Raw genomic sequence first — 69,349 nt, 5'->3', positions numbered from 1 at the left:
CCAAGAAGGAAACATTTTTGTGCTTTGGAATCAAACTTACCAAGATGATCTTTAGTGTTCAGAATAAAGCATACACATCCAAAAGGATGGAAATATGAAATGTTGGGCTTTCTATTCTTCCACAATTCATAAGGAGTCTTATTTAGAATAGGTCTAATAGAGATTCTATTCTGAATATAGCATGCAGTGTTTATTGCTTCTGGCCATTTCTTGCAGAGTCCTATTCTTTCGTTCTACAACCCCATTTTGCTGTGGAGTTCTAGGACAAGAGAAATCATGGGCAATACCATTTTCTTTGAAGAATTCTTCAAAGGATCTGTTCTCAAATTCACCACCATGATCACTTCTGACCTTTATGATTTTACACTCTTTTTCAGATTGAATCTGAATGCAGAAATCAAAGAACACTGAATGAGTCTCATCCTTGTGTTTCAAGAATTTTACCCATGTCCAGCGGCTATAATCATCTACGATGACTAATCCATATTTCTTCCCTCTGACAGATGCTGTTTTGACTGGGCCAAACAGATCAATGTGCAAGAGTTCTAATGGCCTTGAGGTAGAAACAACATTCTTGGACTTGAATGCAGGTTTGGAGAACTTGCCCTTCTGACATGCTTCACAGAGAGCATCTGATTTGAATTTCAGATTAGGGAGTCCTCTGACCAGATTCAGTTTGTTAATCTGAGAAATCTTTCTCAAACTAGCATGACCTAATCTTCTGTGCCAGACCCACTGCTCTTCAGAAACAGACATAAGACAAGTCACCTTCTGACTCATAAGATCTTGCAGATCTGTCTTATAAATGTTGTTCTTCCTCTTGCCTGTAAATAGGATTGAGCCATCCTTCTGATTTACAGCCTTGCAAGACTCTTGATTAAAGATTATATCATAACCATTGTCACTCAATTGACTGATAGATAAGAGGTTATGTGTTAATCCTTCTACAAGAAGTACATTAGAAATGGAAGGAGAGTTACCAGACTTTATAGTTCCAGAGCCAATTATCTTGCCCTTCTGATCTCCTCCAAACTTGACTTCTCCTCCAGACTTAAGCACCAGGTCTTGGAACATAGACCTTCTTCCTGTCATGTGTCGTGAGCATCCAGAGTCCAGGTACCATGACATGTTGTGCTTTGTCCTTTTTGCAGTCAAGGATATCTGCAATAGGAATAATCTTATCCTTAGGTACCCACATTTTCTTGGGTCCTTTCTTGTTAGATTTTCTCAAGTTCTGATTGAACTTGGGTTTAACATTGTAAGCAATAGGAGGAACAGCATGATAATTTTTAATGTGAGTTTCATGATATTTCCTAGGTTGTGTCACATGCTTTTTGGTGTGTGTTATGTGAAAACTTTGAGCATGTGAAGTGTGCCTAATATCATGGGAGTGGCCATACTTGAACTGATCATACAATGGCTTGTATGTGAGTTTCATTTTCATCAACAGGTTCAAATTTGTATGGGGTTTCACCCTCAAAACCAATGCCAACTCTTTTGTTTCCAGACACAGCATATATCATAGAAGCTAGCTGACTTCTGCCAATACTTCTAGATAAGAACTTCCTGAAGCTTAAATCATATTCTTTCAGAATATGGTTTAGACTAGGAGTGGATTTTTCTGAATCAGAAGGAGATCCAACATTATTGGATAATTTTAAAAGTTTTTCTTTTAATTCAGAATTTTCCAACTCAAGCTTCTTTGTTTCAAATTCAAATAGCTTTTTCAGCTTTTTGTATTTGAGACTAATCTGAGACTTGAGTTCCAGAAGTTCAGTTAGACCGGAAACTAACTCATCTCTAGTAAGTTCAGAAAATACCTCTTCAGAATCTGATTCTGATGTAGATTCTGATTCGTCATCTTCTGTCGCCATCAGCGCACAGTTGGCCTGCTCATCTTCAGAATCTGAATCATCTTCTGACTCATCCCAGGTTGCCATAAGACCTTTCTTCTTATGAAACTTCTTCTTGGGATTTTCCTTCTGAAGATTTGGACATTCATTCTTGAAGTGTCCAGGCTCATTGCATTCATAGCACATGACCTTCTTCTTGTCAAATCTTCTGTCATCAGAAGATTCTCCACGTTCAAATTTCTTTGAACTTCTGAAGCCTCTGAACTTCCTTTGCTTGGTCTTCCAGAGTTGATTTAGCCTTCTGGAGATCAAAGACAGTTCATCTTCTTCTTCAGATTCTGATTCTTCAGGATCTTCTTCTCTAGCCTGAAAAGCGTTAGTGCATTTCTTGATATTTGATTTTAATGCAATAGACTTACCTTTCTTTTGAGGCTCATTTGCGTCCAGCTCTATTTCATGACTTCTCAAGGCACTGATAAGCTCTTCCAGAGAAACTTCATTCAGATTCTTTGCAATCTTGAATGCAGTCACCATAGGACCCCATCTTCTGGGTAAGCTTCTGATGATCTTCTTTACGTGATCAGCCTTGGTGTATCCCTTGTCAAGAACTCTCAATCCAGCAGTAAGAGTTTGAAATCTTGAAAACATCTTTTCAATGTCTTCATCATCCTCCATCTTGAAGGCTTCATACTTCTGGATTAAAGCTAGAGCTTTAGTCTCCTTGACTTGAGCATTTCCTTCATGAGTCATTTTCAAGGACTCATATATGTCATAGGCCGTTTCCCTGTTAGATATCTTCTCATACTCAGCATGAGAGATAGCATTCAGCAAAACAGTTCTGCATTTATGATGATTCCTGAAAAGCTTCTTCTGATCATCATTCATTTCTTGCCTTGTCAGCTTTATGCCTCTGGCATTTACTGGATGTTTGTAACCATCCATCAGAAGATCCCATAGATCACCATCTAGACCCAGAAAGTAACTTTCCAGTTTATCTTTCCAGTATTCAAAGTTTTCACCATCAAATACCGGCGGTCTAGTATAACCATTGTTACCGTTGTATTGCTCAGCAGAGCCAGATGTAGATGCAGGTGTAGACTTTTCACTTTCATCAACCATCTTTTACTGAAGCGTTTTTCTCTTCCTGAATCTTTTCTAAACACGGTTAAGTGCTTGCACCTTAGAACCGGCGCTCTGATGCCAATTGAAGGATAGAAAAACACTTAGAAAGGGGGGGGTTTGAATAAGTGTAGCTTTAAAAACTTGACAGATAAAAATAAATTGCACAGTTATTTTTATCCTGGTTCGTTGTTAACTAAACTACTCCAGTCCACCCCCGCAGAGATGATTTACCTCAACTGAGGATTTAATCCACTAATCGCACGGATTACAATGGTTTTCCACTTAGTCAGCAACTAAGTCTTCCAGAGTCTTCTGATCACACACTGATCACTCCAGGAACAACTGCTTAGATACCCTCTAAGACTTTTCTAGAGTATACTGATCCACACGATCACTCTAGTTACAACCTGCTTAGATCACTTCTAAGACTTCCTAGAGTATTCTGATCCACACGATCACTCTAGTTCCTTACAACTTAATGTAATCAATTCTAAGAGTATTACAATTGCTTCTTAAAAGCTATAATCACAAACTGTGATATTTCTCTTAACGTTTAAGCTTAATCTCACTAATATATTACAAAAGCAATGTAGTGAGCTTTGATGAAGATGAAGATTCTGAGCTTTGGATTTGAACAGAGTTTCAGCAAGTTAATAAGCGTTGTTTTGTTCAGGATCGTTAACCTTGCTTCTCATCAGAACTTCATATTTATAGGCGTTGGAGAAGATGACCGTTGAGTGCATTTAATGCTTTGCGTGTTCCGTACAGCATCGCATTTAATGTTATACGCTTTTGTCAACTACCTCGAGCCCTGTTCACGCTGTGTCTACTGACGTAGCCTTTAGTAGCTTTTAACGTTCCTTTTGTCAGTCAGCGTAGCTTGCCACTTGTACTTTCTTCTGATCTGATGTTTGTGAATACAACGTTTGAATATCATCAGAGTCAAACAGCTTGGTGCATAGCATCTTCTGATCTTCTGACCTTGAAGTGCTTCTGAGCGTGATACCATCAGAACTTCAGTGCTTCTGTTCTCTTGTTCTTCTGATGCTTCCATAGACCCATGTTCTGATTCTGCTTCGACCATCTTCTGATGTCTTGCCAGACCATGTTCTGATGTTGCATGCTGAACCCTTTGAGACAAAGCTTCTGAGCGCTGAATTATGCGTACTCTTTATATATATTTCCTGAAAGGGAAATTGCATTGGATTAGAGTACCATATTATCTTAAGCAAAATTCATATTATTGTTATCATCAAAACTAAGATAATTGATCAGAACAAATCTTGTTCTAACAATCTCCCCCTTTTTGATGATGACAAAAACATATATAAATGATATGAATTTGCGATCAGAAAGAATAGACGGCAAAAGACAAATTACACAGCTATAACATAAGCATATGAATATGTCTCCCCCTGAGATTAACAATCTCCCCCTGAGATAAATAATCTCCCCTGAAATAAATACTCGAAGAACTTTAATAAAAGACTTCCCTGATTATTTCGGTAGAGACGATCATATAAGCTTCTGTCTTTAGAGAATTCATAGCTTCTGACTTCTGCTTCCATTGGACAGCTTCAGAACTAGAATTTCCTTAGATCCCTAGAACACTCACAGCTTCTGATTCCTGCTTCCATCTAGGACAGCTTCAGAACTTGAATTTCTTTGATCTTCTGAACATTCACAGCTTCTGACTTCTGCTTCCATCTAGGACAGCTTCAGAACTTGAATTTCTTTGATCTTCTGAACATTCACAGCTTCTGATTTCTGCTTCCATTTAGGACAGCTTCAGAACTTGAGTTTTCTGGATCTTTAGAGCATTCGCAGCTTCTGATTTCTGCTTCCCTCGGATAGCTTCAGAGCTTGAATTTCTACCAACATCACTTCATGCTAGATTTGTATCAGAACATTGTTGAATGTACCAGAGCATCATCAGAGCATCTCTACATCCTGAAATGTTACAGAACAAAAAACTAAACGACAAAAGTCAGCATGAATGAGTTAGAACATAGAATATATGTTTGAACACATTATATGTATCAGAGCCATATAGGCTAAAATAATGTATCAGAGCAAATAGAATTTTGTCAAAACAAATAGACAAATATGGATCAAATTCTATTATCAGTGCTTCTGATTCATTCTTCTTTCTTGCTTCTGATCTCTGAAGCTTGACAGCACTCAGCTTGCTTCAAATTCCATGGTTTTGCTTCTTGTGTTTGCTTTGAAGATTCTCTTCACTTCTTTATACCTGCAAAACACTTAAACCATATAGAACTTGCAGTTCTTGTTAGTAAATGTGTGGGAGCTTTACCTAGCAACTGATAGATTAATCAAATCATTTATCATTTATCTTCTCCCCCTTTTTGTCATAACATCAAAAAGAATATTTCAAAAGATTCAGATGCATAAAACGACAAATAAAATCACTGGAATGTAAATCAAGGAAATTTTTCATTTATAACCAGCAAGAAGGATTACAGGAGAGGAATGCAGGAAAAACAGATGCAACAAGGAAAGAAAACTACAAAGACCAAAGGACTAAGATCCTAGCCTACGCAACATCCGCGCCAGAACATCATGAATCCCGTCAGTGCTTGTAACTTGCCTTGCCATGAAGGAGCGAAACTCAGCATTGGCTGCTTCTTGCGCGTCCAAACGAGAAGCCAGCATAGCTTGATTCTGATGAAGAGTTTCCAAGGTCTCCATCAGAGCTGAGGTTTCACCAGAAGAAGAAGCACCAGTATTTCTGCCAAGAGGGACAGCAATCTCAGCAGGGTGATCTACTGGGAGATCTTCAGCTTGTGCATCTTCCATTTCCTCATCTGAGTCTGACTCAGAAGTAGCCTTAGCATATTCTGGTTCAGGCAGCTCAGAAGTTCCATCTTCCAATGCTTGAAGAATAGCTGCTAGGTTTGTTGGAGGAGTAGGACCAGCAACTTCAGCACGATAAACCACTACTGGAAAGACCATGTGAGGTGCTTTTTCAGAAGGGTTCATTCTGAACCAGTTGAACAGCCACTGAAAATCTCCAGTCAGCACAGGAAACCATGGTCTCCACACCACGATGTCTCTGCAGAGATTTTCTTCTTCCAACTCATCTGCTGGTATCTTCCCTTCAAGAACACTTCTGTTCCTGATGAGATGGTGATGGCTGCTTTCACCAACTTCCAACCGAAGACCACGAACACCAGGAGCTTCAGACATAATCCTTCTCTGAGTGTCTGTAGACTTAGCCAGAAAATCCTGACGAAAGGTATTCCAAAGGTTGTTTGTAGCGTACTCATCCAGATGATTAAGGTGAGCAGCACCTAGAATCTCCAACCAGCCATTTACATCAGCATGTAAAAGCTCCAGATATGATTGAGTGGTAGGGGTTGGAGGGTTGACAGTGAACCTGGAGTCGGGAAGAACAACACTATAGGGATTAGGTGTTCTGGTGGGAAAAGGGTGTGAGAGAGATGAAGAAATATCTGATGGAAGGGTTGAAGGAGAGGAGATATCAGATGGTGAAGAAGGTGGTTCCGAGAGGATGAATGAGGAGGAAGAGGTGGTGGAGGTCTTTGAAGAGGGAGGTGATTGAGGGGAACCGTCAAGGGGTTGATACACTTTGAGAGGGTCATAGGAGATCCTTACTCTTTTTGGTTTGGTTTCTGGTTCAGCAGTTGCCTTTCTCTTTTGTTTCCGATCATTATCTTGATTTGACGATGGATCCATGATGAATTTGTAGATATTGGAAACTGCTAGGGTTTATGATATGAAAGCAAAGAGAGAGAACGAAAAAGAAAACTGAATGCAAAGTGAGAGAAATATGAGAGGGAAAAGAAACGTTTGAAGAATATAAATAGAAAACTGAAAGAGAGTAAATGATGAAAAGCATTTAATGTTACGTGACGTGAGGAGAGATAATAATGACAAAAGACGTGATTTGCACAGTTACCTAAGTAGACGTCCCCTCAACTGCACGCACGCTTGTCCAGGAGTAGTGACCACGTGTTTACCATCTGGATAGCCAGTTACAGCTGTTTTGCTTTTAAAGAGATTCTGAATCTACTTAGACAATGAAACGTTAGTAATAACTGAATCACAATTTCTAATTGATTTCAATCAGAACTTCTTAAGAAAAAGATTTCATTTCAGAAGATACCCATATATAAGAATTTCTCATCTTCTCATTCTGAGCTTGTTTCTGAAGACCCATTTTGTACCAATTATATTGAATCCATCTGGTCTAGGAACAAGATCCCAAACATCATTCCTTGTAAACTGATTTAGTTCTTCTTGCATAGCAATTATCCAGTCTGGATCTTCTAGAGCGTGATCAACAGAAGTTGGCTCGATCAAAGATACAAGACCTAATTGACAGTCTGCATTGTTCTTAAGGAATGCTCTTGTTCTAATTGGATCATCCTTCTTTCCAAGAATGACATCTTCTGAATGACCAGAGATGAGTCTGGATGATCTTCTGACAGATGGTTCTTCAGAAATGCTTAGATCCTCCAGAGAAGCTGATACTTGATCTTCAGATTCTTTGCTTCTGAGAAGCTCTGCTTCTGATGCGTTGCTTCTTGGCTCAACAACTTCTGATATATCAATATCACAATCTGCAAAATTATCAAACTGCTTTGGTTTTTCAGAACCAAGCTTATCATCAAACCTGATATTGATTGATTCTTCTACAATCAATGTTTCAGTATTGTATACTCTGTAGCCTTTTGAGCGTTCAGAATATCCAAGAAGGAAACATTTTTGTGCTTTGGAATCAAACTTACCAAGATGATCTTTAGTGTTCAGAATAAAGCATACACATCCAAAAGGATGGAAATATGAAATGTTGGGCTTTCTATTCTTCCACAATTCATAAGGAGTCTTATTTAGAATAGGTCTGATAGAGATTCTATTCTGAATATAGCATGCAGTGTTTATTGCTTCTGCCCAGAAATGCTTAGCCATATTGGTTTCATTGATCATGGTTCTGGCCATTTCTTGCAGAGTCCTATTCTTTCGTTCTACAACCCCATTTTGCTGTGGAGTTCTAGGACAAGAGAAATCATGGGCAATACCATTTTCTTTGAAGAATTCTTCAAAGGATCTGTTCTCAAATTCACCACCATGATCACTTCTGACCTTTATGATTTTACACTCTTTTTCAGATTGAATCTGAATGCAGAAATCAAAGAACACTGAATGAGTCTCATCCTTGTGTTTCAAGAATTTTACCCATGTCCAGCGGCTATAATCATCTACGATGACTAATCCATATTTCTTCCCTCTGACAGATGTTGTTTTGACTGGGCCAAACAGATCAATGTGCAAGAGTTCTAATGGCCTTGAGGTAGAAACAACATTCTTGGACTTGAATGCAGGTTTGGAGAACTTGCCCTTCTGACATGCTTCACAGAGAGCATCTGATTTGAATTTCAGATTAGGGAGTCCTCTGACCAGATTCAGTTTGTTAATCTGAGAAATCTTTCTCAAACTAGCATGACCTAATCTTCTGTGCCAGACCCACTGCTCTTCAGAAACAGACATAAGACAAGTCACCTTCTGACTCATAAGATCTTGCAGATCTGTCTTATAAATGTTGTTCTTCCTCTTGCCTGTAAATAGGATTGAGCCATCCTTCTGATTTACAGCCTTGCAAGACTCTTGATTAAAGATTATATCATAACCATTGTCACTCAATTGACTGATAGATAAGAGGTTATGTGTTAATCCTTCTACAAGAAGTACATTAGAAATGGAAGGAGAGTTACCAGACTTTATAGTTCCAGAGCCAATTATCTTGCCCTTCTGATCTCCTCCAAACTTGACTTCTCCTCCAGACTTAAGCACCAGGTCTTGGAACATAGACCTTCTTCCTGTCATGTGTCGTGAGCATCCAGAGTCCAGGTACCATGACATGTTGTGCTTTGTCCTTTTTGCAGTCAAGGATATCTGCAATAGGAATAATCTTATCCTTAGGTACCCACATTTTCTTGGGTCCTTTCTTGTTAGATTTTCTCAAGTTCTGATTGAACTTGGGTTTAACATTGTAAGCAATAGGAGGAACAGCATGATAATTTTTAATGTGAGTTTCATGATATTTCCTAGGTTGTGTCACATGCTTTTTGGTGTGTGTTATGTGAAAACTTTGAGCATGTGAAGTGTGCCTAATATCATGGGAGTGGCCATACTTGAACTGATCATACAATGGCTTGTATGTGAGTTTCATTTCATCAACAGGTTCAAGTTTGTATGGGGTTTCACCCTCAAAACCAATGCCAACTCTTTTGTTTCCAGACACAGCATATATCATAGAAGCTAGCTGACTTCTGCCAATACTTCTAGATAAGAACTTCCTGAAGCTTAAATCATATTCTTTCAGAATATGGTTTAGACTAGGAGTGGATTTTTCTGAATCAGAAGGAGATCCAACATTATTGGATAATTTTAAAAGTTTTTCTTTTAATTCAGAATTTTCCAACTCAAGCTTCTTTGTTTCAAATTCAAATAGCTTTTTCAGCTTTTTGTATTTGAGACTAATCTGAGACTTGAGTTCCAGAAGTTCAGTTAGACCGGAAACTAACTCATCTCTAGTAAGTTCAGAAAATACCTCTTCAGAATCTGATTCTGATGTAGATTCTGATTCGTCATCTTCTGTCGCCATCAGCGCACAGTTGGCCTGCTCATCTTCAGAATCTGAATCATCTTCTGACTCATCCCAGGTTGCCATAAGACCTTTCTTCTTATGAAACTTCTTCTTGGGATTTTCCTTCTGAAGATTTGGACATTCATTCTTGAAGTGTCCAGGCTCATTGCATTCATAGCACATGACCTTCTTCTTGTCAAATCTTCTGTCATCAGAAGATTCTCCACGTTCAAATTTCTTTGAACTTCTGAAGCCTCTGAACTTCCTTTGCTTGGTCTTCCAGAGTTGATTTAGCCTTCTGGAGATCAAAGACAGTTCATCTTCTTCTTCAGATTCTGATTCTTCAGGATCTTCTTCTCTAGCCTGAAAAGCGTTAGTGCATTTCTTGATATTTGATTTTAATGCAATAGACTTACCTTTCTTTTGAGGCTCATTTGCGTCCAGCTCTATTTCATGACTTCTCAAGGCACTGATAAGCTCTTCCAGAGAAACTTCATTCAGATTCTTTGCAATCTTGAATGCAGTCACCATAGGACCCCATCTTCTGGGTAAGCTTCTGATGATCTTCTTTACGTGATCAGCCTTGGTGTATCCCTTGTCAAGAACTCTCAATCCAGCAGTAAGAGTTTGAAATCTTGAAAACATCTTTTCAATGTCTTCATCATCCTCCATCTTGAAGGCTTCATACTTCTGGATTAAAGCTAGAGCTTTAGTCTCCTTGACTTGAGCATTTCCTTCATGAGTCATTTTCAAGGACTCATATATGTCATAGGCCGTTTCCCTGTTAGATATCTTCTCATACTCAGCATGAGAGATAGCATTCAGCAAAACAGTTCTGCATTTATGATGATTCCTGAAAAGCTTCTTCTGATCATCATTCATTTCTTGCCTTGTCAGCTTTATGCCTCTGGCATTTACTGGATGTTTGTAACCATCCATCAGAAGATCCCATAGATCACCATCTAGACCCAGAAAGTAACTTTCCAGTTTATCTTTCCAGTATTCAAAGTTTTCACCATCAAATACCGGCGGTCTAGTATAACCATTGTTACCGTTGTATTGCTCAGCAGAGCCAGATGTAGATGCAGGTGTAGACTTTTCACTTTCATCAACCATCTTTTACTGAAGCGTTTTTCTCTTCCTGAATCTTTTCTAAACACGGTTAAGTGCTTGCACCTTAGAACCGGCGCTCTGATGCCAATTGAAGGATAGAAAAACACTTAGAAAGGGGGGGTTTGAATAAGTGTAGCTTTAAAAACTTGACAGATAAAAATAAATTGCACAGTTATTTTTATCCTGGTTCGTTGTTAACTAAACTACTCCAGTCCACCCCCGCAGAGATGATTTACCTCAACTGAGGATTTAATCCACTAATCGCACGGATTACAATGGTTTTCCACTTAGTCAGCAACTAAGTCTTCCAGAGTCTTCTGATCACACACTGATCACTCCAGGAACAACTGCTTAGATACCCTCTAAGACTTTTCTAGAGTATACTGATCCACACGATCACTCTAGTTACAACCTACTTAGATCACTTCTAAGACTTCCTAGAGTATTCTGATCCACACGATCACTCTAGTTCCTTACAACTTAATGTAATCAATTCTAAGAGTATTACAATTGCTTCTTAAAAGCTATAATCACAAACTGTGATATTTCTCTTAACGTTTAAGCTTAATCTCACTAATATATTACAAAAGCAATGTAGTGAGCTTTGATGAAGATGAAGATTCTGAGCTTTGGATTTGAACAGAGTTTCAGCAAGTTAATAAGCGTTGTTTTGTTCAGGATCGTTAACCTTGCTTCTCATCAGAACTTCATATTTATAGGCGTTGGAGAAGATGACCGTTGAGTGCATTTAATGCTTTGCGTGTTCCGTACAGCATCGCATTTAATGTTATACGCTTTTGTCAACTACCTCGAGCCCTGTTCACGCTGTGTCTACTGACGTAGCCTTTAGTAGCTTTTAACGTTCCTTTTGTCAGTCAGCGTAGCTTGCCACTTGTACTTTCTTCTGATCTGATGTTTGTGAATACAACGTTTGAATATCATCAGAGTCAAACAGCTTGGTGCATAGCATCTTCTGATCTTCTGACCTTGAAGTGCTTCTGAGCGTGATACCATCAGAACTTCAGTGCTTCTGTTCTCTTGTTCTTCTGATGCTTCCATAGACCCATGTTCTGATTCTGCTTCGACCATCTTCTGATGTCTTGCCAGACCATGTTCTGATGTTGCATGCTGAACCCTTTGAGACAAAGCTTCTGAGCGCTGAATTATGCGTACTCTTTATATATATTTCCTGAAAGGGAAATTGCATTGGATTAGAGTACCATATTATCTTAAGCAAAATTCATATTATTGTTATCATCAAAACTAAGATAATTGATCAGAACAAATCTTGTTCTAACACTTCGCACATTTCTGTTTGTAATTCCGGTTATGCCATTTGCAATTGAAACATCTCCCTTAACAGTAGGATTAAAAACAATCCAACTATTAGGAGCTTCACCATTCCTGCCAGCATGTTTGAAAGAGACCAGTTTTTTGGAAGTTGGATCTCTGTCAATAACTACTTTTCCATACAACATATGCTCGCATACACCGCTTTTCGAGATCTCCTCATTCGGTTGACTATTGAGCGTGCTTTCCTTGTTACTTCGGGCTCCACTTTCATTATTTCGACCATTACGTAACCATTTGTTTTCGCCTCCGATACCACCTGACGCACTTGACTCCGCTCTCAGGAAATTGCCCCAACCTTTTAACTCATTGGATAAATTGGAGCAAAGCCTTCTAGGACAGAATTTCTCCGAGTGACCAATGATTCCGCAGAGGAAGCAGAAAGTGCCTAGTTTTTCAAATTTGAAAACTAGAAGTACCTTGTCGCCTTCCACCCTGTCAAACGCCCAATTCTTTTTCAGCGGTAGTTGCACATTGATAGCCACCTTTATTCTCATATATTTCCTCCAGACTGGATAGTTGTTGTAAGCATCATAGCCTACAAACTTTCCAATGTGATTCCCGATGAGAACTCCGACATCCTCGGTCATGAAACCAAAAGGAAGATGATGAACTTGAACCCATATTTCCACTTCATTCAAAGGAACAGCCAGAGGATCCTCCCCAAATTGAAGCTTGCGAGTCGCCAGCATGAAATTATCATACAACCAAGGCCCTCCTGCTAAGACTCTCTCAAGGTCCCAGCTGTGATAGAATTGAAACAGAAATCTGTTCTCATCTATTTTTGTTATATCCATACTCTGCCCAGGCTGCCACATCTTTGCTAACATGTCTTTCAACACGTTAAATCGGATAGTTTTGTTTGATAGCACAGAACCAACTAAGCATAACTCAAGCAGGTCTTCAGGAGTTAGCTTGTCGTGGTTTGCGTTATCTTGCCCATCACTGCCCACTGAAGGAATTGAATTCTCCATGTGGAGATTGCAGGCTAAAAACAATAAGATAAGAAAGCTGGTTTTACTAGTAGCTAGCCACATAAAGCGATGGGAGTAAGCTTGTTGCTCTTGTCTATTTAAGCCGTAAATTACCAGACAGGGAAGAGACCAAATATTGAATTTATAATTGCTGTTAATGATCTCCTTATGAAACAATCCCTTGTTGCACTTTTGGATAGACCACAAACGGAAATTTTCTGATTCCAACAATCCCTTTATCCATGATATCATCAGACATCCGATAATGTACATAAAACATGAGTTTACTCTTCCAGAATACATAAGTAGACCAGTGAACCGGATTTACTTCAGCGACAGAATATAAAAGGCTAGAATCGATCTCCTCTTTATTTTCCCAACCAGTGAAATTAATTCTCCCTTGAAAACAGAGTAGAACCCACACACAAGAAATAATCTGCAGAATCCCCCAAATCATATGAGCCATCAAAACAGCGTTTCGAAACTACCTCAAGAAGATCCTGATGGCAAGTCTTAAAGATCGAATCCCCCAATCAATTACAGCAAAATACATGAAGCAGATCCTCCCTTTAAGGGTATAATCATAATCCCAAATTACCAAAACAGATTCAAATAAGAATCACGACAGACTCTCACACTGCATGAACCGAGGAGAGAAGCAACGGAAATCAGATTCAATCGATGATGCATCAGAAGACAGATTCAATCGGAGTTTCATCGGAGAGTTTCATCGGAGAGTTTCATCGATGATATCAGATTCAATCCTTTGTTCAAAAACTTAAAATGAATTGAATTTGAGCTTAAAAATAAAATTTGTATCAAACTCGATTTGAGTTAGAGTTGAACCAATTCTTATCGAATCGAATCAAATTGAAGTCGAGTTGAACCAATTCTAATATGTTTAATGGTTTAATTGTGGTGTATTTTTTTTAAATAATTAGACATCAATTTTATACGATGATATAAATTAAGAATTTTTCTTTACCCACCTCCCTATGGGGGTCACCCCCAGCGAAAAATCTAGTTTACCCCTGTTTCGGAAATGAACTTTCGAAGTAATTTTTTTAAAAAATTTTCTCAGACTTCGGAAGTTCATCTCCGAAAACACCAAATGGGGGGTGTTTTCGGAGATGAACTTCCGAAAACACCTTTTTTCAGATTTTGGGGGGTTTCGGAAATGAACTTCCGAATTATGCAGAAACTGTGTTTTTTTTTATGATTTTGGAATTAAAGATAGACGGCAAATAAAATAATCGATATATAAACAGAAAATACTAATATACTAATATGATAAGAAAAGTGATATATACAAACCGATCCGATCCAAATCCAAATAATAATAGTGTAGGAAAGATACAATCCGAAAACAAAAAAAATAAACCCGACCACTACTGGGTATGCCTAACCCTCTCATCCTGGGCCCTCCTCTGCCGCCGCACGGCCCGCATCAGTGACGATCATCTCCATCACGGCGACTGCCTCTGGACCGCCCTGATGAACTACACCTCGATCCAACGCGTCTCGCCCAAGCATCTCTATCTGCTGGCAGATCGGCAGGAGATCAATGGCGTGGTCATCCTCGGCCTGCTGGTTCTCCAGGATCTCCTCGTGTGCTGGCCTAGGAGCGCCGGGAGCGTCGGGTGTCAACAGAGGATGTGACACCGGATAGAACCATGTGACGTACCCCTCCACACTGTGCCAGTCCTGGGTGACCCGCATGCGACGGTACTCCTCCGGTACCACATGATGCTCCCAATCGTCAAACATGGCAGTGAGATGCACTCTGGTATTGTGTCGGGAGCAGCCTCAAAGGGTGACCTGGGTATCATCTGCACAAATCCAAACTGCCGCATGCACCGCTCAGGGAGATACCGGACCATGATGGTAGTCCCGCATGCCAACCAACCAGAATATAGAGATATGCCGTCAAAGGGGACAATCTGAGTGTAGTTACTGAACGGCCTCCAGGTGACGTCGTCGTGCATCGTGCGGTCCAAGTACCCACGGTATGGTCTCACCGCATTGTTCCCCCTCTGGAGAACGTATCTGGCGGCCCTGGGCATGGCGTCAACGTACGTAGGATCGATGTGGAAGCCGTGGATGCGGGAGAAGTAGGAGATGATCCAGCTCTGAAACATAAATAAATACGAAACATAAGTAAATACGAAACATAAATAAATACGGAACAATTAAAATGAAACGTACCGTGAGTAGTGTGCAGGATCCGGTCAACTGCCTCGTCCTCCAGTTGGAGGCCTCATTCAGCTTCTGGTATAGGTATGCCAGAGTAGCTGCCCCCCAGTTCCACTAGTGAACGGTGGACAGGTCCATGAAGTAGCGGAGGTAGGTCACGTCGACGTACCTTGCACTCTTGTCCACAAAGACTGCAGCGCCTACCACATGCATGTACCAGCACCGGAGAGCGCAGCCACGGTGATACTGTGTAAATAGCTCGTCACCCGCCTCCTCGGCATCGGCCGCCGCGTCCAGGTGGTACTCGAAATAGCGGCTCAGTGTGGTGAACCGGATATGAGGCCCAGATGTCGTGGCGCACTCAAAGTAAACAACTTCGGGCTCCATACCCAAATAGAGCGCCATCCACTCAGTAGCTACGACCCTCTGGATCCAGGAGTGGGTCAACAGTGGCCCCCTGATCGGCAGGTGGAGAAGACACTGCACATCATGCAAGGTGATCGTCATCTCCCCAACCGGCAAGTGGAAAGAAGACGTCTCCTTGTGCCACCGCTCCACAAAAGCCCCCTGCATGCCGTGGCTGATGCCTGATGGTGGTGTACCCCGTCATGTAGAGCCCACTGAGCCCTGAACCTCTCACAGCGTCGTTAAACCACTCGGCAGTCGGTTTAAACAGACTGAAAATCTTTCGGGCATGGTTCACCATTTTCAACGGATCTCTCTCCTGTTACAAAAAAACAAATAAAAAAGTATGTTACATAGACCGGTTAAATAGACGGTTAATAAAATATTGAATAAACGTCTAAATTATAAACGGTTAAATAATGTAGTCGGGCAAATTATAAAAAATACCTCTCCCTCCGAGATCCGCCGAGCGACGTGGTCACGGTAGGATATCAGCACGGAAGTGTCAATGGGCCCTCCCGGGTAGCTGTCCTCCTGCTCATCCTCCTCCCCAGGTGGAGGGTCAACATCCGGTACCCCCTCCGCCTCGTGGTATGGCACTGCCACGTCCTTCTCCTCCTCCTCCTCCTCCTCCTCCTCTCGCTGGCGGGAAGAAGATACCCGAGCCAGCCTACTCCTAGATCCAGATGAGGAGGTACCCTCGTCCATCTCCACGGGAACTCGCACACGTCTTCCCCGGCCCTTCCGCCGTCCCTGTGTCGACGCTAGCTGCGCCGCCGCCCGCTTGCGTCTAGCCGACGCAGTCTGGGTCTCTCTACCCTGTCTGATGCGTGCTGTTTGGTTGCTTGACATGTTCCTGTAAATAGTTGAAATCGATTAATATGCGAGACAACAAAAAAAACTAAAAAAAACTGCACTTCTGATACAATTCGGAAGTTTATTTCCGAAACTGGGAAAGGAGGTGTTTTCGGAAATGAACTTCCGAAACACCCCTGCGCAGAAGTTCTCTGCAACCTCCAATGGCAGACCCCAAAATCCTAAATCAAACCTATGTCTACACATTCTAAACATCCTAAATATCAGTACAAACCTAACCTAATACATTTTTTGCTATTTGTAAACACCCTAATATAAATTTTAATCATAGATCTTAAAATCAAAATGCTTACCGATTGAATAGATTGGAGGATTTTTGAATGTAGTAGAGCAAGTAGATGGAGCCTTTGATGTAGCTTGGAAGTGGTTTGCAGAAAAATCTCTTTAGGGTTGAGTTTGGAAGAAGATTAGGGTAAATGAATTGGGGGAGGGGGGCTGTTTTGCTTAATCTGCAAAACGCGCAGTATTTCGGAAATGAACTTCCGAAATGCTGTTTTCGGAAATGAACTTCCGAAATAAGACAATTTTTTCAAAAAAAAGAGGCGCTTTCGGAGATGCATCTCCAAAAACACATTTTTCTTGCATTTCGAAAATGCATTTCCGAAGTCAGGGGTAGTTTGGGTTTTTCACCAGAGGTGGACTAGAAGGTTGGGAGGTAGCCAAAGAAATTTTCTAAATTAAAATATATAAATATACATTGTATGGATATGAATATAAGTAAGGGGTGTATCTCTAAAACAAAGTCAAAATTTAGTGTTTCTAGAGAATACATAAGTGCATCTTCGTATTTTGTCTATGGTGAATACATAAGTGCATCTCTGGATAAATTTATGCCAAAATGAGTGTGCATCCGTTAAGAATGAATGAGGTGCGTATAGGATGAATCTGAAAATGCATCTCCGAATTTAATTTAAGTCAAAATGAGTGTCTCAAATTAGGTATGTATGAGATGCATATAGACTGATTCTAAAAGTGCATCTCCAAACTAAACTCTCAGGAAAATATATGGTGTGACTCATTTAAATTGTGTTTTTTGATGTTTTGATGTAAAAAGGGTGTGTTTTAACACAATTTCAAATTCTTAAGAACATTTTTCAATTTTTTTAAGGTGTTTCTCCACCACTTAGGAGGGGTGAAGCAATTCCCTCCATTAATTTCTTAATTTAATAACCTAATATGAGTATCATTTGATTGCATAACAAATTACAGAACCAAAGTAGCAATGTTTGTTGGAATGAAAAGCTAAGTTTTTTAAGACATATCATAAGCATTCTACATCATCATTTTGTTCAATTGAAAAAATATTTCTCAAAACCCATCATTATGCTGCTTTAACCAAAACAATTTCTCAACCCTGAACCCTTCCTTGTGTATATGTCTTTACCTGAAAAAACAAGGTATTTTTGTCTGGGAAAACAATTTTTCATCCTTATTAACTTTTTTAGGAAAAATGGTTATTATATACGAGATGTTTGAGAATATGTTTGACTGAAAAGTTTTAGAGAAAAATTTTATAGAATCATATCAATATTTTAGTATACTTTTGAGATTTTAATAAAGTTTATTCAATCAGGTGTAGACTATATACATGTTAGCTATAGATTATTTTTAAAAAAAATTATTTTATCTTCATTTTTAAAATATATCCAATAAAAATATTCATTTTAAATATACTTCAATATAATAGTAAATTTTACAAAAACATATCTCATTTTAAGAACATGAATCCGTAGTATAACATACTTGTAAGGAGCAACGGTTGAAAGTCAAGGCTATTACGGGTTGATCCAACCATCTGGATAGTATTAGCGCAGTAGAAGCAGTTGTGTTGGAGTAGAAATTTGAATATTATCACTATTAAGACAGGTGCAGTAAAGATGCTAGAAAAAACAAAAAAAATTGGTTTTATTAAAGAAAACCAAACTAAAAAACTGCGACATCGACCATAAATCGATAGCACACAATTATGATACTTAACTTCTAGTCTATCAAGGCATTGGTTCAACTTTAATCAATGTTCTTAAGAGACTGCAAATCAAGAGACAATATGAAACAAGACACAAAACACTGCATAGTTTAGTGATGTTGCTTAATTGTCTTCTTTAGGCCTAACTTCTATTCCTTCAAGAAAGAAATTCTCCTTCACCCCATTACCCTTTGTCTCCATAACACTCATCTCGACTTCATCTTCGAGGCTTGAATTGAAGAATTCTCCCATCTTAATCTCCAGCCATCCATCGTTTCTCACACTAGGACGTTGCAATCCTATTATGTTGTGTGGCCTCGGCCTCCTCCCATGATACCACCTACCTATGCGTGGCCCAGGTTCTATGTTTGGATCCAAACAGACTATTTTAGTGTTGCTATGGCCACCTTTGACGCCAACAGTTAAGTCCACAGTTTCGTTCTCAAATCCATAGGCATCAATCATCTTGAACACAAGATAAGCTGCATATTGAGTATTTGGGGATAAGGCAAGAGTGTTGATTATTCCACGAATTTCAAACCACCACACATGACAAAGATGGGCAATTTCAGGGAACCTGTCCAAAATTTGAGCAAATAGTAAAGATAAGAATACAGCCGAGGAAAAAGTTGAAAGTGAAGCATACCATCACAGTCACAGTTATACAGAGGTGTAGACACACTAACAATGCAGCTTCTTCAATTAAAATTTGGTAGATGTAAACAAAGCATAACTTATGATAGACTTTTGATATCGTTTGTTATCTATAAGAAGAATTATCTAATGGTGGATTGAATGGGTCTAAGAATAAGTATTCATTTGGAAGAAAAAACGAAGAGAAAGTGAAAAAAGGTGAATATGGAAAACATTTTCATAAAATTGTATATCCTTTGAAATGAAAAATTATTCTTTCAGTTATATCATACAATATGTATCCTTCTCATTTTGAGGGAAGCTATGGATTTTGAAACATTTATCTAATGGCATGGTTTAGAACTAGAGCACCAACTGAAGAAACCCTATGCACTATCTATGATTTGGAAGATTCACCAGTTTCAATGATGAGAGAAATATGATCAACCAACAGTAGCTGACCACTTACATTGGACAGCGAATATTTCAAGCTCATAACTTAGGTGACATGCTCAGCTTTATAGAGCAATTAATAATGGCTTGATTCAACCAACAAGAACAAGCACTGTGGAGCTTTTAGTAATTCTATTATTCTAAAATGGCCTCGAGTTTGGTGAAATATTGGCTGCCACAATCATAAACTTGAGAAAAATCCTAAAGATATTGGAAGAATGGTAGAGAAAATAATGGAAGGGGCGGAGTTACGGCATCTTCCATAAGACCATAAACAAATATGAAATATTCAAGGAAATAGAATGAACAATTCTGTAAGAACGCAGAAAGAACAATGCTAAAACATACAAGGGAGAAGCTGAACAAACCTATAAAAGTGAGAAAAAGAAGCAAAAGAAAATTGGGCAACCGAAATCTAAAGCTATAAATGCTACGAAGCAGAGTCTGACCCAAACACACCAATCGTTAGTTGGTCCAGTGGTGATTGGCGCTGGACTTGGTAGGGAGAACCACGGTTCGATCCCCACAACTGCGATCGGGAGGGGGAGGGGGATGGAACCACTAGATGCCAGAACTCGCCCTCGAACCGGACTAAACCGGTGGTATAAAGCCAAAAAAAAAAAAAGTCTGACCCAAACATCTAACACGACACAGATACACTGAGACCGATGATATCAAAAATATAGAACACTTACAAGTTACAACATTACAAATATATGTGCATCTAATCTGAGTAATTTGTTTCATTACCAAAAAAAAAATTATACATAATAATGTAAGAGAAAGTTAAGAGCGAACCTGGAATCAGGCATAGCAGTCCAATTCCAATAGCGCTGATCATCACCCCAAACGATAGTGAGAGATCTAGCCGCAAGCATGTAACACTTTTTTCCACTCCTTCTATTCAATTGAAAGCTCTGCATTTCAATGTAATCAATTGCTAATATCAATTTAGTGAATGATGATAAACCCTAGAAATCGAGAAATTGGGAGAAACAATACCTTTCGAGCATTGTCGATGATGATAGGGCGATCAGAGAGGGCAAGGTAGAGAGACTTTTTGGTAGGAAGATTGGCGAGTGAAGGAGAGTGAGAGATGATAGAGTCAATGAAATTGGAATCGGAAGGAAGAAAGGCATTCCAGACAGCATCGGAATCAGAGGCAGAACGGAAAGATTTAGAGACGACGGAGAGTTTTCCGGCGTCAACTGGAGTCGTACGAGATATTATGGTGGTGATGCATCCTTCTGGCAAGTCTTCAAACTCTGCCATTCTTTTTTTCTTTTCTTTTTTTTTACCTATCAATGATGTGAAAAACTGAAAATAGACGTAACTTTTAAGTAATTTCATTACCGAAATGGAAAGGGAAAGGAAAGCGGGGGAAGGAGGAAGAACCGAAGAAGGAGGAAAATACTTAGATGAACACAACCATACCATCTGTATTTACACACAACCAATCATATTTTTTTTATTAATTAAAAATTAAAAATTAAATTGTCTCTCTCCTCTTTTATCTCAACCACCCCCATGATGTCAATTAAAAACGAAATTAATATTAAATAAATTTATATTCTCTCTCTTTTTATTGGTTGTGCCTAAAAAATTAGATTTAGGTTCGTGTCCATGCAAGTATTTCTCGAAGAAGGAAACCCCTTCTACTATTGGAATTTAAAAAATAGAAACAAATGATAATGGAGAGCTTTTGTCGTAATATTAATTTTTTATCTTTTTCTTTTAAATTATTAATTTGTATTAGTCAGAGACCTGGGCGGTCCACATGTATTATTTATGGTGTAGTATTTTTTGAAAGTGAAGTAAAAAAGTTTGACCAAATTGCATATATAAAATGGAAATTAACCATTTAACAAAAAATTTTACTAATAAGATATTAGTAGTATGAAATTTAGGTTCTAAGTTAAAATAATGATCCAAATAAAAGTTAAGATAGGTCAAGAACACAATTGCAAAATAGAGCAAGTATTGAGAACGGGTAAACCTCATCAAACTTACCAACTATTTCATAGTCAATTTCACCATGTTTTGCAGTTTCAAAAGCGTGAATTTTGAGGACAGGTAATTTAATTATGATATTGTGTAAATAACTAAAAAATATGTAGTAATTTAGAATCTTCAAATAATAATCATGAAATAAAAAAAATTGCAATAAAGTATTTGTTAATGTGATAACACATGAATGAGTCTTAATGTCATAACACTTAGACAATATCAAATACAAATGTAAAATTTTAGATATAACTGTTAAAATTTGAAATGATTTACTCTTTTTAAAAATGATCAGTAATCATATAGATTTAATTATATTACATAATCATAGACAAAGAAGAAAAATATAATTATGAGATTGAGAAAAAAATTAATATTTAAAAATAAAGATTTTGTAGGACTTGAACTCAATAAAAATTAATATTAGACGTCAGCTTCCGTTAGAGCAAATAGACGGCATAGATAAAAAATCGGGACAGAAACTTTAGAATGACCATTGTTTGAAGAAAAATCTTAGAGGGACTAAAAGCAAAAGTTAAGATATTTATAGGGACCACAAACATATTTAACCCAAAATTATATTGTCTTATATTTTGTTATTAAATTCAAAATAAATGATAAATTTTGCTAGATAAAATTAAAACGATATCTAATAAAAAAATTCATAAAATAAAAATAAATTAAATTTTAATTTTTCTAAAATATATATTATCATTATTATTTCATTATTAACTTAAAATTACAAAAAAAAGATAAATTTCTCTACATAAAAATATTGACAATATTTCTTATTTTATTCTTGAAATTCAAAATAAAAGAAATGTAGTAAAAATTTCTTAAAATCAATTTAATTGACAAAGACAAATAACACTATTTAAGATAATATCTTTCTTTATGATAGCTCTCTGCCAAGAGTTTTCACAATTTTCATAAATACTACAAAGGTCGAAATTAATTACAATTCATGATAATGTATTCGAATACAGTTTTTGCAGTCACATATTTTTGACATCTCTCTTCCATCCTCTCACAAATTCTTAAAATATTCAAATCAAAATAACAACTTACCATAAGTATATATGCTTTCAATAGAATAAGTAAGTATATGGAAAAATGTTCAAAAAATAGATGAATTACATTGACAGTGTTTACCGTGGTAAATAAGCGTTACTTCTTTATTTATTTATCTGTAACAAGTTTAATTCATTATATATATATATATATATATATATATATATATATATATATATATATATATATATATATATATATATATATATATATATATATATAATCTCCGCTATATGCTTCTTTGTCTCTTTTTGTTAGAACGCCCAAAATAAGGGACTGAAGATAAAATGAATGAGTACGTCTTCGATACAGACTTAACACATTTATGCAATTCTGATAGGGATTAAGTGTACTCTGAGTCTATTGTATACCCGATATAGACTTAATGCATTTATTTGATTCTAAGGCCTATTAAACACACTTCTATGTAACTGGAGCACCCCCTCGAACCTAGCCAATTCAAGGACGTAGGTGATAGAGCCTAGAGACATCCACCTCGATCTGAACCAAGACTCGACAGAAGGGATGGAGATCCCACCCCGGGGAACGATCCTCTGTGATACGGAACATAGTACAAAATATGACCACATGATGTCGACCCTGCTAATCCCAAGAATCGCCCGAGAAAGGAAAACAAATTGCCAAATATGATATATGAATTAATACACTACTACAACAAACGCTAAAAATAATAAGAAAAGGCAGTAACCAAAAATGGTAGCTGACGTCATCTAACGAATCGATTTGGAAAAGCAAGAAAATTTCATAGGAACGTTTGCCATCTCGTTACAGTCAAATGTGTTGTTTCTTTCATAAAGTACGTCAATAAAGGCTCTCACTCCCGAAACAGATATCACGCTAATGTCGTTGAACGTCGGAGGTCCGACCCTAACTCTAAAGTGAATAAAGATTTCACAGGATAAAAGAGAAAACTTCAAAGTTACAACAATTCATAAACAACTCGCTCACGGACTCCAATCAAATTCCTTATAGTTTGCTGAAGAGAATTATGAAGCGCCTGTTGCAGATCGACCACCTCGTCCTGGAGAGTTCTCAAGGCCTCGTCATGGGCCTCGGGCGCCTGAAGAGGGGCTTTCTGATGCTTCTCCATCTGACGGGTCTTCTCCTAAATAGAGATTAGAAGCAAGCGTATACCATTTTTCTGCCTCTTTAAGGGCATCCTTCAACTTGCTCCCACGAGTTTCCAGAGCGGAAGGGGAACCATGTAACTTCACCGCCTCTTGCAAAGAATTTTTGGTCTTAACTTCCTCCTATTGAGTAAGAAGCTCCTTCTAGAGGTAGGTGCACCTCAACTCCATAGCTTCAACCCTTCATTTCCAGGTATCTCTTTCCTTGAAAGGATCCCATCAAGCAAAGAAAAGGATAAAGATAGTACCAACTTTGAACATGTTGTGAGCAAACTCGAAAGCAAGTTCCATCTTATCCTCTTTGTCGTATCCTAATTTTGCCCAAGAATAAAAACTTTCTTTAAATATTTGTTTTATTTTTTATATCGCACTTTCTATAAAATATCAAAATAAAAATGATTAAGTTAGGAGTTAAAGCATAAAATAATATTTTTTTGTTTAGATTTAATTTAGATTTTTGTTTATTTTTAATATTACAAATTAACAAAAATATATCATAAAATATATCTACACATTACTAAGGGCACAATGGAAATTTTCTATCAAATAAAACTCCAGAATTTTGGTATTTAAGACAAGTTGAGGAAAGAGATGATGAGCGGACCTATAGATTTGAGAGGGTGGAGCGGATGCACCACTCATCTCTCACATTTCAGAAAAATAAAAAAAATAAAAACGAAAAAAGGTGAGGGACTATCTTTTTCTTCCTCATGGAGACTCTCTCTCTCTCTCTCTCTCGTACTACTCCCTCCATCGGCAGCCATTAGCACCATATCTCTCTTCCTTCGTTCAACCACTTACACCTTTAAACCCTTCAGTTCACCTCCACTGTGTGCATCATCACCATCAGTCGCCCTTAACAATTACAACCACCCTCTTGAAACTCCTTCCATCACATCCCATCGCCGTTTATCTTCTTCATTTATCCTCACCGCGCCTCAGCAGCAACACCGCTCCTGATCCATTATCTCCTTTTCCCCATGTCAACCATCTATCTCTTCTGATCAGTAATCTCCAAACCACCAACCAAAACTCCTTGCCCATTCATTTTATTTCAACACCATCACAGGAAAACACTTCCTCACTCACAGTCAACAACCGGCGTTCTTAACCACCCTCCTTGCTTCACCTTCACCGACGAACCACCCATCATAATGTTGAGATATTATTGGGATTAGATTTGATTTGATATTATATTTTAATAATATAAACCCCAATACTATCTCAACAAATCCCAATAATATCTCAACATACCCCTTATAATCCAAGTCGTCGACACAACTCTAAAAAGAGTCAATCTGAATTATTCCTAATATCTTTCTCAAATTTAGGAATCTGTCGATCTTCAATCATTTGGTGAAAATGTCGGCCAACTGTGCTTCACTCGAGCAATGCCTAACTTCAAGTTCACCTCGATTTACCTTTTCCCTCAAGAAGTGAAATCTAGCTTCGATATGTTTACTCCTACTTCCATGCAAAATTGGATTCTTCGCCAGATTTATGGATGAATTGTTGTCGATTTGTACCACAAGAGGTTTCTTTACTTTGACCTCCATTTCTTCAAGTACCAATCTGATCCAAATTGCTTGACATGTAGCATAGTATCCTGCTATATATTCAGCTTCACACAATGATAATGCCACCACAGGTTGTTTCTTCGAACACCATGAAATTGGAGCACCAATTACTTGAAAGAAATATCCAGTTGTGCTTCTTCGATCTTCCTTATCTCCACATCAATCAACATCTGAAAAACAAGTGACTGTTACTTCTTTGTCTTTAGAATTTTGTTGAAATAGAATTCCATACTCTATCGATCCTTTTAAGTATCTTAGAATTCTTCTTGCAGCCTTCATGTGTTCTCTTGGTTCACTCATGTATCTGCTCACTAATCCGACAGCAAAACCTATATCAGGTCGTCTGTTGCACACATATCTCAGAGACTTTGTCTTCCTCTCCATGCTTCTCCAACTTCAAGTTTGTTTCGACAGGTGAGGATGCAGGATTCGAATCATCCATTCTGAATCTCTTGAGTATCTCTTTGACATACTTCCTTTGATGTAGCACCATACCTTGCTTCGATATTTGAAATTCCATGCCTAGGAAATGAGATAATTGCCCCATATCCGACATTTCAAATTCCTTCATCATCGGCTCTTTGAACTTCGACAAGTTCTCCAAGCTATTTCCAGTTACCAGCAAGTCATCGACGTATAAGCAGATGATTGTTATATTTTGTGCCACAACCTGAACATAGACACCATACTCATATTTGCATTTGATAAATCCTAATTCGACTAAGTATGAGTCGATCTTCTTGTTCCATGTCCTAGGTGCCTGCTTGAGACCATAGAGTGCTTTGTGGAACTTATATACTTTACTCGCTTCCTTCTAAATCAAAAACCTTGGAGGTTGTGTGACATAGACCTCTTCGTCTAAAGGACCATTCAGAAATGTTAATTTCACATCTAAAAGAAATATCGACCAGCCTCAACTGCATGCCAATGCTACCACTAGCCGAACAGTCTCCGATCTTGCTACTGGAGCAAATACTCCAGAGTAGTCGAGCCCTGCTCTTTGAAGAAATCCTCGAGCTACTAATTTTTCATTATGTCTTGCTATCGACCCATCAACATTGTGTTTCATTTTAAACACCCACTTTACGTCGATAGCTTTTTTATGTGCTGGTAATTCAACTAACTCTCATGTGTTGTTTCTTTCGATTTGTTGTAACTCTTCGACCATAGATAACTTTCAGTGTTGAATCTTTAAAGTCTCGCTATAGTTGATTGGTTCAGCCCCTGCAAGTAAAGAAAAATGACCTAATTCTCCATCTGGCGTGACTTCATCATCACCAGCTACTTCATAGTCTTGAAGTCTTGCTGGAAGAATTCGATGTCTTTGAGGTCTTTGGCTTGCAGCAGCCACACCCTATTCGACTTCAACTGTGTCAGGAATGTTGGCAACTTCTTCGACTTCGAATGGAGTTTCGACAATTGTATTAACTTCAACCTCAGCAGTTTCTTAATCGAAGTCAGAGCTCATTAATGGCTTATTGATTGAATTACTCGAATTCCAATCCCAGGCAGAATTTTCATCAACCACAATATCTCGACTCAACATAATCTTCGCATTAAGTGGATTGAAAAACCTCCATCTCTATCTCACGAACTCCCAATCCGTTGTTATCCTCCATTTTCTCCTTCACTCCAACGCACCATCACCACTTACAACTAACGAACCACACCCTCATTCTTCTTCAAACCACGTAGGAATCCTTCAACAACATTGAACCGAGCTCACCACCCTCAGGCAACCTCTCTTCTCTTCATGCAACCTCATAAACTCGTCAAACACCACCGAACCCTTAATCATTTAGTAGCGTATGATACACGAGGCACCCGAGCTCCTAGCGACTAGAGTGCTGCATAAGGTTACATTCAGTATTATTTTAGGGTGTCACATCCTTATATGAAACCAGATGCTTCAAGAGACCTGATCCACCTAAGCCAGCTCATCAGGAGTTACTAGACGAGGAGCAAGTTGGGGAAAATCATCTTGTTGACATGTTTCCTAGATGTCGACATATCATAGATATTGCGCATGTGGGTATAGATAAATGATTCTTTATGCAAGACGCTGAGACGAGGAGCATTGTAGATGTCATTTTTACTGAGGCATGGTCGATGCTATAGTATAAGAGGTGCGTAGGAACATGGGGTCCGACATACGCAATAATATATAGTATTTATGTTAGGAGTACTATTATCGTTTGTAATTTATTTTGACTATATTATGGATTCCAAATTTATTCATTTATATATGGGATTTTCGTCTTAATTGATAAATGTATGTATGGTTTAATTTATATATAATTCATTATGATAGTATGACTATCATACATGGTCAATTGCATCGGTGTATCTCTAAAACAAAGTCAAAATTTATTGTATGTGATGAATTCATAAGTGCGTCTTCGTATTCTGTCTATGGTGAATACGGAGATGCATCTCTAGATAAATTCATGTCAAAATGAGTGTGCCTCCATTATGAATGTATGAAGTGCGCATAGGGTGAATCCGAAAATACATCTCCGAATTTAAGTTAAGTCAAAATAAGTGTCTCTGTTAGGTATATATGAGATGCATATAGGCTAACTCCGAAATTTCATCTCCAGACTAAATTGTGGTAAAAAATGTGATGAGGCTCATTTAATCTGTGTTTTGATGTGAAAAAGGTGTGTAGTTTCAAATTCTCAGTAACATTTTCGAATTTTTTTTAAAGTGTTTCTCCACTTAAGATGGGAGGAGCAATTCCCTCCATTAATTTTCTAATTTAATAACCTAATATGAGTATCATTTGATTGCATCACAAATTACAGAACCAAAATAGCAATGTTTGTTGGAATGAAAAGCTAAATTTTTAAAAATATATCATAAGCACTATCATCAACATTGTCTTCTTTGTCCGATTGAAAAATATTTCTCAAAACACATCATTATGCTTCTTTAACCAAAACCATTTCTCAATCCTTGTGTATATGTCTTTTCCTGAAAAACAAGGTATTTTTGTCTAGGAAAACAATTTTTCATCCTTATTAATTTTTTTAGAAAAAATGGTTATTATATACGAGATATTTGAGAGTATGTTTGACTGAAAAGTTTAGAGGAGTAAAATTTTAAAGAATCATATCAATATTTTAGTATACTTTTGAGATTTTAATAAAGTTTATTCAATCAAGTGTAGACAATATATATGTTAATTATAGATTATTCTATAAAAAATAATTACTTTATCTTCATTTTTTAAATATATCCAATAAAAATGTTCATTTTAAATATACTTTAATATAATAGAAAAATTTACAAAAACATATCTCATTTTAGGAACATGAATCCGTAGTATAACATACTTATAAAGAGCAATGGTTGTTAACACTTTTAAATCAAATCTTGAAAGTTAAGGCTATTACAGGTTGATCCAACGATCTGGATAGTATCAGCGCAGTAGAAGCAGTTGTCTTGGAGTAGAAAAAAAATGGATTTATTAAAGAAAATCAAACTAAAAAACTGCGACATCGACCATAAATCGATAGCACACAATTATGATGACTTAAATTCTAGTCTATCAAGGCATTGGTTCAACTTTAATCAATGTTCTTAAGAGACTGCAAATCAAGAGACAATATGGAAACAACACACAAAACACTGCATAGTTCAGTGATGTTGCTTAATTGTCTTCTTTAGGCCTAACTTCTATTCCTTCGAGAAAGAAATTCTCCTTCACCTCATTACCCTTAATCTCCATAACACTCATCTCGACTTCTTCTTCGAGGTTTGAATTGAAGAATTCTCCCATCTTAATCTCCAGCCATCCATCGCTTCTCACACTAGGACGTTGCAATCCTACTATATCGTGTGGCGTCGGCCTCCTCCCATGATACCACCTACCGAATATGGGTGGCCTAGGATCTATATTTGGATCCAAACAGACTATTTTAGTGTTGCTATGGCCACCTTTGACGCCAACGGTTAAGTCCACAGTTTCGTTCTCAAATCCATAGTCATCAATCATCTTGAACACAAGATAAGCTGCATACTGAGTATTTGGGGACAAGGCAAGAGTGTTGATTGTTCCACGAATTTCAAACCACCACACATGACAAAGCTTAGCAATTTCAGGGAACCTATCCAAAATTTGAGCAGATAGAGAAGATAAGAATACAGCCGAGGAAAAAGTTGAAAGTGATGCATACCATCACAGTCACAGTTATACAGATGTAGAAACACTAACAATGCAGGTTCGTCGAATAAAATTTGGTAGCTGTAAACAAAGCATAACTGACTATGACAGAATTTTGATATCGTTTGTTATCTATAAAGAGAATTATCTAACGGTGGATCACCATAATATTGAGGTTCGGATTCAGGTGTATAGTTAACTTTGAGATTGAATAGGTCTAAGAATAAGTATTCATTTGGAAGAAAAAACGAAGAGAAAGTGAGAAAAGCTGAACATGGAAAATATTTTCATACAACGCTATATCCTTTGAAATGAAAAAGATTCTTTCAGTTATCATACAATATGCAGCCTCCTCATTTTGAGAGAAGCTATGGATTTTGAAACATTTATCTAATGGCATGGTCTAGAAATAGAACACCACATTGAGCACCGACTGTTCAAACCCTATGCACTATCTATGAGTTGGAAGTTTCACCCACAAATGTTGAAAATATGGCAGCAAAGCCGGTTGATGTTCGGTACAAGAGGTAAGAGCAGATTCAACCTCGTTGTTTTTCATCAGTTTCAATGATGAGAGAAATAGGATAAATCAACAGTAGCTGACCACTTACATAGGAAAGAGAATTGTTCAAGCTCATAACTTAGGTGACACTTAGGTGACATGCTCAGCTTTATAGAGCAGCAATCAGTAATAGCTTGATTCAACCAACAAGAACAAGCACTGTGGAGGTTAATTATTGATAACAGTAAGAATTAACACAGTTAAATTAAAGATCAAACCTGGAATCAGGCGTAGAAATCCAATTCCAGTAGCGCTGATCATCGCCCCAAACAATTGTGAGAGATCTAGCTGCAAGCATGTAACACTTTTTTCCACTCTTTCTATTCAATTGAAAGCTCTGCATTCAACAAGTATTCAATTGCTATTATCAATTTAGTGAATGATGATAAACCCTAGAAATCGAGAAATTGGGAGAAACAATAACTTTCGAGCATTGTCGATAGGGCGATCGGAGAGGGCAAGATAGAGAGACTTTTTGGTAGGAAGATTGGCGAGTGAAGGAGAGTGTGAGATGATAGAGTCGATGAAATTGGAATCGGAAGGAAGAAAGGCATTCCAGACAGCATCGGAATCAGAGGCAGAACGAAATGATTTAGAGACAACGGAGAGTTTGCCGGCGTCAACTGGAGTCGTACGAGATATTATGGTGGTGATGCATCCTTCTGGCAAGTCTTCAAACTCTGCCATTCTTTTTCTCATTTTTTTTACCTACCAATAATGTGAAAAACTGAAAATAGACTAACTATGAAGTAATTTCTAGGGCTGGACATAAAAGTGAAACCGACCCAAACCGTCCAACCCATTAACCCGCGTGATTTCGGTTCGCTTGGGCTGGTTTAGCAGTTTATCGGGTCAATGATATTTGGTTTTGGGAATCTCTTAACACATTTATATTTATATAGGGTGAAAAAAAATCTCTGAAACTCCCATAATACAAAGCATATTCGAAGTACCTTTTTCACATTTTCAAGATGTTTCGGATATATACATTTGAAATGAATTTTTTTCCAATGTTTTATTATTGGGTTATTACCATTTTACCTCTTTGTCATATAGGTCATTTCTAATTTATTCTATAAAAAATTATTTTTGAAAAACAACCTTGTCATTTTAAAATACTAATAATTTAGCCCATAAAATCATAGTATTTTGAGATGGCAAAGTTGTTTTCAAAAAAATAATTTACAGGGATAAATTAAAAATGGCCTATATGACAAGAGAGTAAAATAGTATTAACCCTTTATTATTTAAACGCTGAAATTAAAATATAAGAGGTCATTTCGCATATGCAAATCTGAAACCACCTAAAACAAATATTTCGAATATACACCTGCGAATTTTGCTCTGAATCTATCATTTTTGTAAAAAATTTCGCCGTTACATTGATTAAAGTAGTGAAACGAAATAACTAAACTTGATGCGGTTTATCCGATAAAATAAATTAAAAATAACAATTAAGTAAAATACTCCAAAATACAATACAACAGTTGTTTTGAAAGTGCGAATGTCCAAATATTACAACACGAAATATAAAACATAAAACATAGACTACTACTACTGAGTATGCCTAATCCTAATGAGGTGGAGGAGGGGTCAGGAGTGAGGATTACGCATACACAGTAGGCTATGCTTTTTTTTATTCCAGAACAATTTAGGTATAATATTTTACTATTTTTTGAACAACATATTATTGTTTGTTTTCGTTGTGCTTATCTTTTATTATCGTTTGATATTACTTATTATTGTTTTTGGTTATTGTTGTTTAACAATTTCATTCCATTCGTATTTTTATTATCCGTATCAAAACTTAAATTTGATAATTTTCTTTTGAAAAAATCACCGTCATTGGTTATTTCGGAAATACATCTCCAAAATACCTTTAAAACGTATAAATAATGCTTTCAAAGATGCATCTTCGAAAATACCTCTTTTGTGATGCGTTCGTAAATACATTAAAAAAAAATATATTTTTAGATTTTCAGAGGTGATATCACCACTTTCTAGAATGAGAAATCCCTTTAAAATTGAGTCCCTTTAGTATTTTGGTCATAGATTATATTATAATTCATTCCATTAAAACACCAATCCTTATTACCTTCTTCAAGAGATTTAAATTCTAATTAAATCATTATTTCTATCACATATTTAAACTCTAATAAAAACATTAGTTCTAGCGCATACAAATGACTGAATGAGTGTGAGAAGGAGAGTTGTTCTTTTCCTTCTTTTTCATTTTATGTTCTCGCCCACTTTGGTGTATGAGTAACAAAATGGATTCAAAATTTAAAATATACCTAATTCCTTAATTATACAGTAATTTAAATAACTGGAATAGAAATAATTCAGTAACTGACGTTCATGCGTTCATAATCAATAAATACCAAATTCACATAGCATCACAATATCACATAATCACAATGTATATAATATTTATGATCATATAATCATAATACATATAATATAGTTGGAACAATCAACACACCAGGAATTACTCTACCACAACACAGAGATCCCGAATTATTTTACCACGACAATCAAATAACTTGTGTAAATACTTTACAAGAAACAGTTTGGAACAACAATATATTTTTTTTGGAACAACAATATATATTATGTTGAAAAGTTGGGACTTCAAATCTTCAAACATTGTTCTGCCACCCAAATGCTAAATACCTTGCATTGCTTAATGGTGTTACTTAGGCCTAACTTCTATTCCTTCAACAAAGAGACCTCTCTTCCAATTACCACCTGTCTCCAAAACCTTCATCTGAACTTCTTCATTCTCTATCCCTGAATTGAAGAACTCCCCCATCTCAATCTCCAACCATCCATCACTTCTCACATTAGGACATTGCAATCCTACTACTCTGTTGTGATACCTACCTTCTACATCAGGATCCAAACAGACATTTTTCGTACTACTATGTCCACCTTCCACAAAAACTGATAACTCTATAGGACGGTTCTGAAATCCATGGGCATCAACCATCTTGAACACAAGATAAGCTGCTGATAGAAACCCAAGAAATTGATATAGTAAATGGGATAGTTTTTGATTGAATTGAAGAAATGGAAAAAGAAATACAATTGTAACCACCAGAGCAAACTGCTCCTACCAGAGTAATAACTCCTAATTAAAATAAAACACTTCTCTGCCCCTCAATACCACTACCCAAGTGCATATATATAGCACTCCCTAAGTAACTGCTTGTCCCCACTAACCTTTCTCCTAGACTAAACTTCCCAATTAGTGGGCCTACATGGACCCAGCCCAACATCAATATTATGGATTCTATCACTATCCTCTCCTACAAAATGAGCCTTGTCCTCAAGGCTATCATAAGGACAATGATTCAGCAACTGATTTTCACTTCCCCAGCTGATAATTTCCTTGCTTCCCTCCCACCTTGTGACTTTTCTTGGCTGCACAATACTCATGGTGGCTATGTTAAGTTGTGGCTGCATAATAAGGCTTTCCTCCAGTTTTTTTCCTGCATATTCTTTTGTTTGCATACTGTTGTACAGAGGGTTGATAATAGCCTTGTCCATTTGCATCTCCCTTTCAAGTTGCTTATTTTTAAATGTAGTTTCCTGCAATTTTTTTACTTCATTTTTCCAAGAAAAGCTAATGGCTCTTTCTTTCCAATCAAAGTTCACCTTACCTAATCCTTGCAGCCAATTCACTCCCAAAACAATATCAATGTCTTCTAATTCTAAGACATAAGCTTCCACCTTAGTAGAAAATTTCTCAAACTGAATTTCCATTCCTTCACTTTTACCCACAGCAGTAGTACGATTACCATTCCCCAATTTAACACACGCTCCCTTACTTTTATCTACATATAGTTGTAACAATGTTGTCATTTGAGGAGAGATGAAATTATGACTAGCTCCGGTATCAATCATAACCGTTACAACCACCCCCTTCACCATTCCGACAAGTTGCAATGGAGCAGAAAAAGGAACTTGAACTCTACCTCCCAGTTCGGGATTGCACACTGCCATCATCTTACAGTCCATTGTTGCTTGCGCTTCTCCTTCTTGCAGTTCGATTGCCATAACTTCGCCGTTGTCGTTTACAGCTTCATCATCACCCATGATCACCAACCTCAATTGTTTTTCCGCACATTGATGGAGAGGAGTATAGCGCTCTCCACAACGGAAACAAAGTCCTCTTGCCTTGCGATCCATTAATTCAGAATATGGTAGATGCTTGACACCTCTGTTCCGATCACCATGGTTGTCTCGTCGTGTTCCTTCTCTGCTTGTTCGCATTGCAGAATTCTGATTAAGATTCAAATTGGATCGACCCGTTTGCAATTGGGTTCTCAGCAATGGATCATATCCAAATTTATCTTTTGTAGGGCCTGCGTCATCATTTGACCCCTGTTGAGTTTTAAACTTAAGCCCATTATCCATTTCTCTTCCTGCTTTCGCAAAACGATCTTTGCTGTTTCGTGGCAGCAACTTCCCACGTAATTCATCTTCCACATCACGCGCTAATTTCATCGCCTGCAACCGTGAATGGGGATTGAAAGTTCTTACCTTCAATCGAAGCTCTGGTTTGAGTCCTCCAAGAAAATACCCCAGGTATTGCTCCTCCGGCAACCTTCTCACTTGAGAAGAAATATACTCGAATGCACTGATGTAGTCCTCGATGCTTCCTTCTTGCTGCAAATCCTTTAGTTCCTCAAATGGATTATCACTCTGTCTCCCTCCGTACCTATCAATCAATGCTTGTTTCAGTTTCTCCCATGTCAGATTTTCCTCTGTTTCTCGCAAGAGATTGTACCAGTGGATTGTTGCTCCTTCCATGCTTATCTTAGCCAATCGAACCTTCACTTCCTCCGCCGTTCCTTGTACATCGAAATACGTTTCTGCACGCGTTATCCATCCAACAGGATCCTCACCGTCAAATGAAGGTAACTCCACCTTCTTCACCGCCATCCGATACTCCGACACCGTTTCCCCCACAACAGGTTGTGGTTTTTCAGGCTCCCGTCGAATCTTCGCGAATTCTTCCACCAAAGTGAGACGAAAATCAGCAAGCGTTTGGCGAAACGTTTCCTCCAATGTCGACACTCTCGCGTCAAACGCTTCTTCCATTGACGCAACTCGATTCTCCAATTCATCCACTCTCTCAGACATTTTTGGTGGCATTAATCACAAATTCACTGGCTCCTCTCGATGAATCCGGTAGGTCGGACCAATGATAGAAACCCAAGAAATTGATATAGTAAATGGGATAGTTTTTGATTGAATTGAAGAAATGGAAAAAGAAATACAATTGTAACCACCAGAGCAAACTGCTCCTACCAGAGTAATAACTCCTAATTAAAATAAAACACTTCTCTGCCCCTCAATACCACTACCCAAGTGCATATATATAGCACTCCCTAAGTAACTGCTTGTCCCCACTAACCTTTCTCCTAGACTAAACTTCCCAATTAGTGGGCCTACATGGACCCAGCCCAACATCAATATTATGGATTCTATCAGCTGCATACTCGGTATTTGGGGATAATGCGATGGTGTTAATTGTACCATGAATATCAAACCAACATACATCAAGAAGCTCAGCGACTTCAGGGAACCTGTTCAAAAGTAGTACAAAGTTGCAATGGTTAAAATATGTAACTGAGAAAAGTCAAAAGTGACATGTTTGTTAACTAAAACTTGGAGGTTGTTACCAAGCTGAAACTCATAATGATGACTAAGTTATATACACACTGTTATAGGAAATCTCACATTCATGTTCTCCCTTCTATAAAGGAGATCCACTTTTCAACCTGCCTCACTTTCTTATGATAAATGTGGAATGTGGATATAAGCAATATAGACAAACAACTGTCTGTGATGTTAATCCCAGATAGTGTCGCATAGACCCTCTAAAATGTTTTAGTAGTACAGCAGATAGCGGGATACACGCTATTGCAAAGACAAATTAGTGTGCAAGGTAAATTCAAAAATGGAGAAGCAAGCATGAAAGATCTTGGTGCTTGAATTCACAAATCTAGGATGAAAGTATTAGTCTATTAGCACAGCAAAAAACAAACAGAGTAGTTAAGTGGTAGTTAACCTGGAATCAGGCAACTCAATCCAGTCCCAGTATTGGTCATGATCACTCCAAATAATAGTGAGAGATCTAGCTGCAAGCATGTAACGGAATTTTCCACTTTTTCTATCCAATTGAACGCTCTGCATTTCAACGTACCCAATTGCTATTAGTATTCAGTGATGATAAACCTAATATTAAGATGTTAACAAGAATAATACCTTGTGACCATTATCGATGATGATAGGGTGATCGGAAAGAGCGAGATAGAGAGCCTTCTTGGTAGGAGCGTTGGCAAGTGAGGGAGACTGTGAAACAACAGAGGCTGTGAAATTGGGATCGGAAGGGAGGAATTGACTCCAGACCGCATCGGAATCGGCCGCAGAACGGAAAGTCTTGGAAATGAGGGAGAATCTGCCGGCGTCAACGGGAGTAGTACGAGACAGTATGGCGGCGATGCATCCTTCCGGCAACTCCTGAATTTCTGTCATTTTTTTTTCTTTTCCTATTTGATTTTTGATGTTAAGCAAGAGTGACGATAAATAAGGACTGAAAGGGAAGAGACATGTCTATCTCTCTCCTCGCCGGAAATGAAGGTTCAATTTAATTTTTTTAAATATTTCTTATTCCATTTTCTAAATTTTTTACTGTTTTTATTTTACTTCTAATTAAAAAAATAAAAGTCAAGTGAATACATAATACATCTTAGAGCATCCACATCCATACCACCCAATTTGGTGGTATAAATGGACCCCACTTAATATAATATATTATTTCACACTTCTCAATTATTTAAACCACTAATTAAAATTTGTAAATATCCATACTACCCATCTAAAAACTTAAAATGGGTCCCACTAATCACACAATATACACTAAAAAATTGAAAAGCACCGTAGCATTATTTGGATATGGTGGTTATGTAATACTACACCATTTGCATTCAATTATCCATACTATTATGACACAAGTGGTACATGTGGCAAATACCACCCCCTATATTTATGCTCTTACAATACACAAGAATAAAAAAAAAGTTTATCGATGAGGATAAATGAGAAAAGATACAATAAAATAGAGAATAGTCGCACATGCTAGACTAAATAATTAAATGATTGATTCCATGAGCACCTAATGCTTTAGGAGGTCCTAATGCTTTAGGAGTTAGGACCATAAGAGAGAAAAACGTAACATCTCCACCCAAAAGCTTAAGGTCTTAGATAAATGAGTTCTTTTTTAGAAATTCAACATTTATTCATTTATATGAGATGTGAGACCTAACCACTCACACTTATACTCAACAATCTCTTTCATAAGTGTGAGTCTCCCACATCCTATAAAACAATTTAATACTTAGTCTAGCTCCAACAAGCACCCAATGCTCCAAGATCACAAGAGAAGGAGACGTTACACCTCGATCCAAAACCTTAAGGCTTTGGATGGAGATGTGACGTCTCTCTCTCTTGTGGTCCTAAAACCGTAAAGTGTTTTGAATTTTTCTTGAATAACTTGCAATCGATTTCTTTCATCTTCTATCTCATTCTTTTTTTCATTATTACAAGGATCTGAATCTTATCTTTATAGATTCGTGATTGATTGAGGAGACTTGTTTTGGATTTAATGTTTCTTTGAAGATTTTTTTAAAGATTTCAGAGGCTTGCAAGAGTGTGTGGTGTTGTTATTGATTGTGACAATTCTACTGGAAAAAAATAAGGTTATTCTCTCTAGGTTGACCATGGTAGCACTGTGTCGAAGTCTAGAGACAAGTTATGAGTTCTTTTGATCTTCGGACAGACCAACGCTCAAGATACCTATGAAATTGTGTGAAAATTGTCGTAGACATAGACTTAGGAGCGGGTTATTAGGGATGGAAGATTCAAGAAGCGATCTCGAGTAAATATTTTGCAAAGAGTTTTGTTGTTGGAGCTGTGTACAAGTCAAGATCCAGAATATGAGAAATTTTTCAACATTTATTTGTGGACTAGTGATTGTAAGAGCTTTTGTAATATTGTTACAAATCATAGTGGAAGACCAAAAAAAATTCAATGGACAACCATTGGATAGTGGATTAAGCACAAAGCAAAAACGAACGTGCCAAACCATTATAAATCCTTATGTACCATCTTTTATCTCTCTCCCACTCATTTAAATTCTGTAGTTAATCGCATGATTAGGTAGTTTCTATTGCTTTCTAGAAGTGCATAACGATAAGTTTATCAATTGGCAGCAATTTGTTTCATAAGTTGTACTCCCCTCTATCTTTGCCCCTCTCTGTTGTTGGAACAAAATTGGTTTGTACCATATTCATTAGGTTTTGATGATAACAAGTATTTAAAGAATAATTGGTTATACTAATGTTTGTTCAAGTGAGCAGGAACATACATCAAAATTCTGATTCAAAGTCAGTTATGACACTGCACTAAACATCCAAAGAGAAGCTGAAAAATCTAGCATATGAAAGACCAGATTCTAAACACGTCAACTTCTAGCCCAGAGTCTGAAGAAAGTCAACCTCTTAATGATCCTCACCTAAAGTCTCAGACTCTGAATCTTATCAAGGATCGGAACCTAAAGATTCCAGATTCTGAATGAAGTCTACTTCTGAAGACTCATCTTCTAAAGAATCAGAAGTCAGTCAAAGCTCAAAGACAAAAGAGTTTATGACAAGTCGCTATCAGAATCTGAAGACATTTTGTCTTCTTTTGATTATCATCTTCTGATCACGGAAAGACTTAGGAGAAATATGTAGAAGACAAAAGGAGTGCAACTGATCATTTCTCTTGTAACAAAGGATGTTCAAATGGCCTCTCAATGACATTAACCATATCAGAAAGCTTTCCAACGTCTCTGATGATGCTTCTCTCAAAGACTCCTTATGCATGAAGTCTTCTCCAATGTCTCTTTTGTGTTTCTCTATAAAGCCTGATCATTTCATAGCTAACTGTCCAGAGTTGCAAAAGGACCAGGCAAAGAAAGGAAGCTTTCAGAATAACAACTTCTGAAACAATGTCAAGAAAATTATCATGTCAACATGGGATGAACTTGACAAAGAAGGGGAATTCAATAAATATGAATAAAAAGCCAATCTGGCTTTAATGGCTTCTACATCTTCAGATACAAAATCTGACTCAGATTGTGGTTCAGATTCTGAGGAAGAATATAAGATATTTTCTAAACTTTCTTGTGCTAAATTAATTACTTTAATTCAAGACCTCATGGAACATTGTCAAGAGAAAGCCAGATACATGAAAATTTTGAAAAACAATTTTAAACAAAAAAACTAATAAATTAAAATCTATTCAAAATTAATTTGATGATTTAGAAAAAAGTCAAATTGAAGATGTGTCTAATAAACCCTTGAGTGAATATGAAATGGCTCTTTAGAAGTTTGTCATTTCTGAATTTAATAGGACAAAACTTGCATCCATCATTTATGGTGTAAGTAGGAGCAAATGAAAAGGTTTTGGTTATTCTCAAAAACCTGACCATCAATGGTTTAGGACTATAGTTAAAGCAAATGTTATTTCTTCTTCAATTTATGCTCAGAAAGGACTCTATTCATACTTTGTATCATTTGTTGACAAAGTAGAAGTTTAAACTAGTCAGAGCCAAAGATTATAGAATCAGAGGTTCTAAAGAAATCAAAACCAGAGATCTCAAAGTCAATGATTTTGAAGAAACCAAAACCAATGACTATAAAGTCTATAGTTCTTGAGAGACCAGAACCTAAGACATCAAAGTTTAAAGTTCTTAAGGGTTCAGAGCTAAAGGCTAAGATTAATTCAAGACATAAACATTTTAAACTAAAAGTCTTGAATGATTCTAAGCCTTACTACATGAATTCTAAGGTACAAATTCAGAAGAAGCCTTTCAGAACTAACCCTAGAGGATTCATGAAATTATGGGTGCTTAAATCTGAAATTGTTTTTGTTACATATATGTTTAGAGGGAGGAGCAAAGAAACAGTCTTGGTACCTCGACAGTGGCTGCTCACGACATATGATAGGAGAAAATCATATGTTGCAGACCCTAACTCTAAAGGAGGGTGGAAATGTGGAATTTGGAGGAAACCAAAAAGGAAATATCATTGGTATAGGTACTGTTGGTAATTCCTCTCTCTCTCTCTCTCTCTCTCTCTATATATATATATATATATATATATATATATATATATATATATATATATATATATATATATATATATATATTAGTAATGTTTGATTAGTAGATGGACAAAAGCATAACCTACATAACATAAGTCAATTTTGTGATAATGTGAAGCAATGTTTAATAAGAACATATGTATAGTCATGAATAAATCTGACAACTCCTTAGTGTTCAAAGGTAGAATAAAAGACAATGTTTATAAAATAAATTTTTCTGAATTGGTTGAGGAGGAGGAAATACCCAATATTCACCCTGAGCACGACGAGGATGGTGTGGAGGGGGAGGATGGCTACCCGCCCGGGAGGGCCTGCAGACACATCTGTGTTGATTTACTATCACGACCATGTCGCTCGACGAGTTTGGGAGGGCAAGGTTGTTTTTTTTTATTGCACTTTATAATTTATCCATTTTTTATTTATGTTTTTACCGCACTTTCTTCTAACGGTTTAACTAACAATATTTTTTGTTTTTGTTTTTGTTGTGACAGGAACGGGCGACCATAAAGTCCGTGAACCATGCGCGGAAAATATTTGATCTGTTTAAACCACGGGCTGAGTGGCTTAATGACGTTGTAGCTAGGAGCGGACTTGGCGGGTTATGCATGACTGGATATAGTACCATCAGCCACGACATGCAGGGGACTTTTGTCGAACGGTGGCAAAACGAGACGTCTTCTTTCCACTTTCTTGTTGGGGAGTTGACGATCACCCTACACGATGTGGCCTATCTGCTCCACCTACCGATCAGAGGGAGGTTACTGGACCATTCTCGGATACAGAAGGTTGAGGCCATGGAGTGGATGGTGAACTATCCGGGTATGGACCCAAACATGGCGGATTATGAGTGCAGAGCGGCGAATGGGGCACATATCCAGTTCTCCAACTTGAAAGAGCTTTATGAGAACCACTTGGTGGAGGCAGCGGAGTTCGAGGAGGAGGGTGACGGGCTTTTTGTTGAGTATCACCGTGGTTGCACTCTGTGGTGTTGGTTCATGTTCTTGGTATGCACCACACTCTTTGTGGACAAAAGTGCAACCTACGTCGACATGACTTATCTCCGGTACTTTATTGATCTGACTACAGTTCACGAGTGGAACTGGGGGGCCGCCATTCTGGTATACCTATACCAGAAGCTGAATGAAGCCTCCAACTAGAGGACCAGACCGTTGACTGGATCTTGCACACTCCTTACGATACATTTCTTTTTAATTATTTCACATTTAATTATGGTTCATATTTATTTTTAACATATTATCGTATTTGTGTTTCAGGGCTGGATCATCTCATACTTCAATCACATCCACGACTTCGACATTGATCATGTGTACGATGACGCCATGCCCAGGGCCGCATAATATGTCCTCCAAAGGGGGAATAACAAGGTGGGCCCATATCGCGTATACCTCAATTGCACTATTCACGATGACATCCATTGGACGCCTTTCACTGATTACAGTAATGTTGTCCCATCCGCATTGCATTATATTCTGGATGGTTGGCATGTGGGACCAACACCATGATCAGGTATCTGCTGCAGCGGTGCATGAGATAGTTTGGACGTGCGCAGATGATACCGAGGTCTCCGTTTGAGGCTGCTCTCGACACCGTTACCCGAGTGGGTCTCACTGCTATATTTGAGGATTGGGCGCATCATTTGGTGCCTGGGAAGTATCAGCGTATGGTGGCCACCCAGAGCTGGCACTGTGTAGATGGGTACGTGACATGGTTTTATCGGGTGTCATATCCTTTGATGACACCCGATGCTCTTGGAGATCCATCTAGGCCAGCACATGAAGTGATCTTGGAGAACCAGCAGGCCGAGGATGACCATGCCACTGATCTCTTGTCGATATGCCAGCGGATACATATGCTTGGGCAGGATGCATTGGACATAGGTATCATTGAGCAGGGCGGTCTAGAGGCAGTTGCCATTGTAGAGAGGATGGCCAATGATGTGGCCGGTGCGGCGGCGTATAGGAGGCAGAGGAGGTCGCAGGGTGTTCGCATTAGGCATACTCAGTAGCAGTTTCTTATTTATGTTTTATTCATGACTTTTTTTGTATTCGTGTTGTAATATTTTGACACTGAGCACTTACCCGTACAACTATTTTCGTATTTATAATATTGGTATATTATTTTAATTTTACGTGTTATATTTTGTCGATTCTGTTATATTTTGTCGATTAATATAAAATTGTAAAATATGGGATTAATCATTATTTTGAAAAGAAAAATAAAAACTCAGAGCATATTTCGGAGATGCATCTCCGAAACTGGTCTATGGGTGAATTCAAAGATGCATATCCGAAAACACCCCAAAAAGGGTGTCTTCGGAGATGCATCTCCGAAATTAATGGGTATTTTGGGGTTTTCAGCAGGGGTCATCACCCATGAGGTCTATAAAGAAATTGCCAAAAGAAAAGGAGGAAGCGCATGGGCCTCCATGGGGGCATGTCTTAGCAAATTGCTCAAGGCCCAACGGAATTGATCGGCTCCACATCAGATTTTGACTCAATTTTTTATTTTCATTCCTTTGAAAACAATAAAGATTGGTGGTGACTCTTGCTTATTTGCGAGTTAAGTTAATCAATAACTTAATCTCAATTTTCCCACCGAAACAAGTGCTATTGAAGCTTGTGGTTTGCATGATTTGTGGTTTGAGGACTATCCTTTTACGTGGTCAAATTGTTGGTTGGAGGAAGCAAATATACAATGTAGACTGGATAAAGCTATGGCTACTAAGGATGTAAATGGATATCCATGGGGACAGATAATATGATATATGTGTCCGCCTCGTTTGATAAATATGATATCCATATATGCCCCATATCCGTGCGGATATCCGTTAAGCGGGTAATCCGTGGATTTTAAGATATACGTGGATATTTACAGATATCCATGGATAACATTTTTTCTAAAAATTTTGTTTTGAAAAATAAGATGTTCAGCTTCTTTTAAAGACACAAAAAGTTATTATCTCACAAGATCCATACAATTTGCTCTTACTTTAACAAAAAAAATTTGTCACATTAATTTCCTTCATCACAAGTTTAATTTCCTTCTTTAAATGATTTAAACTAATGATATTTAAATAATTTAATAATTTATTAACGGTACCCATGGATACATATCATTAAATTTGTATCCGTATCCATTTAAAAACGGGTATTTAAATATCCATTTATTTTATTCATGGATATCTATTAAACTACCTGTCCCGTATCCATGACGGATATTATCCGCGGATATCCGCGAGTACGGATTGTTTTGCCATCCCTAATGGATAATATGGGTTTTATTGAACAATTTTCTCCTATCAAAGTTTTTCATCTCCCTAGATTTGGTTCCGATCATGCCGCTATTAGAATTTATATGTATGTTATTATGGAGTGCAACAATCCTAGACCCAACTACTTGTTTAGATTTGAAGATGTGTGGACTAAAGATGCCCGTTGTGAAAACTTTGTGAGACAGTGTTGGATTAATGGTGGTAGTGGAAGGTTGCAAAAACTCAAAGCTATCCAAGTTTTGAGTGAAATCTTTAAGGATTATATGTCAGGTGTGGTGAAGAAGGAGCATGGGAGAATTGAAGAGAGACTGGAAGAGTTTGGGACATAGGCGCCTGATGGAGAACACATACAAGCTTACAAAGCTCTGGAAAACCAGAGAAACACTATTCAAAAATTGAGGAAATTATATGGAGGCTGAGGAGTCGTGTTGTGTGGCTCAAGGAAGGAGACAAAAATACTAAGTTCTTCCACGGGAAAGCTTCACAAAGAAGGAAAAACAATCGGATTCAAAAGCCGAAGGATGAACATGGCGTTTGGTGAAAGGGAGGCAGTGTGAGAGTTAGATTAGGAAGTATTTCACGGAGATTTTTGCCACCTATTGTAACACCCTTCTAAACCCCACGGAAATTAATAAAATAACTCAGAGTAAAACATGAAAACAAGGGTGCCACAATTCCAATTATAACAAATTTATCATAAATTCATTGTCATGCTTTCACTAAGGAACAATTTGTCATAATACATAAACATCTCATGTTTACACAGCGGAAAATTCATCATACGGATAAGCATAACATCATCTATGCAATATCCCACATAATTTAATACAATAACAACACGATAGAGTATCATCATAAACTCTAATCTAACGTTTCCCCAGTGTTACAATATCAGAGCATGACACTGACACTATACTTAAACAAACTGGCCTATGAGCTATCCTCACCAGAGCCAAAAGCCGCCACTCGCCAATCTGAAATCATCAAAGTAAGGGTGAGTCTCATTCACAATTAACAAATGTTATCGAATCATAAACAATAACACATCATAGTCACATTATTCATCCAATTTCATTATATTCAGATTGTCAGGGAGTACTTATCAACACACAACAACAATAGAATACATTACAAAAAGACATCACCATAACAATTACACCATCATCAAATATTATAACATTGGACAATCTTCCATTCATGTTATAATTATACACAACAACCTAATGCAAATGCAACTATATGCATGTGGTACCAAACATGGGATAACCCATCTCACCGATCCACCACCATAAAGATTCGGCTACTTCTCTCACCAATTCCACACAATGGGAATTAGCTACCGCTGTCCCACCACCATAAGGGATACAGCCCACAACATGATTATGAAATGCATGTATCAACCATAACATGCTCATCATCCACATTAATCAACCAGATATCATAATCATCAACCACCACAATAATCAACAGCCACACACAGTTATGTTGTTTCTCAACCATAATAAAATACATATTTTACATCAACAATATATGTATAACAAACACCAATTACAACCACAGTATCATAGCAGGTAAATCATTCATTATATAGTGCACAACAATAGCACCCCTCACAATCGCGTACCAAGTACAACAAAGCAACTCATCCACGATAGAGTATTTACCTCATCATTCATCAAAATACATGATAACCATATTTACCATGAACAACATCCACTTGTATAACAAACAGGAGCAATCATATTATAACAACACCATCATTGCACACATTCAATTATGCAAACAACAACCCATTGCACCTCATCATTTATGCAAAACAAGAGTAAACCAGATTTGAAGAAAACGATACTTTTCAAAATAAAATCAAGTTATTGTTGTTATATTTATTTTATATGGTAGAACATTCAATTTAAGGAACAACGTCCAAAACGGCGTCTAAAACGGACTTACGGTTTGAAAGTTACACATTTTTACATTTTTCAAAGAAAATAATTATCGCTACAGCACGCGGCGCCACACACAGTTCGCGGCGCGTAACGAATAGAAAACACGCCTTCGCGGCGCAAACACAGGTTCGCGGCGCGGAACGAGAAAAGTTATGCCTTCACGGCGCGCACCCACCTTCGCGGCGCGAACTGGCAAAAACCAGAGATCTCACATCGATTGACAGCATTACGGGATTCTTCCCAAAATCCCCAAAACCCAAATCAAGTTATATCATGAACCTCAAATACCACCATATCAGCCACATACATGTTATAACACAAATATAACACACAAAGAGGATCATTCAATCATCATAACAGCCATATAATCATACAATTCATCACGTCAAACAATTCCCATCAAAATCATCCCAAAACCCCAACCTAACATATAACCAATTGACACAAACAATGCATCTAAATCAGTCCCATCATCTATAATACGATAAAAGATGTTAACCGGAAGAGTCCCCCCTTACCTTAGCCAAAGATCTTGATTAGCCCTCTTCCTCTTTTGTTCCTCTTTCACGTATCAGCTTTCCAATCTCTCATCTCCTCTGCTCTGTTTTTCACGTTCCTTTTTCCTTTTTCCCAATTTTTCTTTATTTCCTTTATTTTATGAAAACATAAAATAATTAGTAGCGGGCTTACTCACTTAGCACCCCCATACTACTAATCTCACCATTCCAGCCCAATGGCCCTTAATCCATAATTCTCCAATAATTCAACAAAATACCAAATAATTCTAAATAATAATTTAATTTCCGATTAAATTAAAATTAGAAAATATGGGGTGTTACACCTATCACCCTATTAACACTAAGTCCTCTTGGATTAAGTCGGTCGTATGGCCGAATACCTAGATTTAAAAAAAAAACATTTAGTCCTCATGAGAGATTGTGTGTGACAAGTTGAGATGTGAGCATAGGGCCATGTGTGATGCAAAGTACACTGAGTAGGAGGTTAAGATGGCTCTCCACCAGATGCAATCTCTGAAAGCCCTTGCACCCGATGGACTACCAGCCCTTTTCTTTATGAAGTTTTGGCATGTCGTTGGGAATTCTTAGTGTTGAGAATTCTTAAAAATAATAGGGTTAATAGTAGTTCACCCCCCTGTAATGTTAGCGAATTTTGCTTTTCCCCCTCCCTACCTTTTGGCAACGGTTTTTTCAAAAAAAACCGTTGCCAAAACATGCCTTTGGCAACGGTGGGGGGTAAACCGAAACACGCTCATATTACAGGGGGTAAACTACTATTAACTCAAAATAATATTATCAAACCTATTTCATTTATTTAATATATATTTTTTAAAATTGATTTATAAAATAACTTTTAAAAATTTGATAATCAAAACACATTCAAACAAGTCTTTAATCTCCATATTTTATTCAAATAATCATACTTTATTAATTAATTCAGACTAAGAAAAACCCATTGTTATTCTATCGATTTAAAATCACCATGGATCCTCTCCTTCCCTCCTTTTCTCTCCTTCACCAAAAGCAAGTATAATTAAATTAATGGTATTAAGAAAAATGATAAAAAGAAGAAGAGTGAGAAAATATTAGAGAGAGATAGAGAGAAAAGTGTGAAGGAGATAGTTGGAGAGGATAAATTGAAGGAGATGATCCAAGTCCATTTAAAATCTACTAATCTAGTAACAAATGAGTTCAGCCTTTAAAAAATTTGTACTATTTAAATTGATTTTTTTTTATAATTTTGGTCGTAGATTTATATTATAAGTCATTCATACCATTAAAAGACGAGTCCTTATTACCTTCTTCAAACGATTAAAATTTTAATTAAATAATAATTTCAACCACAATTTTAACTCTAATTAAATCATATGAGTGCGAGAAGGAGAGTTGTTCTTCTCACCCTTCATTGTGCATGAGTAACAAAATGGATTAAAAATTTAAAATATACCTAATTACTTAAGTAGGAAATAATTTAAAAATCACTGGAATAGGAATAATTCAGTACTTGATGCATTCATTGTTGAGGGTTCATAACCAATAATTAGCACATTTGTATTGCAACACAATATCACATAATCACAATATATAATATAGTGGGAACAATCAACTCACTAGGAAGGAAGCTGATATCCACAACACAGATATCCCGAAATACTGGGCCACTACACACAGACAACAATATAACTTGCATAACTACTTATCAAAGAAACAGTTTGGAACAACAATATATATTATGTTGAAAAGTTAGGACTTCAAATCTTCAAACATTGTTCTGCCATCCAAATGTAAAATACCTTGCTCGCATTGCTTAATACTCTTACTTAGGCCTAACTTCTATTCCTTCAACAATGAAACCTCTCTTCCAATTACCACCCTTAGTCTCCAAAACCTTCATATGGACTTCTTCATTCTCTATGCCTGAATTGAAGAACTCTCCCATCTCAATCTCCAACCACCCATCACTTCTCACATTAGGACATTCCAATCCTACTACTCTGTCGTGAGACCTACCTTCCACATCAGGATCCAAGCAGACATTTTTAGTATTACTATGTCCACCTTCGACAAAAACTGATAACTCTATGGGACGGTTCTGAAATCCACGGGCACCAACCATCTTGAACACAAGATAAGCTGCATACTCAGTATTTGGGGACAATGCAACGGTGTTTATCGTACCCTGAATATCAAACCAACATACATCACGAAGCTCAGCAACTTCAGGGAACCTGTCCAAAAGTAGTACAAAGTTGCAAAGGTTAAAATATTGAAACTGAGAGAAAAGTCGAAAGAGATTCATTACATGTTTAGTTACCAAGCTGAAACTGATAACCACCGGCTGCTTAGTTAAAAGTTACATACATGTTCTCCCTCATAAAAGGACACCCAGTTTTCAACCTGCCTCACTTTCTCATGATAAGTGTGGAATGTGCATATAAGCAATATAAACAACTGTGATGTTGATCCCAGATAGTGTCTTGTAGCACCGACCCCCTAAAATGTTATAGTGGTACAACGGATATCGGGATAGACACTATTGCAAAGACTAAAGATCAGTGTGCAAAGTAAATATAAACACTAAAAAAATATACAAAATTAAAAAGACCTTCATACTTAATAATAAAAGAACTTATCGTACAGAGCAATAAAACATAAATAGAGAAGGAAAACACTGCAAACTGAACTATAATTTGGAAGAACATAACTATTGTTTGTGAATAAGAAGGCAACAAAATTTTATGCCCTCAAAAAGACAGGTTTTTAAAAAAGACTTCGAGGAAATTCGGCAAAAAACAAACAGAGAAGTTAAGTGGTAGTTAACCTGGATTCAGGCAATTCAATCCAGTCCCAGTATTGGTCATGATCACTCCAAATAATAGTGAGAGATCTAGCAGCAAGCATGTAACGAAACTTTCCAGTTTTTCTATCCAATTGAACGCTCTGCATTTCAACGTACCCAATTGCTATTAGCATTTTCTTCTGGACTAAACATTTTACAGAATAATACCTTAGGCTAAACCTAAGCCCTTAAATGTTACCGAGAATAATACCTTGTGACCATTATCGATGATGATAGGGTGATCGGAGAGAGCGAGATAGAGAGCCTTCTTGGTAGGGGCGTTGCCAAGTGAGGGAGAATGTGAAACAACAGAAGCTATGAAATTGGAATCGGAAGGGAGGAATTGATTCCAGACGGCATCGGAGTCGGCCGCAGAACGGAAAGTCTTGGAAATGACGGAGAATCTGCCGGCGTCAACGGGAGTAGTACGAGACAGTATGGCGGCGATGCATCCTTCCGGCAACTCCTGAATTTCAGTCATTTTTTGTTTCTTTTCCTACTTGATTTTTGATTTCAAGCAAAAGAGTAACGATAAATCTAAGCGCGTTTTGAAGTTTTGAAGTCTGAAAGGGAAGAAACACGTCTATCTCTCTCCTCTAATTATTGACAAGAAACTCACCGGAAATGGAGGCTCAATTTAATTTTTTAAAATATTTTTTATTCCATTTTGTAAATATACTAGTTTTATTTTATTTCTATTTAAAAAAAAAGTCAAATGACTTTCTTAAAGTTGGTCGGGAGAAGCCACAATGAACTTAGAATTTTGTGATTTTAAGATTACTTGTCTTTCAATGTAGCTAAGCTACTCTTCTTATAGTGTTTGTCTAGTGATGACATTATCTCGTATTCATAAATCTTAATTATCATGTTTCCCTTGTCACCTCGGAAGCCATAAAAGATATTGAACTCTATTTGATGAGGATGTCTCCTTAATTGAAAGGCGACTCGATAGAAGGAACAAACAGGAGCAGTTTGATAATAACAGACGAGATGTTAGTTGACCTAGTATGTACGTTTTGGATGTACATAAGCCCTCCTAAGCGTGAGGTCTGGAAAATTCACCCGATTCGAATGTAGTGTAATATCATTGAAAGAGAGAACATAGAAACATGAAAAAAAGGAAAAACATCAAAATATTAACAACATAATTTCAGAAGCTATAACAGAAAACACGCTATTTTTATACAAAGTAATTGATGTTATTACTAAATCACAATGATTACTAAATCATAAGGTTTTTTCTTTGGCCACCTCCCTATGGGGGTCACCCCCAGCGAAAATCCCAAAATACCCCTGCTTCGGAAATGAACTTCCGAAGCGCTTTTTTATTTTAAAAAATTTCCTTAATTCGGAAGTGCATCTCCGAAAACACCCCATGGGGGGTGTCTTCGGAGATGAACTTCCGAAAACACCTCATGGGGGGTGTCTTCGGAAATGAACTTCCGAATTATGCAGAAACTGTGTTTTTTTTTTATGTTTTTTCATAACAGTCTCGCATTTTAATTAAACGCAAACGCCAAATAAAATAAGCAATAGAAAAACTGAAAATACTAATATGATAAATAAACAAAAAAAAAATACTAATCCGATGAAAATAATATATACAAACCGAAAAAAATAAAAATAGTGTGCTAAAGATACAATCCGATAACAAAAAATATATAAACCCGACCACTACTGGGTGTGCCTAAACCTCTCCCCCTGAGACCTCCTCTGCCGCATGTATGTCGCCGCACGGTCCGCATCAGTGACGATCATCTCCATCACGGCGACTGCCTCTGGACCGCCCCGCTCCACGATACCTCGATCCAACGCGTCCCGCCCAAGCATCGATATCCGCTGGCAGATCGGCATGAGATCAATGGCGTGATCATCCTCGGCCTGCTGGTTCTCCAGGATCTCCTCGTGTGCTGGCCTAGGAGCGCCGGGAATGTCGGGTCTCAGAAGAGGATGTGACACCCGGTAGAACCATGTGACGTATCCCTCCTCACTGTGCCAGTCATGGGTGACCCGAGTGAGACGGTACTCCAGCGGTACCACATGATCCTCCCAATGCTCCCATATGGCAGTGAGCTGCACTCGGGTCACAGTGTCGGGAGCAGCCTCAAAGGGTGACCTGGGTATCCGCTGCACGAATCCGAACTGACGCATGCACCGCTCAGGGAGATATCGAACCATGATGCCGGTCCCGCATGCCAACCAGCCTGAATATAGAGCAATGCCGTCAAAGGGGACAATCTGAGCGTAGTCGACGAACGGCCTCTAGGTGACGTCGTCGTGCATCGTGCGGTCCAAGTACAGACGGTATGGTCCCACCGCATCGTTCCCCCTCTGGAGAGCGTATCTGGCGGCCCTGGGCATGACGTCCACGTACGCAGGATCGATGTGAAAGCCGTGGATGCGGGAGAAGTAGGAGATGATCCAGCTCTGAAACAGAAACAAGATAATGTATTAAAATTAAATACGAAACATATATAAATAAATAAATATGATAATGTATTAAAATAAAACGTACCGTAAGCAGTGTGCAGGATCCGACCAACTGCCTCGTCCTCCAGTTGGAGGCCTCATTCAGCTTCTGGTAGAGATATGCCAGAGTAGCTGACCCCCAGTTCCACTGGTGAACGGTATCCAGGTCCATGAAATAGCGGAGGTAGGCCACGTCGACGTACCTGGCACTCTTGTCCACAAAGCATGCAGCGCCTACCACATGCATGTACCAGCACCGGAGAGCGCAGCCGCGGTGGTACTCCCTGAATAGGTCGTTATCCTCCTGCCCGGCCTCGGCCGCCGCGTCCAGGTGGAACTCAAAATAGATGCTCAGTGTAGTGAACCGGACATGAGGCCCACAAGTCGTGACGCACTCAAAGTGAGCAACCTCGTGCGGCAGGCCCAAATAGTGCATCATCCACTCAATGGCCTCGACCCTCTGGATCCTGGAGTGGTCCAACAGCGGCCCCCTAATAGGCAGGTGGAGAAGACACTGGACGTCATGCAAGGTGATCGTCAACTCCCCCACCGGCAAGTGGAAAGAAGACGTCTCCTTGTGCCAGCGCTCCACAAATGCCCCCTGCATGCCGGTGCTGATGGTGGTGTACCCGGTCATGCAGAGCCCGCTAAGCCCTGAACCTCGCACATGGTCGTTAAACCACTGAGCTGCTGGTTTAAACAGACCGAAAATCTTCCTGGAGTGGTTCACCATTTTCAATGGCTCTCTCTCCTGTTACAAAAAAAACAAATAAGCGAGAAATAAACGGTAAAATTATAAAAAATGGTGACAAATAAACGGCTAGGTTAAAAAAATACCTCTCCCTCCCAGATCCGCCGAGCGACGTGATCCTGGTAGTGAATCAGCAGGGAAGGGTCAAAAGGCCCTCCCGGATAGCTATCCACCTCCTGCTCCTCCTGCTCCTCCTCCTCCCCGACTGGAGGGTCAACATCCGGTATGACCTCCTCCTCCTCCTCCTCCTCATCCTCATCCTCCTCCTCTCGCTGGCGGGAAGAAGATACCCGAGCCAGCCTACTCCTAGAGCCTGAAGCAGATGAACTCTCCACCAAGTCCTGTGGAACGTGCACACGGCGTCCCCGGCCCCGCCCGCGTGTCGACGCCAGCTGCGCCGCCGCCCGCTCGCGTCTAGCCGACGCAGTCTGGGACTCCCTGCCCTGTCTGATGCGTGTTGGCTGGTTGCCTGACATGTTCCTGTAAACAATCGAAATCGATTAATATGCGAGACAAATGAAAAAACAAAAAAAAATGCACTTCTGATACAGTTCGGAAGTTCATTTCCGAAACTGGGATGAAGGTGTTTTCGGAAATGAACTTCCGAAACACCCCTGCGCAGAGCTTTTCAGCAACCTACAATGGCAGACCCCAAAATCAAACTTTAAACCTATGTCTACACATTCTAAACATCCTAAATACCAGTACCAACCTAACCTAATACGTATTTTCCTATTTGTAAACACCCTAATATCAATTTTAAGCATAGATCTAAAACTCATAATGCTTACCGATTGAAGAGGTTGGAGTGCTTTTTAATGTAGTATAGGAAGCTTGTTGGAGCCTTTGATGTTGCCTTGGAAGTCTTTTAACAAAATTTCGCCTTTAGTGTTGTTTGATGTTGGATTAGGGTAAATGAATGGGGGAGGGGGAGTGTTCTGCTTAATCTGCAGAACGCGCATTGTTTCGGAAGTTCATTTCCGAAATGCATAAAAAAGGTGTTTTCGGAAATGAACTTCCGAAATAAGACAATTTTTTTTAAAAAAAAGGCGCTTTCGGAGATGAACTTCCGAAAACACATTTTTTATGCAGTTCGGAAGTTCATTTCCGAAGTCAGGGGTAGTTTGGGTTTTTCACCAGAGGTTAACTAGAAGGTTGGGAGGTTGGCAAAGAAATTTTCAATCATAATTCCACATGCTACCAAAAACAATTTGCCAAAGTGAGCAACAATGACACACTTAATTTAAATACACATCTACATATATTCTTGTTATTACTAAATCACAATGATTACAATTTACAACAAAATCAAAATTGAAATGAAATACAAGCAGATCGCAAAATACCATTTGAATTATAAACATTGAATGGTATGTCTTGAAACTCAACGTGTTCAAAGATGTGATCAGCATAATACAACACCATATTGGGTTCAATCAATATGCTAAACCAGGATAAAAAGCAATATTTGACAATAGATAAAAACAACACATTATTATTATCTTTTCTTATCTTTGACAACAAATAAAACACCAATTCTTATCATTTCAATTCATTAAGTTCCAGTAGGCATTGGTTATTTATACTAATTGTTTTACTAATGAACTGACTAGAAATCTCACTGTATTGTCTTGACAAATTCTCAGATCTTACCATATTATCTAAGGCCATGTATCTGATCTTTATTTAAATTCATGGGTGATTTACATTATTTATACTAATTGTCTTATGAGTAGTGCTATTTAGTACGAAGCAATTTGAAGAAGAAATGCAAGAATGAGTATGTGTCACTATTTTAGTGGTAAATTTTAAATTAATTTTAAATTTAACTTCCTTTTTAATAGGGATCATGAGGTTGTGGTAATAATGGATGGTTGAGATCTATTCTTGCATTTCTTGTTTTTCCACTTTCTTACTAATAAGCATTTTCCTTGTCTTATTAATCAAGTAAGCAATAGCGTTCTTTTTTCCTTGAAATCTCAAGTCATATCTATTAAAATCTCTTTTGCTTTTTCCTCGAAGTTTTAAGTCATGTATTTCTTGATCGATTATTTTGATGCCAAATGAATTGCCATTTTTATTTTTTAGATTAAACAAAAATAATTTAATTTTGAAAAGGCTAGTAAACATAACTTTCAAGTCAAACTCTGAAAAATATATTATGGAATTTTTTTTTTAATTGGATCTAATTACATATAGAATTAGGTCTTAATATTGGAATAAAGTTTTTTTGTTTTATGTTGTTAATAATCTTGGAAAAACTTCATTAAATATCTAGTGTTTTGATCTTATTTTTTCAACTATTTATGTTTGATTTTTGTAGAGTTAGACTTTTCTTATGTTGTAAAATTTTCCAAAATACATTTGAGACTTGCTTTCTTCTCTTGGCTATATTGTCATTATTTTCCTGCTCATTGTTTATCATCAATTCATCTAACTCATTAAACTCTTTAGATGTTTAATCTACTTTTAAATCCAGCCAGCCAAATATTGCCTTTTTTTATACTCTTAACCTGTCTCTCAGCTATTTAAAATTTTCCATAATACATAACCTTGCTTTCCATCTACCTCTAATGAATTCCAAACATCGTCCACAAACTTTAAGAACTCATTGACTTCAAACCATTAGCTATTAACTCTAAATGGCTTTGAATCCCAATCAATTTCATTAGCATTTGTCCATATTGGTGCATGATCTCATATATCCCTACACCTACCACTTGCCTACTATTTTCCATTCATCTACTAGAGATTCAAATAAAAAATTGTGTCTAGTCTACTTCTTGAACTTCCCTCATTGTCTTTCCAAGTGAACCTACTTCCTATTAATGGCACATCTACTAGTTCCATGCAGTCGATAAAATCATTGAGTTCATTCATATCTTTTTCTTTGTATTGCTTGTTGATAACTAACTTTTTGCGAGTTATTATAGACCTTAATACTTAAATTTATTTTTTTAATTCAGTTATTTACTAGTTTAATTGAATGAATTTCGTTGTTTTTGAGTAGATTATAAAGAGCACAATAGGTGCTCTCGTTTGTTAATTTCTATGTGTTTGTTACTTATGTAAAGATGACTTCTGATGAGTCATGGCATAAAAAATACTGGAGAAACATCTTAACCGCAACTGAAAGTGGAGAGCTGGATGTAATAGAAGTTACAAAAAGTAGAAATTCATAGTTTTAGGGCATACATGGCACCAATCACCAGGATGAAGTGCATTTAAATCAAATGGAAAAAAAAAAGATAAGATCAAGGTGCTAGAGGATAAATCTATGCACAACATTACAACCACAAATGCGCCCAACTTGTCCCCCTGCTACAAACGACTGTTGCAAGGCACCGTCGTTGTTTTCCTGCACCACTAGCCTGCCACAAGACACTTTGTCTCCCATATATTGTTTGTACCCTGCATTGAAATGATACGAAAAGGGGGAATTGGAGGGAAACTTTTTGAATCATTTGGGTTAGATATCATGAATATTCAAATGCCCATGATCCAAGACACCACAAAAAACTTTAGATGAAAGTAAGTATAAAAGGACCTCTTGGAGGAAATGCAACGATGTTCAAAAATTTTGGGAGAGAAACACTTTGTGGAATTTGGTGAATAGAGCAAGCTGAACGAAAATGGACAATTCTTCTTCTCATCATCTCAAGTGCATGCTACCAGTATCTGGCATGATAAATCTCGTATCTTGGTGATTGAAGATTGCATGAAGACGACGAAGTTACTCTTAGATTTTCATTTCTTTTTCATTATATGTTTAAGAATGTTTAACTTATGATCCAATATTGATGTATGTACTAAGCTCATCATGAGTTATACTCAGATGGGGCTGTAATTAGAACATGCTTACACATGTGAAGCATTGGTTCAGTTTAATGTTTCCTTACGTTTTGTCTTTGTACTGATGAGACATGGGCTCGACTTAAGGCGTATATGCTTTCAATGGCACCTATAAGTATTTCATAAAGAACCAGCTAGATGCAGCTATGCCTTATTCATTATTCATAGGAATAAGGTAAGATCCCGATTAACTGCAGTTAAATTTTGAATCTTACTTACAAACGAGTGACATGAAACCGGCTAGATATGGCCATGCTTTTGAATTGTACTCTGTATCACAGAAGATCATTCCTCGCCCAAGGCTATATGGTCCCCGACCCATCCCCCGTGGTAAAAGCTTGGATGGAGGAAGATGTCTCTGGGCTCCACCACTCACGTCCCCTGTATTGGCTAGATCCAAATTGGGGGGTTTATTAGACGTAGGAAAATCATCTAGGTAGGGGGTAAATAGATCCCAATTAAAAATACTTGGTGAAAATACTATTTAAAACATTGTTTGTTTTGGATAGCGGAAAACGGCCGTATCAATTTGTCTAATTCTAACCGTTATCGGAAAACTCGGTTATGCGTTAAAACCAACAAGAATTGCAATGATAATGAAAAGCAATTGAGACAATGTATTTCAACAACCAACACAATACGTTTGAATATGATTACAATATTAATGTGTTTCAAATGAAATATAGAATAATCGAATGAGTAAAGCAATTTATTAAATACTTGTTGTGCAGTCAATTTTAATCAGATTTCTTATGATTTTTTGATTTGAAATCCAATTACAACCACAAGGATTGTAATAAACTCAACATTTTTTTTGAAATGATAAAGAATTTATCTAATCGTATCGATTGCATAATTACCAAATTCAACAATTTGCTATTGAAAGTAAATTATATATATATATATATATATATATATATATATATATATATATATATATATATATATATATATATATATATATATATATATATATATATATATATATATAGAGAGAGAGAGAGAGAGAGAGAGAGAGAGAGAGAGAGAGAGAGAGAGACAGAGCGAGAGAGACAAAGAGAGAGACACAGGCAATTCACCAATTCATCATTGCTATGCCTACATCTGCCCCAAACTCCAAAGGAATTGAGATAATAAACATTACTTTGAAAAAATATTTTACAAGAGAAATGTAGCAATCCAACCCTACAAATGTTATGTTTGTTGTTAATCCTAACTCTTTCTCTTCCCTTGATATTCAGCTCAATCAAGTAACCCGATAGTATCAATTGATCCTCCAGTTACCTCTACTTATTCGACAGAACCACTTTCTTGGAAGCTTTTACTCGACTTAATCCAATTGCAAATTATCGCTCAAAACTCCAAAACAGTCCTTTGGTTATCGCTACTCCTTTGATAAAACCACCTTCCTTGAAGCTTTCACTCGACTGAATCTGAATTACGAAGTCTTGTTCAAAACACCTAAATCAACACCTTGATCTTGGAGGACAAACCCTAACTGGTTTTTCCTAATGAAACCCCTAAAGATTCTCAACCCGATTTTCAATTCAACAACCTAAATTGGACGTTATCAACACTAAATCTAGATGGTACCCAAACAAAGAATGATTATGTGTAACTGTAGCGGTGAAATTGGTGAGACTAAAGCCATGGAAAGACTTAGCTCATTTTTTAAAACAGAGTCGCCACATCGCTTTATTGTTTCCAAAAGGAATGGGAGAAAGAGCGAATAAAACCCACAAAAGTTTTTAAAATCAAAACTAATAAACTTATCAGAGATTTGGGTAAGGGGGTTTGTTATACAAGGGGAAGGTTTTAAGCATTCCTCATATCCATGGTACTCCATGAGAACCTCTTTGAAAATGTTATTGTTTTTGTTTGTACATGTATTTTTGGAAATCCTATGTGAAAACTTGTTTAAATAGATTGTGGGGATGGGAAAAGAATGTTTTAAAAGTGAGCTCGATAAGACATCGCATCTCAAGCCTACATACCCTTCTTAAAGAAGAAGGAAGTCAGAGCTTTTGTAGTTCCTCTTAAAAGGAAAATAAAAGGGGGCCATTGTGGCCAAATTCTTTTTGGTGTTAAGCTTTAACAATACTTAACAAAATATTTTGAAAAAGGGTTAGGCTTTAAAATACCTAACAAGTTTAAAAAGGTTAAGCTTTAAAATACTTAACAATTTTAAAACAAAAGGGACCAAGCTTTAAAATACAAGGTCAATGGACTAAGAATAGTTTCACCGGGAATAATTCTACTCTTAATACCAAGGTTTCAAAACAAGAAGACCAAGTTTCAAAAATACAAGGTCAATGGACTAAGAATAGTTTCACCGGGAATAATTCTATTCTTTAGTACCAAAGTTTCAAAAACAAAAGGATTTGGTTAAGCTTTAACAATACTAAACCATTTTAAAAGACAAGGTAAAAAAAATTTTAACAATACTTTTAAACACAAAATAAAAGAGATTGGAAAGGGAGTTTGAGTACCTTGACAATTTTAGTCAATATCATTCCCATCCTTTTGGACAAAAACAACAAACTTAAGCAATCAACAATGGACACCTCAAGTGTGTGTGTGATATCTTGTGACACAAGAACAAACAAGTGAGTATGATAATCAACAAAATAAAAGGGGTGTGTATATATCTAAACCCTTGGATTCAAATTTATGTATGAATGATGAATGATTGATATGATGAATAAACATGGGGTTAGATAAACAACATATATGAGAAATTAACAAGATAATGGTTAAAATAACAATTAAGTACAAAACATGGATTAAATCAACAAGCATGTACAAGATAACAAACTTAATTAATCATGGATAAACAAAGATCAACATGTTTCTTTTTGGGTTAGGGTTTTAAACCTAGGGTTTTGAATTAGGGTTTTCAAATTAGGGCTTATTCATAAACACCTAAACCTAATTGATTTTAATTGATAAATACCAATTTCTTTAAGAGAAATGGTCTAAGGGTACATGAAGAAGTCAAAGACATCCTATTCTAACCCTAAACAAATATTCACAAAACATGCATAAAGTTCTATTAAGGAAATAATCAAAACAAAATATTTTTTAGTTGATTTTTCAATATAAAGACATGTTTTTGATTTAATTTTTAAATGATAAAATATTAAATATTTTTGGGATTTTTTAACATGGTATGAAAATACACAAAATAAATAAATCATACAAAAAAGAAGGAGTTAAAAATATAATTTTCCTATTTTTTATGATTTTTTGAAGTTTAGTAAAAACTTAAAAAGATAAGTTATAAAAAATTAAGGAAATGTGGTCAATGGGGTTTGAACCCACGCACCTTGAGCCACTTCACAAAACATAGACCACTGGGCCATGCGCTTGGCCCAGTCAGAAGTTCCTTCAAACCAATATGACAAAAACAAGTGGAGAAAACATAAAAAAATAAAATGCAAAAGGGTCTGGGGCAAGGGGGATTCGAACCCCAGACCCTATGGGCGCGCTTCACACACACACACACACTTTGCCAATTGTACTAGAACGATGAAGTCGTTTAACAAACATCTCCATATCATTATATTATAAACTCAAAACTTAAAATTTTCAACTTTCCCACCAAGAACTTCATCTTCCTCGTGAAGAAACAACAACAACAACATCCATGGCTGATCAATCCAACTTTGTCAAAACTCAATCAAATTTGAAAAAGTAAAATACTAAAATGCTCAGAATTTAACCATGATTTCAACCATGTATCTCATTAAAACTAAGAATCAAAGACAAACATGAATTTCTGGAAAAACATGAAGAACCATGATTTCAAATTAAATGATCATTTCAAACAATCAGGCCCTAAGAGTTTAGGGCTTTTGTTCCCTACATCATTCTGAACACAATGGTATCAATAAATGAAAGAAACAAAGCTCAAACAAGTATGCTCGAATTCCAGAAATATACCTCTGAAAGTGAGGATCAAACTCTTGCTTGGAGGTGTTTCTGGGCTGCCAATTCAATCTGGAATCCTTTAGAATGTCCAAGGAAGCTTTCTGGGCGCTTATAACTCCTTGAGGACCCCTTCAACTTCAAACACGATTTCAGCTACAAAGCAAAAAAGTTATGGCTGGAAGTGTATGTTCCAGGTGTTACAGATCCAAAACAGGTGTTTGGATAGCTTCTATATGTGATATAGAAGGTATCCAACACAAAAAATCCAAGAACACACGAGCCAAATCAAAAATCACAACTTTGGTTCAAAGAGGTCTTTTAATGGAATTTTGAGAAGTGATTTCTAGTTCAAGGCCTTTGGTAAGTGTTTAGAGGTTATGGATAGATTGTATATGACTAATGGAAGCTATTTGAAGTGTTTGTTTGGTTGGTAAGTGTTTGGTTTGGATTTTGGTAGGTTATGAACTTGAATGAGCCTTTAATGGAGGTTGAAAAGTGATTTTTGGTTAGGGGAACTTTGAGAGGTTGAGGAAGGTATGGTCAGCTTCTAAATGATGTTTAGAAGTTGTCTAAACCTTTGGTTGACACCCAGAACTTTTGGAACTCAAAATCACTTAGAAAATGCAAATGGTAAGAAAAGAGAATTTCAAGTGAGGTAGTGACTTGGAGAATTCTGGTGTATTTGATCAAAGAAGCAAGGGCCTCTATTTATAAGAATTAGGGTTTGTGGGAGAAGGAATCAGATCAATTGACGCTCCCATGTGATAGTTGTACCACATTACTTATGCATGAAGTTATGTGAAGTTTTGGTTTTCCATGGCAAGGTACAAGTTCAAGCATGCTTCCATGACTTTAATCTGAACATTAGGGAACATGAGGGAGGATCAAGGAGAGTGAACTTTGCAAAAGTAGTGCTTTACTAGAATGGAAGTGTGATCTTTATGCCATTAATGGAATGATCACTTGGATAATGTCTTAAAAACTTGGATTATAGCTCAAAAGCAAGTGTAATCTTTTGATTATGGTGCTTGGAACAAGTTAAAGGGGCTGCAAGCAAGGAATCTTTCAAGTTTGGACAAGTTTGGTTCATAACTTCTTCATGTTTATGCGTGAATTCAAGTGTTCATGGTGCCTTCTTCACAAAATCATATCTCTTAGCTGAAGCCATGAATTTTCATGCTATTGATCTTTTTGGAAAACCCTTGCTACATACTTCAATCCACTTGTTAAAAGTTTCCTCAAACTATTTTGGGATCAGGGAGAAAAATGGCCACAAAGTTAGGAAAAATCTAGGTGAAAACACTTAGAAATTTTCTAAGTTTTTTGAAACATAATCTTCAAAATTCCAAATCTCTTAAAATAATCATTTTTTGAAGAAATGCTCAATGTGATGAGTTGTTTTTTTGATCAAGATCTACAACTTTCATGTTTGGAGATTTTTGAGTTTGTAGGCAAAATTTGGAGTTCCCAAAATTAGGTCAAATTCACTTAAAACCCCTAATTTTGACTTTTGTTGACTTTTTGATTCTTGATGATTTTTTTTATTTTCTTTGGTAAAATTTCTTCAATAATCATATGTTATGATTTTGATCCTTAAAAGTTCATAGTTGACCATTTTTATCAAAAGTCAATGGTTGACTCACACAGTTGACTTTTTCTAAATGAACTGCAGTTTTGTGATTTCCAAATGAATCAAGATCTCCTCTTCAAATGAATGGTATAGATGGATTATAATGTTGATTTGGATGCCCTTGAATCATGGTTTGAGTCTTGGAGCCATGTCCTGATTAAAGTCAACCCTCCAGTGGAATTAGGTCAAAAACCCTAATTGGGGCCTCTGGTGAACTTGAAGGTGATTGACCTTGCATTGAACCATCCTTGGGCCTTGATATTGAATAGAGAATCCTTTTAATCATAGGAGAATGTTGGATTCCTTTGTGGGTCTCAAAACCCTAATTTGCCCAGTCTCTTCCTGACCAGTCTCCTGTCTTGAGACACAAGTAACAAATAACAATTTTTTTTTGTATTTTTGGGTTAACTAATGATATGTGCATGACGATAATGATAATAATGATGATCATAATATTTGGAATATGGTGGGATATCAGTGGTCAAAATTGAGGTACAATAGTAACCTATTTATGTGTATGCATAGATGCGCAGTTGAAGATAAAGAGAGCTCTTTGAAATGATGCATGTATGAGGTATTTATATGGTACAAGTTGGAGGCAAAAAGAGAAACTAGAAGTTTAGAAAAGAATACAATTTTTCAAAAAATATGCTGCATGTGTCGGCACATAGGAGTCATGTGTCGAATCATATTGATGCATGTGTCGACCTATAAAAGGTCATGTGTTGACTCATGAGAAACATAAGCTACATGCTTTAAAATTGAGTAGCACGTGTCGACACATTCATCATATGTGTCGAGTCGTAGAATAAAAATTTCTTCTATGTGTCGACCTGAAAGTCCTCGCGCATCAAAACATCCAAATAGAAGCTACGAGCTTTAATAATGATCCACATGTGTCGACTCATAACACGTATGTGTCAACACATAAGCATGTTTTTCACATAAAACATGATTTTTGATGTAGAAAACCTTTTCTAAATGCATTCTAAGTTCCCTAATACTAAGATGCACGTTAAGACTAAAATATCCTAGTTTTGACATCATGCAACACATCTAATAGGAAGGTGCACTTACAGGGTGGCCCAGTTACGCAGATTTCATGTATTTCTTTGACATATGGTATTTGAATGTTGTATTCGAATTTGCAAAGCATCTCCGATAGTACTCCTGGGGGAATTGGTTACTGTAGTCGGATGTGCAAGTTGTCTCTGACAGCTCCCCTGAATTCTGAAGGCACGCAAGATGATTTTGGGAATTGATTATTGTAGTCGGACGTGCTAAGCGTCTCCAAAAACCCCCCTGAAATATAAAGACACGCAAGGCGCTGAGGGAATTTGATTGCTTTAGTCGGACATGCAAAGAATCTCTGACAACACTCCTAGAATCTAGAGACGCACTTGGCGATGAGGGGATTCGATCACTTTGGTCAAATGTGTGAAGCCTCTTTGACATCACCCCTAGAATCTTTAGCTCATACATCAACTGCTTTGGATGTACCCCAATTCATTGTCTTGTGTATTCCCACTATCACTATTACATAACATTTATAAATACATTAATTAAATATTGAGGTCGTCCGCGAGTATGTATCAATCGCTCGCCCTAATGTGTTTTTTCCGGGTGGTTTGGTGGGCTTCTGATATGGAGTGTTGACTCCTTGGCTTGTAAGATGGTCGGTATCTAATAAGTGTGCCCAATTTTTCTTCTCGGGGTCAAGGTGAATAGACATCTTTAGACTTAGAGCTTCTTCGGGGCATCCAGGATGTTGGGTTGGTTTGGAGACGGGGGATGATGTATTCCTACTTGTTTATTCCCTTCTCACACAAAAACTAGAATATGTCCAACCGTGGTGTTAGACATTGGCGAATGTTGACATTGATAGGTCTTCTAGCGGTCGGCGCTTGGGACGTATTTCACTAGACATCTCCACTGGAACCTCGCTTTGCTGTCTTGTCGGTGGAGACCCTGGGTGAATCCGGTGGAAATCCTATGGTATCCATAGGATGCACATCAGTATCTTCTCGGCGCCCAATGTTAACTACAAAATTATGACACCCGAGTGTTCTTAACTAAGAACTTGTGACATCTTCTTGATGTTGCCTACACAACCATCTTATTCGTGGCGCGATGCGTGTGCATTTTTAGCCGGTCAGTAATTTGTAGGGCTTAGCCTGACTTTTAGGAAATTGCCTTCGGACGCCGGCGCGATCCTAGATTTGGATCTGAGATCATTTCTCCTGATGGTCTACAAAAGTTTTGAGAGTTGTAGATCTTGGCAGCAAAGATGAGGCTGAGATGGTGATCAACCGAATCGGCTACTGCGAATCCCTGTGCTTGCCCCCGAACATCGTCGCTTTTGAGATCTCCAGTGGAACCCTGCTTCGATATCTGGTTGGTGGAGACCCTGGGTGCATCCGATGAAAATCCTATGGTATCCATAGGATGCACATCGGTATCTTCTTGGCGCCCAACATTAACTACGAAATTATGACACCCGAGTGTCATTAACCTAAGAACTTTTTACATCTTCTTGATGTTGCCTACACAACCATCTGATTCGTGGCGCGATGCATATGCGTTTTTTGTTGGTCGGTAATTTGCGGGGCTTAGCCTGACTTTTAGGAAATTGCCTTCGGAGGCCGGCGCGATCCTAGATTTGGATCTGAGATCATTTCTCTTGTTGGTCTACAAATTTTTTAAGAGTTTAGATCTTGGCGGCAAAGATGAGGCTGAGATGGTGATCAACCGAGTCGGCTATTGCGAATCCCAGTGCTTGCCCTTGAACGTCGTCGCTTTTGAGATCTGGATAGGCTCGAACAAAGAAGTCAGACGATGTTCCTAGGTTCATAGAGATCGCTTAGGTCAAAAGGTTGAATGCGGTTTTGATTTGGCGTCAAGAGGATGCCATGATTTGGTGAGTCGAAAATTGGATCAGAAATAGTAGAAATTGTAGGAATCGAAAGTTGATTCACACAAATGGCACCACTGTTCCGTTACGGAACCAGAAATGGAGAGTATTGCGGAAACTACGGTGGAGCGAAGCTTCCTGAGCACTACAGTGATGCAACACCATGGATCGAAGGCATGGGCGGTTCTAGCATACGGCCAGCTTGGGCAATTGCCCGGGCTCGGTCCGGTCCAATATTTTTTAGTGTTCATATTTAAAAATAAAAAAATAAAATTAAGGGTTAGATATATTTTTTTTTGTCCTTATAAATAAAGGGAAATGCTAACCATTGTTCTTAGGGTATTTTTTAAGTGATTAAAGTGATAAGTTTTTATTAAAATATGTGTATTTAATGTATTGAAAATGTATTGAAAATTGAAATGTTAACTTTTATAAAGAATATTTTTCTATTTAGTATGCTTAAAAAGTGCCCTGAGGACACTCGTTAGCAAGACCCATAAATAAATTAACATTCAATTTTAGTCCTTAAAAGAATTTTTTACCATGAATGATCCTTTTAAAGTTTTTTAAATTTTTTTTCCTATCTCTTTAAAGATTTTATGCATGGAATTTTAGTCCATATTATTTTCTAAAATTTTTAAAACAGTTAAATTACTCTTTCATTTTTAAATAATTCTTTTTATACATGTTTAAAATAGTGTAAAATATTTATTTACCAAACTTTAGAATTTTTTAAAATGAGAAGAATTAAATATGAATTTTTCAAAATTTAAAAGACAATGATAAAAGTAATTAAAATTTCGACTTAAAAATTAAATTTTGAGTTTATTTTAAGGATTTTTTTAAAACGTTCTAAACTTGTCTGTAAAATAATCATTCAAAAATACACATTAGTTTAACAGTAAGGACTAAAACTACATGCATAATAATTTTGTAGGAACCAAAATATGTAATTTGCTTTTATAGGGACAAAAATAATATTTGGTATTTTATATCGACCAAAAACTTATTTAGCCCTAAAATTAAAAAAAAATCTTTTTCAAATTGAAATTAGTTTACAAATTTATTGACTAAGCTTTGATATTGTCGGTGTCGACTATATTCGTTGAAAGAATTTTTTCGGCAATGAAGATTATCCAGTCTAAATTGCACAATAAAATCCACGATATGTGGTTCAATGACTTGATAGTATGTTACACCGAGTCTCGTGATTTTATTTTACATGCTATTGTAAGGTTATATTTCATCTCTTTTAATTTTATTACACGTTTGTTGACAAAATGACGCTTTTTTATTTTGATTGATAATTATTTATATATTATATACAATGTGAATTTGTAGTCTTTAAAATTTTGCCCGGGCTTTATAGTTTTGCTGGCTCCGCCACAGATCGAAGGTTGTGATCACGATGCTTCTTGAACTAGAGAGTTTATCTTGAATCGGCGTTGTTAATCTCTGATACGAAGGATCAAATGGAGGTACCAATATGGTTAACACTCCAACACCCTTTAGGATTCAAGACGGTGTAGTGAAAGTGGAGATTAATAATTGTGTATCTGACAATTTTTTGTAAAGGTATTTACACATTAGACTCATAGTCTAAAGGAACATACATGATAAGTGAGGCTCGCTTGTGCTATTGAGCATTTTACCGACATGGAAAAAAATTGTATCTTAACAAAATAAAAATAAAAATTTAAAAATATAAAAGATCGTAAATAATGTTTTACTTAAAATCTTATATATATTTTATCAAATAACTTAAATAACTTAGTGGAGAAAAGTTCTACATATTATATTAATTCAATTTACTATTGCAGTAAACAAATAATTCAATACAACAATATATCATATTTTATTTAAAATTAAGTTAACATTATAATTGTTGGTTTGACGAGTGGTAATTGAAGCGGAATTTAATATGAAAGACTACGGTTCAATTTTTTGTAACTGCGATCAAGAGAGTGTTAGAGAAACAAATATTTTTCTTTATGATATTTAAAGTATTAAATTTATATTTAGAACATTAATGGGTAAGTATATCAAAATAAATATATTTTCAATGAATTACACCTTACTTTTTTTTCTTTTATAGAATTTTAGAGTAAAAAAAAGGGAGCCCTAAACCCTAAAAAAGGGAGGCGAATATGCTACACGCAGGGGTTCTCCGGCGTGCCTTCGCCTGAAGGCTTTGTTAGAACAAGATTTGTTCTGATCAATATTCTTAGTTTTGATGATAACAAGGATATGAATTTTGTGTGAGATAATGTGGTACTCTAATACATTGCAATTTCCCTTTCAGGAAATATATAAAGAGTATGCACAAATCAGCGCTCAGAAGCTTTGTCTCAGAAGGTTCAACATGCAACATCAGAACATGGTCTGGCAAGACATCAGAAGATGGTCAAGGCAGAATCAGAACATGGGTCTATGGAAGCATCAGAAGAACTTGAGATCAGAAGCAGAAGCACTGAAGTTCTCATGGTATCACGCTCAGAAGCACTTCAAGGTCAGAAGACAAGAAGATGCTATGCACCAAGCTGTTTGACTCTGATGATATTCAAATATTTTATTCAAACATCAGATCAGAAGAAAGTACAGGTGGCAGGCTACGCTGACTGACAAAAGGAACGTTGGAAGCTATTAAAGGCAACGTCAGTAGACACAGCGTGAACAAGGCTCGAGGTAGTTGACAAAAGCGTGAAACATTAAATGCAAAGCTGTACGGAACACGCAAAGCATTAAATGCGCTCAACGGTCATCTTCTCAAACGCCTATAAATATGAAGTTCTGATGAGAAGCAAGGTTGACGATTTGCTAACAATTAACTTGCTGAAACGCTGATCAAATTCAAAGCTCAGAAACTTCATCTTCATCAAAGCTCACTACATTGCTGTTGTAATATATTAGTGAAATTAAGCTTAAACGTTAAGAGAAATATCACTGTTGTGATTATAGCTTTTAAGAAGCATTGTAATACTCTTAGAATTGATTACATTAATTTGTAAGTAACTAGAGTGATCAAGTGTTGATCAGGATACTCTAGGAAGTCTTAGCTTGTGTCTAAGCAGTTGTAATTAGAGTGATCACGTGGTGGTCAGGATACTCTAAGAAAGTCTTAGCTTGTGTCTAAGCAATTGTTCCTGGAGTGATCAGGTTGTGATCAGGATACTCTAGAAGACTTAGTCGTGGAATAAGTGGAAAACCATTGTAATCTGTTGCGATTAGTGGATTAAATCCTCAGGTGAGGTAAATCACTCCGTGGGGGTGGACTGGAGTAGTTTAGTTAACAACGAACCAGGATAAAAATAACTGTGCATATTGTTTTTATCGTTCAAGTTTTTAGACTACACTTATTCAAACCCCCCCTTTCTAAGTGTTTGTCTATCCTTCAATTGGCATCAGAGCGCCGGTTCTAAGGTGCAAGCACTTAACCGTGTTTAGAAAAGATTCAGGAAGAGAAAAACGCTTCAGTAAAAGATGGCTGGTGAAGATCCAACAAATCCAGCTGCATCTACATCTGGCTCTGCTGAGCAATACAATGGTAACAATGGTTATACTAGACCACCAATATTCGATGGTGAAAATTTTGAATATTGGAAAGATAAACTGGAAAGTTACTTTCTTGGTCTAGATGCTGATCTATGGGATCTTCTGCTGGATGGTTACAAACATCCTGTTAAAGCTACTGGTGTAAGGCTTACGAGAAGTGAAATGACTGATGACCAAAAGAAAGATTTCAAGAATCATCATAAATGTAGGACTGTTTTGCTGAATGCTATCTCTCATGCTGAGTATGAGAAGATATCTAACAGGGAAACTGCCCATGATATATATGAGTCATTGAAAATGACCCATGAGGGAAATGCTCAAGTCAAGGAGAATAAAGCTCTTGCTCTAATCCAGAAGTATGAAGCCTTCAAGATGGAGGATGATGAAGACATTGAGAAGATGTTTTCAAGATTTCAAACTCTGACTGTTGGATTGAGAGTTCTCGACAAAGGCTACACCAAGGTTGATCATGTAAAGAAGATTATCAGAAGCTTACCCAGAAGATGGGGCCCGATGGTGACTGCATTCAAGATTGCGAAGAATCTGAATGAAGTTTCTTTGGAAGAGCTTATCAGTGCCTTGAGAAGCCATGAAATAGAGCTGGACGCAAACGAGCCTCAGAAGAAAGGTAAGTCTATTGCATTAAAATCTAATGTTAAAAAATGCACTAACGCTTTTCAGGCTAGAGAAGAAGATCCTGAAGAATCAGAATCTGAAGAAGAAGATGAACTGTCCATGATCTCCAGAAGGGTAAACCAACTCTGGAAGAGCAAGCAAAGGAAGTTCAGAGGCTTCAGAAGTTCAAAGAGATTTGAACATGGAGAGTCTTCTGGTGACAGAAGATCTGACAAGAAGAAGGCTGTCTGCTATGAGTGCAATGAGCCTGGACATTACAAGAACGAGTGTCCAAAACTTCAGAAGGAGAATCCCAAGAAGAAGTTTCATAAGAAGAAAGGTCTTATGGCAACATGGGATGATTCTGAATCAGAATCAGGATCAGACTCTGAAGGAGAGCAGGCAAACTTTGCGCTGATGGCTACAGAAGATGATGGATCAGAATCTACATCAGAATCAGATTCTGAAGAGGTATTCTCTGAACTATCTAGAGAAGAGTTAGTTTCCAATCTAACAGAGCTTCTTGAATTAAAAGCTCATCTTAGTATCAAATACAAAAAGCTGAAAAAGCAATTTGAATTTGAAACTAAGAAGCTTGAGTTGGAAAATTCTGAATTAAAAGAAAAAGTTTTAAAATTATCCAATAATGTTGGATCTCCTTCTGATTCAGAAAAATCCACTCCCAGTCTGAATCATATTTTGAAAGAATATGATTTAAGTTTCAGGAAGT

The 69,349-nt window shown here is 37.2% G+C and overlaps 4 protein-coding genes across 4 annotated transcripts; all 4 read right to left on the bottom strand.

Moving 5' to 3' along the window:
* Positions 1–18,395: 18,395 nt before the first annotated feature.
* Positions 18,396–20,961, bottom strand: LOC131644218 (F-box protein PP2-B10-like). The gene is made up of 3 exons (XM_058914662.1): positions 20,572–20,961; positions 20,368–20,486; positions 18,396–19,060 (listed from the first exon to the last, which is right to left on the bottom strand). The coding sequence occupies exons 1-3, from the start codon at positions 20,917–20,919 to the stop codon at positions 18,607–18,609; spliced, it is 921 nt and encodes a 306-aa protein (XP_058770645.1). The 5' UTR covers positions 20,920–20,961; the 3' UTR covers positions 18,396–18,606.
* A 7,634-nt stretch (positions 20,962–28,595) lies between these two features.
* LOC131644220 (F-box protein PP2-B10-like) lies at positions 28,596–30,848 on the bottom strand. The gene is made up of 4 exons (XM_058914665.1): positions 30,521–30,848; position 30,488; positions 30,315–30,433; positions 28,596–29,478 (listed from the first exon to the last, which is right to left on the bottom strand). Exons 1-4 carry the CDS (start codon positions 30,793–30,795, stop codon positions 29,022–29,024), a joined length of 852 nt encoding a protein of 283 aa, XP_058770648.1. The 5' UTR covers positions 30,796–30,848; the 3' UTR covers positions 28,596–29,021.
* A 1,611-nt stretch (positions 30,849–32,459) lies between these two features.
* LOC131644221 (F-box protein PP2-B10-like) lies at positions 32,460–36,726 on the bottom strand. Its single transcript, XM_058914666.1, has 5 exons — positions 36,373–36,726; positions 36,176–36,294; positions 35,600–35,690; positions 35,515–35,518; positions 32,460–33,102 (listed from the first exon to the last, which is right to left on the bottom strand). Exons 1-5 carry the CDS (start codon positions 36,640–36,642, stop codon positions 32,789–32,791), a joined length of 798 nt encoding a protein of 265 aa, XP_058770649.1. The 5' UTR covers positions 36,643–36,726; the 3' UTR covers positions 32,460–32,788.
* Positions 36,727–47,545: 10,819 nt separating this feature from the next.
* LOC131644219 (F-box protein PP2-B10-like) lies at positions 47,546–49,515 on the bottom strand. Its single transcript, XM_058914663.1, has 3 exons — positions 49,121–49,515; positions 48,892–49,010; positions 47,546–48,298 (listed from the first exon to the last, which is right to left on the bottom strand). Exons 1-3 carry the CDS (start codon positions 49,388–49,390, stop codon positions 47,887–47,889), a joined length of 801 nt encoding a protein of 266 aa, XP_058770646.1. The 5' UTR covers positions 49,391–49,515; the 3' UTR covers positions 47,546–47,886.
* Between the last annotated feature and the right edge of the window lie 19,834 nt (positions 49,516–69,349).

Source organism: Vicia villosa, linkage group LG1 (genome assembly GCF_029867415.1).
Source record: "Vicia villosa cultivar HV-30 ecotype Madison, WI linkage group LG1, Vvil1.0, whole genome shotgun sequence".
Lineage (NCBI taxonomy): Eukaryota > Viridiplantae > Streptophyta > Magnoliopsida > Fabales > Fabaceae > Vicia > Vicia villosa.
Note: the sequence above shows the minus strand (reverse complement) of the source record. Positions and strands in the feature narration are given on the sequence as shown.

What these genes read in the sequence shown, in the direction of transcription:
- LOC131644218 (XM_058914662.1), bottom strand. Translation starts at nt 20,919, where the DNA reads ATGAAATTACTTAAAAGTTACGTCTATTTTCAGTTTTTCACATCATTG. An exon ending in TCATCGACAATGCTCGAAAG is followed by an intron (nt 20,487 to 20,571) that starts GTATTGTTTCTC and finishes ATTGAAATGCAG; the next exon opens with AGCTTTCAATTGAATAGAAG. An exon ending in ACTGCTATGCCTGATTCCAG is followed by an intron (nt 19,061 to 20,367) that starts GTTCGCTCTTAA and finishes AATTTTGGACAG; the next exon opens with GTTCCCTGAAATTGCCCATC.
- LOC131644220 (XM_058914665.1), bottom strand. Translation starts at nt 30,795, where the DNA reads ATGAGAAAAAGAATGGCAGAGTTTGAAGACTTGCCAGAAGGATGCATC. An exon ending in ATTTCTACGCCTGATTCCAG is followed by an intron (nt 29,479 to 30,314) that starts GTTTGATCTTTA and finishes AATTTTGGATAG; the next exon opens with GTTCCCTGAAATTGCTAAGC.
- LOC131644221 (XM_058914666.1), bottom strand. Translation starts at nt 36,642, where the DNA reads ATGACAGAAATTCAGGAGTTGCCGGAAGGATGCATCGCCGCCATACTG. An exon ending in TCATCGATAATGGTCACAAG is followed by an intron (nt 36,295 to 36,372) that starts GTATTATTCTTG and finishes GTTGAAATGCAG; the next exon opens with AGCGTTCAATTGGATAGAAA. An exon ending in ATTGAGTTGCCTGATTCCAG is followed by an intron (nt 35,691 to 36,175) that starts GTTAACTACCAC and finishes ACTTTTGAACAG; the next exon opens with GTTCCCTGAAGTCGCTGAGC.
- LOC131644219 (XM_058914663.1), bottom strand. Translation starts at nt 49,390, where the DNA reads ATGACTGAAATTCAGGAGTTGCCGGAAGGATGCATCGCCGCCATACTG. An exon ending in TCATCGATAATGGTCACAAG is followed by an intron (nt 49,011 to 49,120) that starts GTATTATTCTCG and finishes GTTGAAATGCAG; the next exon opens with AGCGTTCAATTGGATAGAAA. An exon ending in ATTGAATTGCCTGAATCCAG is followed by an intron (nt 48,299 to 48,891) that starts GTTAACTACCAC and finishes ACTTTTGGACAG; the next exon opens with GTTCCCTGAAGTTGCTGAGC.